The following is a 59,380-nucleotide window of genomic DNA, read 5'->3' as shown; positions in this document are numbered from 1 at the left end:
AGTGGGCACCAACCTGTAACCCACAGTACCAGCATGGGGCTATCATCCACAATGAGCTTTTGATCAGAGAAACCTGCAAGGTTTCCTAAAAGAATGACAGATTTCTGTCAAGAGTACTTGATGACCCACCAAAAGTCAGTGGTAAGACCCTATTGTTAAAGACTCCATATGCAACTGACAAGTAAAATGGAAGGGATGGCTGGAAGCCAAGAGAGTAGTCCCCAGACAGTCAGCTTGTCTAGTGCCAGAAGGTGCTACATGGGCAACTGGGGGAAATGACCAATATCTGTCCAAGCAACTCATGGTCTAACCTACTTAGCAACAAATAACCTTTCCTGCTGCTCACACAACTGCAATAGTGGCGCACAGCCATGGTGGGGAACCAACTGCTCTTGATTTGGCTAACTGATCCTCTCAGTAGTACGGGACCCATAGCTGGAGCTGGGAAACAACCCAGAACCATATCCAAACATAAGCCCACTCTCCAATATCAAGCTACCTTCAATCATGGGCTACAAGAGGGCCTATACCTATTAAACTCTCTATTAATACAGTAAGGGTTATCTCATTTGTCCGGGGGCTAACTTACTCTCCATTGGAGAATCTGCTTCTCTTTTTCAGATAGATGCATATTCTAAGGAGAGAGCCACCCCCATCATACCTCAAAAGGGCCCCAGCTGAAACTAAGGAAAATTGGCCAAACAAGCAAGGGTGCTGTTTTCCTGGTGAACTGGATACCAGCACAACGGGGAAGGAGACCAACACAGAGAAAAATCAACTCCTACCGAATCAGAGAGCCAGAGCCTCAGAGGCCCCTAACACCTCATCACTGAAGCAGACCAAAAATGAACCCAACATGGCTCAGGGAAATTTTGCGGAAGAGGGGGCGGAAAGAATGTCAAACTCATATGTTGGGTCATGATATGCAAAGACATTTATCATGCCAATATGGGCAGCTCCACAATGCACGACCCATATACCACAACAAGGAGGGGGCACTGGGAGGGGGTAGGTCACGGATGAGCCTAATAATGGTACCAAACTGCCTGTATTTGCTGAAAAGAAAACTAATTTAAATAAATAAATAAATAAATGTCAAACTGGTTTTGGGAGTCTACTTCTGTGTTAAATACCAACAATGGCAGAAAGGAGTTTGTTTACCCCTTGGAAATACATCAATTGTCCTCTTTTGTTTTCTTCCCTGGACTGGTTATAATAAATCCTTTTTAAAAAGTATCTCTTGGGTAATCTTGTGTAGATATTTCTACTTGTTTGAGAGAGGGAAAGAACTGGCATGTCAGGGTCTCGTGCAACTGCAAGTAAACCCATGATATGTATGCCAATCTGTGGGTTTAGTTGGGTACTGGGGAATCAAACCTGGACCCATAAACTTTGCAAGCAAGCACCTTTATTCAGTGAGCCATCTACACAAACTCTCTGAAATAGTCTTTGCAAAATAAAATGAGTCCAAATATTTTCCTAGAAATGAGAAATTCTTCCTAAATTAAAAATTTGATGTGTTCATTATCCCCATAAATTTTCAATGCAATAATACCCTTCCATTTTTCCTTTGTTGGTGCTTATTTGTTTGTTTTGTTTTTAATTATAGGGTTTATTTTATTTTATTTATTTGAGAGCAACAGACACAGATAAAGAGGCAGATAGAGAGAAAGACAGAGAATGGGAGCACCAGGGCCTCCAGCCACCTTAAATGAACTCCAGACACATGTGCCACTTTGTGCATCTGGCTAACATGGGATTGGGGAATCAAGCCTTGAACTGGGGTCCTTAGGCTTCACAGGCAGACACTTAAGTGCTAAGCCATCTTTCTAGCCTCTAATTTTTGGGTTGTTTTTTTTTTTTTTGAGGTAGGGTCTCAGTCTAGATCAGGGAGACTTGGACTTCAATCTGTAGTCTCAGGGTGGCCTCAAACTCATGGCGATCCTCCTACCTCTGCCTCTTGAGTGCTTCAATTAAAGGTGTGTGTAACCACACCCAGCATCTTAGTTGGTGTTTTGAAACTTCAGAGTGGTTGAAGGCCTAGCAGTTAGCCCAGGACAACATTCTTCCCTAAAGTAACTTTATCCTGGAGGTGTTTAAATATTCTTGATCCACAATTTTACTGGCCGGACTTCAGAACCCCAACACCCAAGGAAAAGTGGATGCAACGTGGTCCACTTTTTTGTGTCTATAATCACTAGGTGCCATCAGCAATGTGAGGTAGAATCTTGAGAATCATGAAACTAGTAGAACTAGTCAGACTTCCCAGTGGCAAATAAGAGTGAACCTGTAGCAAACAAGAAAGAAAGAGGGGACCATTCCCCAAGGTTGTCCTCTAATTTCCAAACACATGCCATTGTCCTGACATGGCCACATTTACTCTTGTTCTATGTTTCTCCTCTTATCTCACTTAAATAAGTAAAGTATTTTAAAATAATAATAAGTAAATAAAGGTAGATTATAAAAAGTGATGCTTTCATCTGGCATTCATTTGCTGTGGCAAGAGAGATCCTGCTGTGTACACACACACACACACATACACACACACATGCACATATACACGTGCACAAACACATATACAAATTATGAAAACATTTTTTTAAAAAAATTTACTATTGACAACTATAACTAAAGACAATAAACTGTGATAATTCCCTTCCCTCCACCACTGCTGTCTTCACAAATCCAGTCTCTATCCTATCCCCTCTTACTCTCACCAAGTCTCTCTTTTATTTAGATATCATCATCTAGAAAACACTTTTAAAATATTAAGTAATAGGGCCAGGCATCGTGGTGCACGCCTTTAATCCCAGCACTTGGAAGGCAGAAGCAAGAGGACAGCTTTTGATTTGAGACCAGGCTAAGACTACATGGAGAATACAAGGCCAGCCTGGGCTACCGTATGACCCTAAGAAAAACAAAACAAATTCATTAAAATAATTCATTAAAAATAAAACTTTGAATTGTATGTCTACTATATCTTATGAAAATAATGACAATTCCTACTTTGGAAATTTTTGATTTATGTATTTGTCTTTTTTAGACAGTGCTTAGTAACGAACTAAGGGTCTTACACATGCTAAGCATGCATGCTACCATTGACCTTTATTGCCAATCCTTTCATTCTGAGATAGCTCTAAGTTGCAGTGGCTAATCTTGATCACCCATTGCAGCTCAAGAAGACCTGGAATTTTCCATTCATCCACTTCAGCCATCAAGTAATTATAGCTGGGATTACAGGACTGACCCATAATTTTCCTGCTATTTCTGTTTTCTTTGTGTGTATGTGTAGTGTGCATACGTATGTATGCATGTTTATATGTGTGTGGTAATATTCGTGTACAAAGGTAGATATGTGTGTACACTGTTCCAACACTTTTTTTTTTTTGAGGTAGGATCTTCTAGCCCTGACTGACCTGGAATTCACCACATAGTCTCAAGGCTGGCCTCAAATTCATTGTGATCCTCCAATCTTGGCCTCCTCAGTGGTTGAATTAAAAGACTACACCTCCAAACCTGGCAACTTTATTTTTTGAGACAGGATTTCTCACTGAACATGAAGCTCACAGAATGAAATAGACTCATTATCTTATAAACTCTGGGTTCTCTTGTCTCCACCTCCCCAGCTGTGGAATCAAAGTTGTATGTGGCATCATTTTGCTCTTTACAGGGATGCTGGAGATCCAAAATAGGTCGTCATGCTTGTGCCTCCAGCACTTTATTAATGCAGGTGACTTCACATTCAAGCCAAAATGACCTTGAACTGATCTTCCTGTCTCCACCTCCCTAATGTCCCACTATATCCTGCTACAAATTTCTTAGCATAACTTTTTTAGCATTTTTCATGCTTCAAATTATACTTTTGAAGTTTTTATTTGTGAAGGTTCTTTTTATTAATTTCCTTTTGACAATTGCATACAATTATATAGTGTATGTTCATCAAATTCACTCAAATAATACTTTCTTGTCCCTGTCCCATTTCCTCTCAATCTTTTTCTCTTCCCAGATAAATGTACGTGAATAAATGTACTTGCCTTTAATTACTTGAAAAATGTGTATCTGTGTTCATCTAAAAAAAAAAAAAAAAAAAAAAAAAAAACCACCCTCTGGTCTGTGTCCTCTGCAGCCAGCTACCTTAAACAGCTACTGAAAGAATACAAAGTGTTCTCCCTGGCCTTCCGTGGACTTCCTTGAAAACACTGTATTCCACACCAGGATGAGGAGTGGGGAGCTGATAAGGCAGAGCCTGCACCTTCCTCTGACCAACATGGCCTTGGAATTTCCCTCTCTGCCCAACATGAACTTCTATCATCCCCTTCTGATAAGTGGGAGAAGGGACTTTGTACACTACTTCCAAGGGCTCTAACCATCCCTCTTATTAAGAGGAGATGGAAACTTCTCCATTGGTTCCAGCTGTCATCCAATCATCTCCCTTTATCCAAGGGAATATGACACTATGTCCATCTGACAAAGGGAGATTGGACATCCTGGTAGCCATACCAGGCCCAAGCATGGGAAAAACTCAACCACAGCTGTAGGTTCCCAAGTGTTCAGAAAGCCTGACATCCCCATACAATGGTATTTATAACTTCATGGTAGTGGGCTCTCTTCCTGCTCAGGTGAACCAGTCTAGGGGTGGTCTCAGGAAGACACCAATTTCTGGGGGCTGAACTTGAACCACAATGTTTAAATCCTAGGTTGTGGAAAAACAGGACTAGGGGAGTACGCAAGAGATGAGAATCAGATGTCTCTGATTTCTAGCAAGTGCAAACTTTCCTGTTTTTTTTTTTTTTTTTGCAGATAAAATACCAAATTTATTAAATGTTTTGATACAGAGAACTCAATTTTTTCCAAGGTTATATACTTTGAATTATACAATCTTATCTTCCTATAACAAATACAAAAAAAAAAAAATCAAGTTTTCTTAACCCACTTCTCCCCAGAAGTCTTGTCTACTAAGGCTTGGCAAGAATATTAATGTGAAGCTGCAAGGTGTTAACAGGCATACACCCTGATTTTGAGCCATAAAAGTGAACAGAAGTGTGACTTAGCATCAATTTTGGCTTGCTCATAGTCTTAAAGCACACGAGAAGAATACATGAGTTCTCTCGCCTGCTAATGTCACTGCAATACTATTTCCTTGTCTACGAAGAGGTTAGGATCCCTTTCAAAAAAATGCCTTAGATGGGGGTGGGGGTGGGGGTGGGGGTGGGGGGCAGCAGCCCTCCAGCTACACTGCCTCCTTCAGAGAATGCGGGCTCTGCTTTCAAATATGTATCTCGGGCTGGAGAGACGGCTTAGCAGTTAAGCGCTTGCCTGTGAAGCCTAAGGACCCCGGTTCGAGGCTCGATTCCCCAGGACCCACGTTAGCCAGATGCACAAGGGGGCGCATGCGTCTGGAGTTCGTTTGCAGAGGCTGGAAGCCCTGGCGCGCCCATTCTCTCCCTCTTGCTCTCTGCCTCTTTTTCTCTCTCTCTGTCGCTCTCAAATAAATAAAAATAAACAAACAAAGATTTTAAAATTAAAAAAAAATGCCTTAGAAATAGTCACTAACATGCATGTCTCTCAAATTGATTTTAAAACAGCAGTTCAATGATACAACTTCAGGCAAATTAGTATGTTTTTCTTTTTTTAGCAGTTCATATCTCTACCTCCATTATACCCTTTATATGTTCTCACAAAATCATTGTGCTGGCTGTACCCAACCTAAATGGCATGATCTTAGTAATAACATTTGACAGGTAAGGCCTCAGTAGTTTTTGCTCTCAACACTTTAATGATTGTAAGACAAACAGTATTATTTCCTAATCTGACACAAGTCTCTGAACCTACATAGGCTTCTAGAATATTTGACCCACTTGTGGTTTCTAGAAACCAGATCCGTTTGAGCAGTGGATGTCCTACTGGAAGTATCACAACCATACCATAAGAAGGGAACTGACTGAATGAGCTCTGGTAACTAGTTAATTAAAGATCAGCCAGGTATAGGGGCTCACACCTGTGACCCTAGCAGTTGGGAAGGTGACAGAGGATTGCTGTGGCCTTCGCAGACAAAAATCAGAAGAATGTGTAATGCTTCAACATGGAGAACATTTTAAAAGACAAGTTTTAAGATACAGTTTACATAAAGCTGGGTGTGGTGGTGGCTCATGTGTTAGTTCCAACACTCAGAAAACTGAAGTCGGATTCTGAGTTCAAGACCAGCCTGAGGCTACAAAGTTCCAGGTCAGCATGGGTTAAAGTGAGACCATGATTCAAAATCTTGAAGTACCACCAACATGATTGTTCTAAGTTTCATGACTTTTATCCATGAATCGGTTTGACACTACACAATCAATGATTTAATTTTTGTTTTATAGTTCTAGAAATAGCATGCTAAGCAAAAGCTCTTATCAATTAGCTATGTCCCTAGGCTCTCAACATTTGATTTAGTTGGCCAATTACTTAGGTTTTGCAATGGGATCTCACTATGATACCCAAGCTGACCTTGAACTCCTGACTTTGCCACCTCCCAAGTAGCTGGGGCATCACCACACTCCGGTCCTAAATAGAGTCTTAGATTAATCACAAGTATTAGACATTGTTCCCTAGTACCTAGTTAATCCACAAGTAACCTTGCTTGGAATGAATGCTCACACATTAGGTATGTCAGTTTTATTTGGTCCAAAAAAAAAAAAAATCCTTTATCACTGCTACTTGGGTTTAAAAAACAAAAAAAATTTTACCATGGTTATCCGCATAATCAAAAGCTGCCCACCTCAAAATAAAGGTTTTGAGGATTTTATCATCTTTTTTATAAAATATTTATGAAAGGAAGAGGCAGATAAGAGAATGGGCACGCCAGGGCCCCTAGCCACTGCAAACAAACTCCAGACACATGTGCCACCCTGTGCATCTGGTTTTACATGGGTACTGGGGAATCAAACCTGTGTCCTTAGGCTTCACAGGCAAGTGCCTTAACTACTAAACCATCTTCCCAGCCCTTCTCATCTTTTAATCTAAAAGTTTCATATACATAACTGCAAAGCCAGCCACTGTAATATACTGGTTAAAAAACTGGTAAAAGGATATTTCAATGTCAAAGTAGCACTATTAAAAATGAGATAAACTGGGCATGGTGGCACTATCCTGTAATCCCAGCACTCAGGAGGCAGAGGTAGGAGGATCGCTGTGAGTTTGAGGCCACCCTGAGATTACATAGTGAATTCCAAGTCAGCCTGAGCTAGAGTGAAACCCTATCTCAGAAAACAAAACAAACACAAAAAAAAGAGATAAGGTATTCAAGTAATTTTAATTGTCTAATAATATGATAATCTGAATCACCTTTCAGATATCTCCTCATCTCTGTTGTACCATTTCTATTGAACCATGGAATTTATATTTAGATCTACCTTTATACTAAAGTTTAATTTGCTACTTATGCTACCCTTATTTCTCCATTTAGCAATAGTTAGCCTCTGCTATACAGACTAGGCCCAGTTTATACTTAAGTTTTCAGTGAGAAACTATTTTCCACATGAATTCCTTTAATAAATAAAAGGCATGGCATAGTCTATTCTTAATATCATAGAGATTACTAGACAAACTTTGGTAAACAGAGAGACTTCATAGAAACATATGGAAGTGATTTCATTTAAGAAGGTTATTATGTGTTGGTTGAAAAAGAGTATTAACATTAATATCACTGAAATTAGTGTGACTATAACAATGTTTAAAATTTTTAAAAATTCAACTTCTTTTTCATCTTTATCAGGCCAGGAACTAGGCATCCTTTTAGAAGAAATTTTCATTGCAGGAATGAGAGCTTTCCTAATTTGTCCAATTTCTGTTCTGCTCCAGTCTTCTTTTAATACTTTGATACTCGAGGATAAATTTCCACAGGCTGGACTTCAGGAAGCGGCCTTTGTTTTAACATCTGCACTCACTGGCGGACATCATCGATTTTTTCAAGAAACTTAAGTGGAGATTCTTCTTGTAAAGATGTGGTCAGTGTCATCAACTCAAGCTGTTGCTCTCTTATTTCTTTTACTCTTTCAATTTGTGGGCTATATTCTTGATTAATCAGGTAGCCAACATCACAGAGCACTGTTAGGAAAAACTTCTTTTTCTGTTCTAATATATCACTAAGTTCCTTAAAGTAATGGAGGACCACTTCCTTATCACCTTGGACCATTTTCTCAGAGTGAGACTTTTGTTCTTCTAGCTTTTCAATGAGACGAGTGATATCTGTCCAGTGTGTGTCAGTTAACTGTTTAAGCAATTTTTGAGGTGTGTCCTTTTCTTTCAGATATGCACTTTGAAGGTCATCTATAGGATGATGTTGACCTATAGTAAGGCAATGACCACAAACTCATTTTTTAACTAGTAGACAATAAACATTTAATGGTTGCCTGTAATGTTCAGGGCAGGTGATGACATCCGGATGGTCTTCTTGCTGATACTTTTCAATGATTGCCCGTAATGCAAAGTTAACAGGTAAAGATTCGATACCAGTTGAAGCAATTTCAATAGTACTTCTGCAGTTAGGACATTTGAGGGGAATCCGCAAAGGTCTCCATATATAAAAGTTACCAGATGCCTGAAGAACATTTTCCAAACAATTTCTACAAAATGTATGAGAGCATGGCAGTACACGAGGATCTTCAAAAATACTATAACAAATGGGACATGTTAATTCTTCTTCAAAATTGTGCATTTCCGGGCTGGAGAGATGGCTTAGCAGTTAAGCGCTGGCCTGTGAAGCCTAAGGACCCAGGTTCGAGGTTCCATTCCCCAGGCCCCACGTTAGCCAGATGCACAGGGGGCGCATGCATCTGGAGTTCGTTTGCAGTGGCTGGAGGCCCTGGCGCGCCCATTCTCTCTCTCTGTCTCTCTCTGCCTTTCTCTGTCCGTCTGTCGCTCTCAAATAAATAAATAAAAATAAACAAAATTTTTAAAAAATTGTGCATTTCCTAGTTTGTCAATCTCCTGATTTGGATGCTGAAAATGCTTTATCTTCTCCAAGTTTCCAGATTCTTTTTTGTATTCGAGAAGGACGGAGAGGCACTGCGGGGGCGGCAATTACAGGGCAGACAGCCTGTGTGGTGGTTTGATTCAGGTGTCCCCCATAAACTCAGGTGTTCTGAATGCTAGGTTCCCAGCTGATGGATATTTGGGAATTAATGCCCCCTGGAGGGAGTGTATTGTTGGGGGCGGGCTTATGTGTGTTATAGCCAGTTTCCCCTTGCCAGTGTTTGGCACACCCTCCTGTTGCTGTGGTCCACCTTCTGTTGGCCAGGGGGTGATGTCCACCCTCTGCTCATGCCAGCGTTTTCCCCTGCCATCGTGAAGCTTCCCCTCGAGCCTCTAAGCCAAAATAAACCTCTTTTTCCCAGAAGCTACTCTTGGTTGGGTGATTTCTACCAGCAATGCGAACCGGACTGCATCAGCCTCCAAGCACACGCTCCTATTTTTTTTTTTAACCTTTTCCTTCAGGGGTTCAATCATCTTAACTATACCATCCTCCCTCTCATTCCCCACTCTCATGAGAAGACACTCTAACTGCTATTAGGGTACAAGGGGCGATGATGTCATTTCATGAACTACTTCCTGCTGAATGGGGCATGAAGTTGTTTGTGGCAGTTAGAGAGTCTCTCCCAGAAAGGGGAACTACTCTAAAGGACCCTGAATGTGTATTGATGCAGTGCAGGACCATAGTCTTGAGATAGAATGATAGCAAGAATGAATAAAAAGTAAGCAGTTAATGAGAAGTGAGCAAACTGGTTGCCTTCAGGTTTATTCTTCTTGTGGACTTCTAGGCCTTGAGGACAATTCAAGGGAACCCTTGTAGAAGGGGTTGGATTGTCTCAGGACTATCTGAGCATGAATTGACTGAGGTTTTCTTCCAGAACTGTTTATGAGGTGACACATTAGTATTTGAGGGCCTGAATCTGTGTATGTATGGCTTATAAAAAAGATGAGATATCAGCACAGTTATCGGAAATATATACACAACATTTAACATTGATAATGGTGAATATATCATATTTGTATTGGTGAATATATCGTATTTATATAATAGCCTGCCAGAGTGTACCTTTTTCATTTTTAATTTGTCCTGGTGGTAACCAGGGCAAAGGTTGGTGCCATAGAGCCATTGGGTGCCATTAAAGAAATGTCCAATTTTTTTTTTTTTGTCTCAGGACTTAAAGATGTCCAGGCAGTAGTTACAAGAGATTCATCATTGTTCCTACTATAAGGAAGTGTTCTGAATTACACTACCCTTGGTCAGAGTCATCCATATATACTCTAGATTTGAAAATAACCCTTCTAACATTTAAGGTTATTATTTTTCCTTACTTTCAAATTATAACTATTAGAAATGGTGACATGTCTTAAGGCCTTGTTTGTTTCCCATCTTGGAAAGCTCTTGTTGTGTTACCTATTAGGCCATTAATATATTTGAGGTTTCCCTTTACCGTCAGTGATACATTTCTCTCTGAGAGTTTAAGACCAAATAGATAGCCAAAATTTAATCAAGGATTATTTTTGGAGGTCACTAATGGCTCTCCAAAGGAGACTTTAGGGACCCAGAAGTAGCCCTATAGCTTCTCTGATACTGGTGTTGTCTGTTAGGATGAGTCAGGGCCATGTTGGCTAAATAGCTTTCCCTTCTTTGAGAAGCCATGAGCACTGATTTTTCTTCAGCTGTGACTCTCCTGTTTTCAGACTACACCGATTTTTTTTTGTTTCTGGGTCTCCGTATCCTTCCTGATAAAGAAGATAGGTGACTTACCAGAGGGTGAGTGTAGAAGAGTCCCCCCACCTCCAGGGGCCTCATGACCTGGGAGCACAGGCCATAATATTGGCCTTTTAGTGCCAATCATTCCGTATGGCTTTGGCTTCTACATAGGTTATTAATACCCTGAGAGAGAAAGTTACACCAACCTGGATGTATGTACATTTGATTACTGAAATAGGTCTACTTAAAGAATGGCACAAAAACCTAAAGTTGGTTTGTTCTGTCTGTTTAAATTTAGTTGTTCACTGACAGCCTAGGCCATATCTGAAGTATAGAAAGTAGGTATACCTTACCCTTTAAATATCTAATAGTTATAAATGCAGGCATAACCTGTTACCGGTCTTGAAAATAATATACATCTGAGCCAATTAATTTAACCTACAAATTGTCAGCAAAAAGTCAAGTAAGACAGTATAAAGTCTTGGAAACTTGTTTGAAAACATCTGTGATTAGTCCAGATACCTGTGTGGGTATCAATTACCCAGACAATGTTGGATATAGAACCATAAATTAAAACTATTTCTCTCAGATGATAATCATTTTTTGAGCAGGAAGCTGTATCCTAAAGCAGGGAGTGTTTTAAGAGTTAATTCTGTTATAAGCTCTGGACTTGAGACACCAGAAATGAGACAGTTAATTTACATATAAGAGAGCCAAAACAGGTAAGTTCTAATACAACCCTTGACAATTGTTTTGAAAGAGAAAACACCAATTGACAACCAATGTTTTTAGCTTAACCTTGATAGCAATTGATTTTATGTATAATAGAAATTGTTCTTAACAAAAAACAATTTTTATGTCTTACACATGACTTAAAATTGATAAAGCTATCCAGGTGTGGTGGTGCATGCCTTTAATCCCAGCACTCGGGGGCAGAGATAGGAGGATTTCTGTTAGTTCAAGGCCACCCTGAGAGTACATAGTGAATTCCAGGCAGCCTGGGCTAGAGTGAGACCCTACCTGGGAAAACCAAAAAATAATAATAACAATAATAAATAAAGGCAAGCTATCCCAACATATTTATTTATTCCTGCATTGCCTATTAGCATATTTATAAGGAACCCCAGATTTCAGTATTTCAGTAAAATAGTGAGTATTTCAGTATTTCAGTAAAATAGTGAGATTCCCACCAGTCTACAAAAGAGTGATACACTGCCACAATAAAGAAAAAAATGTTTAGATCAGAAGCAAGAGCGGTGGTGGAAAATGAAGAACAAACTTTATAAGAAAATTTCCTCTTGTAGGAAAAGAGATTGTCAGTCCGCTCTTAAATTACATGTTACCAATGTCATACACTGCCTACTAAGACAGTGGTTGATAAATCAACTTGTGCCTCTATTTCTAAAAATATGAGAGGGCTGGAGAGATCGCTTACTAGTTAAGGAACTTGCAGTAAAACCACAGGATCCAGGTTCAATTCACCAGGACTCATGTAAGGCAGATGCACCAGGTAATTTATGTGTCTGAAGTTCATTTGCAGCTGTTAGAGGTCCTGGTGTGCCCATTTTTTTTTCTATCTCTTCTCCTTTTCTGTCTCTTAAAATAAATAAGTAATGAATAAATATGTTCTCAAAATAAAAAAATGTATGTCTCTACTGCAAAGCCCACCATATCTAGGACCCATGATTCTTGTGGGTAGGTTTGTGCTCACACCCTTAAGCACAATCTTCACATCTGCTTCCACCATGACTGAGGGACTTCACATAATGATGGCAACTATACACTCTGATAAGAGATATTGCCCCATCTTGAACAGTTATTATGGCAACTGGACACTGCATCCTAAGGGTATCACTCCTTCTTGAGGTGAATGATTCATTGCATCTGAACATCTCAGACCATTCTCAATACACTGGGGGTGCGCTGCAAGCATACATCACAACACAACTCCTAGTTATCATGCACAGTGGAAGTCACATCAGGAGTTGTAAGGTTGGTTTTTGAGAGGGCATCTCCACTGAGATAGACACATCAATCTGCCTTGTTCACTGGAATACCATGACATGAAATATGGTGGTAATCCTAAAACACAGGTAATCTATTACATCATTCTCCCTACAAAAGAGTAACATATCCTTTGGCTACTTGACTATCAAATAGGTGTGTATGTCCTGTCAATTTCCCCATAGGTTAGTTAAGGGAGAGAAACACTACTGGTTTCCCTTATTGACTTGATGGTTAAGGCCCTTGCCTGCAATGCATGAGCACCTGGTTCAATTCCCAGGTACCCATGTAAATCAGTTGCACATGGTGGTACATGATTCTGGGGGATTCTGAATGGCTACATCAATAAAGTAAGCCAATGCCAGTGATAATGTAGTAGGAAAAGGATATCTATATCTGTTCTTCAGAGCATTAACTGGTGATTCCATCATGGAAAGAAAAATGGAACTTTATTAAACGACTAAACTGGGAGACCATATGATCCAGTTACACTACTCCTGGGTATATGCCTAAAAGACTCTATATCCTACCACAGAAATATTTTCATATTTATGTTTATTGTGCATTATTTACAATCCCAGAAAAAATGGAACATCCCAGATCGTAAGCAAGAAAGGAATGGGTAAAGAACTGTGTTACATATACTCAATGTAAATTTAATAAGCTATTCAGAAAAGGTATTTACATAACTGTAAAGAACTGAATATCATTGTGTTATGTAAAATAAAGCAGAAGCAGACAGATAAATGCCATGTTTTCCATTATATCAGGAAACTAGGGTCATGTCATACACACACACACATGCACACACACGTGAGTGTATGTGACATGAAACTAGAAAGTGGATCATGACAGGTGTGGAAGAGATCATGAGTGGGAAAGAGGGTAGTGGATACATATTACATAGGACATGAATTCATGACTATCTGGTCTGCAGATGATTAGGTATAAGAGAGGAATCCAGCCCCAGGAGATAGGCATATATTACAGGGTGTGGGCGATGTATGTTTGAGAATTAATGATAATGAATTATATATGTATATGTATGTGTGGATATATATATATACACATACACACACATATATATTACATATGTAATACACATACATATTACATATATATGTATATATATTTATATATATATTTTACATACGTATACATATATATGTAAGGGGGTGTACTAGGATGCATTACTTTGTATGGTAACTTAGAAATATAGTAAATATTCTTAATTAAAAATGTGAACTGAAATTTTCTCTTGGGATGCCCATGCCAATGTCTCTTTTTTTCTCCTCCTACCTCCCTCTGCCCCTCTTCATCACTCCCTTCTGTTCTATGTGAGATTTTACTATGTCAAATTACACATAACCCTATCTCATATTTATGGAGATTATCAAGCCAAAAAAAGTGGATTTATATTTGTATTTTGCTTTGAAAAGGTTAAAAAACACAAAGCCTAGAATGATTGAAGATGGAACAAAAAGAAAACATACATTACAAACTTTATTATTTAAGATGCTATCATATTGGAAGTTACATAAAATAAGACTTCACAAAATTAAATGAAACAAGAAATTCATAAAATGAGACATAAAAGTGATCAAAACAAGAAAGTGATACCTCTAACCATCCTATTTCCAGGTAACATCATTCTATACTTATGAGACTTTAGATACTCAACCAGAAAACTCAGGTCTGATCAACTTTTTCAGTAAAGTTACATAATACAAAATGAGAAGCCTTTCCATATACCAATAATGAACTCAAGGAGAATGAAATGAGGAAAGACATGTCATTAAAAACAGCCCCATCAAAATACACTACCTAGAGACAAATCCAACCACGGAAGTAAACTTGCCATGATGGCTAGAGTCACACAGAGTTCTAGCACTCAGACTGCCTTTAGCAAACCTCTTCCCCACACAAACAGTAAGGAGGGGGAAGGAGAACCAAATATCTACCATTTGACCATGAAACTAAGTGATTTTTTTTAAACAGAGCCAAGAATGAACTGTGACCAACTCACCTACCCATCGATAAAACCATATGAAGGACTCAGTATCGCAAAGCCAAGCCAAGTCGAATGAACATAAACAGCCTCATTGTTCCAAGTATTAATACAGATATTCCAGAAAGACCTGACCAATGCACAGTCTCCAGATGGGTAAGTCTCAATGTAACAGGCAAAAACAAGACACCATGTCCCCACCCATCAAAATAAACCAAATGCAGAGCAGATAAACCCTATGACATCTACACAGAGGAAAATCCAGACAAAGTTCAAAAGAATGATAAATATTTACAATGATTACAAAGGAGACACAGATTAACACATAAATGACTTTGTGAATCACTTCAAAGGTGACAAAACTAAACACCTAGATGAACTCTAAGAGACCACACACCACACATCACACCAAGATGTGTACCTGAATTGAAAACAGAGAATGTGACCTAAAGAAAATAAGGAAATTGAAATAAACCTGGAAATGAGAAACACAGCTAGTCTAACAAAAATACCCATGAAAATCCTCACCTATATAATGGGTCAAATAGAACAGGGATTATCAGGCCTTGAAGATAGGGAAGAGGAATCAGATCAACTAGTAATAACCAAGAGAAGTCTAAAAATCATATGAACAGAACGTGAGAGGGACGCAGAGAAATTTTCAAAAGAACAAAGTTCGAATCATGGGCATACAAGGAGGAGAACTTCAAGTCAATATTATAGAAAGTATTTTTAATAAAAGGATGGATGAAAACTTCCTAAATCTATGGGAAAATATGGACACCCAGATAAAAGAGGCATACAGTGCACAGACAAAAATGCCTGGAACGGAACATACATAATTAGACAGGAACTATGTTAATACTTTGCCCTGAAATACTTTTTTTTCTTTATAGAACTGTAAGATGTTTCAACTGTCTTAAAATGGGTAAAGGGTGCAAGAGACATCTCTGTCTTACTTCTTACATGTGTAAGTTTAGGCAGAATTATCAGAACACAGAACATTCACTAAAAATGCTTTAATATTTTTATGTTGTTTTGAGACAGGCATCAGACTCCCTTTATAGATCAAACTGGCCATTGCTTCCTCATCATTTGCCTAAATCCATCAAGTGCTGAGATTATGATCATGAGACACCATACCAGATATAAAATGGTTTAACATCTTAGTATGCTTTAGTTTAACTGGGAATGAGCCAAAGCACTTTCAAATGATGAAAAAGTTTTAAAACAGAGTTTGTGGAAATATCTCCTTTGTATAATAAAACACCACATAAGTTATTCCTAAACTTAGGCTGGAGAAAGTTGGAAGAATATCACAGACAGTTTTGAAATTATTTTTATTACATCAATACCCCTCATTTGGTAAGAGTCCTTGTGATAGGAACCATTATTGATACTCTCACTTCACAAGGAGTATCTCACATCAAAGAAGGAGGCAGAAACAAGTCTTTGTGTAGATGACAAAGAGCCTCAAGTTTCCTCTAGCTGTAGCTTCCAGGGGCATGAAAATGAGAACTCAGGACCCAGCCATGTGAAGGGATTCAGCAAGTAGGCCGACAGCTTAACAAATATATCCAAGAGCTTACACTCTGCATGTCAGTGAGAACCAGGAACAAAATACAAATACCAAGGCATAAGGCTCGGTTTCAGAAGGAGCTCACCTCTAGTTTTGATGACATGAACTAGCTATATCTCAAATCATTTCACCCCTCCAGGTATGTAACTTCTCTTGCAACAGAAAGAAAAATGTATTAATGGAGGAAGAAAGAAGCCAGTCTCTCTGATAAATTCTGTGTAATTTCAACCACAAACCATTGTCTCATCAAAAATTAGCACAAATACAAAACACAAATACAAAGAAAGACTAGCTTCACACCTGTGATCTATTTTTTTTCTGTCTGCTTGTATTGCCAAGTTTGAAAGAAGTCTGACTTAGTATATTCATGCAAGCTACAATGACACAGATATGAGTGACAAACCTAGCAAATGGGCTATCATTTAAAAACATCTTCATAACAACAGAGAGCGGGGACATACAAAACTCGTACACTCATACTGAGAAAATTAGCATAAAACAGACAAGAAAAAAGGGAAACAGGTGTTCTCTGAAACACCTTATAAATGCCCCTATCAGTAATCTCCTAACTTCATTCCATGAACAAATAATTTCAAAATAAAAACAAAGTAATGCATCCATACACAGGCTAGCAAAAAAAACCATGCATATCTTGGTCAAGAGGGAAAACCTGATTGGGCAGAACTATGTGGGTTTTATATTTCCTGTGGTGATTATGCTTAAAACATGTGTGTGTGTGTGTGGGGGGGGGGTGTTTGTGTTTTTGCAAATCGAAGTTTACATGGAAAACTGTATAAGAATAAAAGATTCAATTATATCCAAATGAACTTACAAAGTATAGAAAACTTTAATTTTCCTTAGATTATTAACTACTGCATGGTAATCCTGGAAATGTGCAAGTAAAATGTCGTGGGGCCTTAGTTGTGTCTCAATGGGTAAGACCACTGGCTGACAACGAATGGGTATCTCAGTTGGATCCTCAGCACTCATGTAAAATGCCTGGCAAGGTCTAGGATGTCTGTAACAACAGGCTCAAGTGTGCTGAAGACAGGAGAATTTCTGGGATTTTATCATCAGCCATCTTGAGTGAAATTAGCAGCACAAGTTTCACTGACAGAGCCCGTCCTACGGAAGGAAAAGTGGAAGCACAACAAGGGAGGACACCGGATGTTCTCCTATGACTTCCACACATGTACTTACAGGACGCCTCCATCTGCATACACACCTGAAATATACACAAACATTCCCCCCCCACACAAAATAAAAGAAAATAAAGAGTATCTCAAGAGGTTGGAGAATGAAAAACAGTGATTTAACACAAATATCATGAATGTGAATATACAGTTCTCTGTCTGATATAAAAAGAGCTCAAAAACTTCCAAATCTCATCCTGAAAAACAAATGCAAGCTGAATATCCACTCTCCTTAACCCTTCACAGAATTGATGCCACATGAGAAATGCTGCCCCAAATTTTGCAGACAGACAAAAACAGAAAGTCACAGCTTAGCCGACCATAATCTCTTGAGTGGAAATAAGATGACCAATGCCACAACTATTAGCAAAGACACAGAGAACAGAAGCCTGATCACCAGGAAGATATCAGGAGGAACACAGAAGTAAGACACAAGACCATCACAAGTACAATCACCAGACACACACAGAGCAGCAAGATAACCACCATGACCAACAGCATAGACACACAGGGCAACATCATGACCATCACCGAGAGAGAGTTAAAGAGTTGTGCACAGACAGCAGAAGCATGACCATCTCCGTGACCATCAACAGACACACAGGACAACCACAGGAACACTCCCATGCTCAACAGTGCACACACACTTGGCGGCACATCATCACCACCACTAACTTCAGCAAGAACATCGAGTGAGAAGCAGAATGGCCACCATCATGACCATCAGAAGGATCAGGGATCAATGGCCTTTTTAACACAGACTGTCAGCTGGAAAACGGAGGGGTGGTAGCATATCTAACAATGTGAACATCGATGGAGACACAGCAACATGTCTCCACAGCAACCACCACCAGTAAACCAGGGCAGCAACATGGCCACCTCAGCACCCATAAACAGGAACAGAGAGTTGAGCAGCATGACAATTACCAGTGACCATAAGCAGAGACACAGAAGGCAGCAGCAACAGCTGCACAGTAACCATCAGGATGAAAACAGGGCAGCAGCATGAGCACCACCAGGACCCTCCACAGAGATACAAAGTGTGGCCCAGTGACCAGCTTCACAACCATCAAAGGAGACACACTAGGCACCAGTAGCACCTGCACTGAGACCTTTAGCAGGGATACAGAGGACACACAAAAGAACCAGCACCTCAGCAGGAAGAGCTAACACAGCATCATGATCACCACCACCATCAGCAGGAAAGCAGAGGATGACAGAATGACCAGTGACATGACAATCAGCAGAGATACAGGAGGCAGCAGAATGATTATTGCTACGACCAAGAGCAAGAGCACATAGGGCTGCAGTATGATCACTACTGCAACCATCAGGAGGAGCACTGAGGGAAGCCACATGGTTATCACCAAAACAATCAGCAGGACAGCATCATGACAAGCATCGTGGCCATCAAGGTAACCTCACAGGGCACCAGGGTGACCATCACCACAACCATCAGCAGACACACAGTAGGCGCAGTATGACAATCTCCAGTAACACGGATGGTGGCAGCATGATGACCACTGCGACCACCAGCAGAGAGGGAGGGCACCTACATGAATACCACCACTTCCACCAAAAGTAATGCCCATAACCATCTGCAGAACCGTGACCTCCATCCTGGTCACCTGCAGGAACACAAAGAGCGACAGCATGCCTACCACCATGAATACCAGCAGGGTCACCTAGGACAGATGCATACGCCCACCTTGACCTCGAGCAGGCACACAGAGAGGAACAGCACATCCGGCACTACAGACATCAGCAGACATACAGAGGGCAGGAGCAAGATCACCTCTATCACCGTCGGCTGGCATGCAGAGCAGAGGCACATGGCCGCAAGAACCATGAGTAGGAAGTCACAAGACAGCAGGTCCATCATCAGAAATAGAGATCAGCAGCATGAACACCACCACCATCACAGGCGAGAACAAGGAGGGCAGCAACATATTGGCTACCGTGTCCATAAGCAGAGATACAGAGGCCAGCAGCAAAGGCCCAGGTTCAATTCCCCAGTGTGCATTGTAAATCCACGTTCACATAGTGGCTCTTAGATCTGGAGTACATTTACAGTGGCAAGAGGTGCTGTAGTGTCCATTCTCTCTCTTTCTTTGACCCTCCCCCAATGTGTACCCCTGAAAATAAATAAATAAGATTGAAGAGTTCTCTTAATGCAGTCATTGAAGGGAAACTATCAACAAAAATCTATATGGAAATACATTTTAAATAGCAAATCAACACCCAAATATAGCATTATTTGAACACTCCTCAAACTCTGCCACAATCAATAAAGAGTGTTATCTTGGCATTTAACTGCACTGGTAAACATTTTTAATAGTGTGTATATCATATACCTTTAAATAGCATACTTGTGAAAGAACATATCATTGTGTAATTATTTCAGTTCCCAAATTATACATATATACATATATATATTTATACATATATACATGTATAAATGCATATATATATATATAAAATATCCATTTATATGCATACATACATACATATATACATACACACACACACTCAGAAAGGCTTGGCTCTTTTCCGTGTATATGATAACTTATGGAATTGTCTCTGATGTGCACTCTATGAACCATTTCACCAACAGGACATGTTTTCTAAAGAAGAATGTCACAGTGTATTCAAGAACTACACTTCTGCAAACCAATTTTGGTATAGGTCAGACAGGTGTCACTTCACATTTATTTAGCAAGATTTGTATCTTATAATTTTTCATCAATAGCAACAATAGCAAAAATTCATAATGATAAAAATGATCTATTTTGAAATTTAGTTGTGATTATGCTAAACTTAATAGGTATTATCCATGTAGCTTTTAAAAAGTACTTTAAGTCAGCGGAAATATTTTCTTAAACATGTGTCTTTTAATGCAATTAAAACAATATTTTCCCTTTTACTATTTTTTGGGGTAAAATTTTGACTTTTCTTGCACTTTGTCACCATGCTCAAAGTACCCGTTGCCCTTTTATTAAAGCAAATGTGACTTGATCGCACTGCACCTCATCATTTGAAATTCAAACGCTCAGCCTTGGCCCAGCTAGGCAAAGTCTCCTGTGCACTGCACTGAGTTCCATTCTCAGCATGATTTTCGTATGTTGTTGAAAATGTCGCTGTAGGCTGTGTTCACGTGCACCAACCACTTCATACGGACGCCTGAGGCGAAGGCTCAGAAAATAGGTAGAAAGTATTCACATAAATCGGCTAGTAAGTATATTTGGTCAGTAAGGTGACAGGAAGGGGACACAAGGCATCGCGTACAGCTTCTAAGCAAGAGGCCAGCATGCACGCACGTGTGGAAGTGTGAATTTTCAGGAGGAGTGAATACCTGCTGCATTATCCACGGCTGCCCTGCACTCACGGGCATCCCGGCTCGCTGCGCGGAGGAAGTCCCCAGCAAGCGCCTCTTTTCAGGCCGGGACGACAGAAGCCCCCGCGCACCGCGCTCCCCGAAGCCCCCTGGTCGCGGAGGCTGGGCGACGCCTCCGCTCGCGCAGCTCTCCGTTCTCACCGGGAGACGTTCACACCGGAGGTGAGAACCCTCTAGAAGGCGGAGGGCGGAGAGCACGTGCACAGGGACGCGGGGGAAGCACTGGCGCCACCCGCTGACCGGAGCTGGTAATTACAGTTTCTGTGACTTCAGCCTAGGAATTCAGTAAGCAGCCTGCCCGCTGAACCCTGAGAGTCGCAGGAAGCTCATTTACCTTAGTCCAGAACGCAGACAGTGCACAGAAAACGCGTGGAATTACATCATTTCTGTCAAAACACACAGACAGACCTCTCCATAGCCACAAATAAGGATACGATATCTCAGTTACGCAAAATTCAATGATGAATAAATTAAGAAGTTAAAAGTAAATCCAATGAAAACAAAGGGTACAAGCAGAATAAAACACATCAATCAAATTCAAACAAATCAGATAAAGCTATATTAAAAACAAATTTAAAGTTCAAAAACAAAGAGGGCCGAGAGATGGTTCAATGGTTAAGGTGCCTGCTTGTGAACACCAAGGACCCAGGCTCCACTGTCCAGGTCCCACAGCAGCCACATGCACAAGGTAGACCATGCCTATGGTATATTTCTTTTGAACGCCTAGAGGCATTGGGGCGTCCATTCTCTTCCTCCTCCACTCCCTTTGTCAATTATAAATAAATGAAAAGTTTTTTTAAAAAACACAAAAGCCCGGGCGTAGTTGCGCACGCCTTTAATCCCAGCACTCAGGAGGCAGAGGTAGGACGATCGCCGTGAGTTCGAGGCCACCCTGACACTCCATAGTGAATTCTAGGTCACCCTGGGCTAGAGTGAGACTCTACCTCGAAAAATCAAAAATAAAAAAATCCAGAAAAGAAGTCTACTTGCAGAACTGTGTAGGACAAAGATGCAATTAATAAATAAGTTAACTTTTGTTACTGTTAATAATTTATTGAATTTGTATGCATATAAAATTGTACAACTTGAGCCACGCGTGGTGGTGCACACCGTTAACCTCACCACTAGGGAGGCTGAGGTAGGAGGATCACCATGAGCTCAAGGCCACCCTGGGACTACATAGGACTTTTCAGGTCAGCCTTGGCTAGAGTTAGACCCCACCTCAAAAAATATATATATATATTGCACACACTTGAGCTTGAGCCTGGCTGGCTTGCAGCTGGGGTAAGCTGGTGTTGCTTGCTAACGTAATCACAGGGGATGGGAATGTTTCCAATGGGAGCTCACTCATTGTCCAGGTCTGTTCTATTCCAAATCACAAAGGACAGTAGAGGAGAGGTGCTTTATTCTAACTCAAAGTAGTTTCTGCACAGGATGACAAGGTGTTGCAAACTCTCTTCCATACTTATTTTTTCTTGGAGGGAATGACCAGCCTCCATCAGTTGAAGGCCTCTGAGGCCAGGGCCCATGTTTCAGAACACAATAAGACACCTGCAAAAGAAGAACTGAAGACATTATGAAGATATCAGATACAGCCTAAATACAAAGCAAAGGAATTCAGCTGTCTTTGAGGTGACCAAAGGAGAATAATGTTGATTTTGTACTCAGCTGCCAGCTTCAGCCCTAACCAGCAATGAATCATCACTCACTCTCACTGGCCTTGTCTCAAATAAGATAACTGATGGACAATTTAACCATGAAAAACTACAAAGCCAACCAGCAGAAAGACAGCATATCATGAGTCAGCACAGTCCTGCGGCAGACAGGCATTTATTATGCTGCCTATTTTCACATGTAGATTTAAATGGTGATCATAAAAGCAGTGGCAAAGATTCCCATCAGACTCAAGTTTCTGATTCAGGAGTGTGCTTCAATTACAAAGTGAAATTTTATCTCGACATTGTCATATGCCATTGATAATCCATGGCCCTACCAGAAGAGTTGAAAGCCTATGACCCACTTACTTGCCCAGCTGAGTAAAGTTCTCACATTAAGCAAAGGACAAGAGGCAAGTTTTGGTCATGCCATCTTGAATTCTTCCAGCTCAGATCTCAGAGGTTCTGCTGCCCAGTTTATCAAAGAGAAGTTTCTCGACCTTCTGCATTCTTACATTGACACAGAAGTCAGTGGAAGTCAAGAAAGAGGCTTCCAGGATACAGCAATAGAGGTGCTGTACTTCCTCCTCACCCTTCTCCTCCTTGGGAAGAAGGGAGCCTGTGGAGTTGCCCAGGAACAGATAGATGCTCTTCTTACAGAGCCACACAGAGATATTCCCATTGAACATTGCCCGGTGGTGCTTGCACCACTTTTATACCCTGAAAAATGGGCCATTCTGATGGTCAGGATCTTGCCTGATTCTGGAGGGGTCACTAAAACGTGATGGAGAAATTTTTCACTGATTCCATGCAAGATGTAGGCTATGGCTTTTGTTGGAGTACTGAAGAATGTTGCAATATGATCATGCAGTTCGGTGTCTGGGTGTTGACAGCTGCTCGGGACGCCCGGGTTTTGGGAATGATGGCTCAAGCTCCTTCACAATGAACAGATGGTGTTCCATTACAGAGTATCTCTACTTCTGGCAGTGGGATCGGGAGTTATGGGAAAGATAAAATTGATGGAACACAGGCGCACACATGGGATGCCAAAGTCCTGATTGACATTATTAAAGACCTGAACACTAGTTTGAATTTCAAGGAACTCACTTTTGAACTGGCCCATCCTGGATTTCAAATTCATGATAGTAAAGGACTTCATAAGGTAGTGTTTGGCATTGGCATGGTAAGGTTTGGGCAGGGAAATATTCTCAGTGGACTTCATATACAGACCTTGGAAAAACCCAAAAGGCCAGTTCTCCTTCATTACCCATTCCCTGATAAATCCAGAGATCTTCTGTTTTGCTGACTGTGCATGTCATGCTGTTGCCACTGCCATTCTGAAACTACCACCAGAAGATGATGATCGAGAAGCTGCCACATGCAAGAGTTTGGCTTTGATTGAGTCTCTGCTGATGATTGCAGAGTTTGGACACTATGAGCAAATTAAGCATCTCTTAAGCTTCCCTATCAAACACTGTCCAGACATATGGGTATTGGCATTATTACAAATCAAAACCTCTTGGCACACCTTACACCATGAACTCATCTCCACTTTGGTGCCAATTTTCCTTTAAACCATCCTAACTGTGCCATTATTTTGCACTCTGCATGTCATGGGCAGGGACAGTCTCCAACAATTTGCCTACTTTTCATGCATGCAATAGCAGAATGGTATTTGAGAGGGGAGCAGTATGACCAGCCCAAATTGTCTTGAATACCTCACATGGCCCAAGACTTAAAGGCCTTGTCAATGCTGCTAAATGGCACTCTGTTTGCTCACTGCACTGGCTTCACATCACGAATACCACATACTTTACAAGTGGCTCACAGACAAAATAAGAGAGTGCAGGGAGCCTTTTATCCAAGCATGCATGATGTTTTTAAAGAGAAGGTGGCCTTCTATTTTGGATGGAATTGCCCCAGAGAAAGATCAGCCCCAAAGTGCTCAACTTCCTACTGAAACTCTGGCAACAATGTTATCATCTCTACAGGCTTGTGCAGGAAGATCATCCTCACCTTGGTACACAATTGTCACAATGTCATGGATTAAACCAGACAGCCACCTCCTGGAGTTATGCCCAATGGTTGCCTTCCTAGTGCTAGCAGCTAAGATGCCATGTCTCCTGTTTAGATTTATCCTCTCGCTGGAATGGCATCTCTAAATACAGCTGGTTTGGCTACCCCTCACACCCAGACTATGCATGATTTCCCTCCAAATTTGGGTTCTGCGTTCAGTGCCCCTCAGTCAACAGCAAAAACATTTCCACTTCTTTTAAGCCAAATCAAACAACTGCATTCAGTGTCACTGGGGCCCTTGGACTTCCTGTAATGAATAACGGTCCTGTTGTACAAAGGAAGCTGGGCACCACTGGAATCGACCAGCCTATATTCCAGCAGACTAAGATGAAACATTCGGACTTATCTCAGGTGTGGCTAGAGGCAAATCAGCACTTTGTAAAGAGATAGATGAAGAAGCAAACAGCTGTTCCCAGGGAATCTATACTCACCCACCACACCCAACTGTGTCTGCTGATGATGTATTATAAATGCTGCTGAAAGTCTAAGATTCTACCATGACATGGGAATGAGAAGTGTTTGACTGTATACTAAGAAACTTGTTTGAAGAGAATGGGTTTTCCCCAGTACCCTTATAAAGAATTAAAATAACAGCCTTCCTATTTGGTTGTATTGAAAAATTGAAAAAGGACCGGTCACTTACATGGCATTGAGTGTGGCCCTGTGACATGTTCGTGAAGCCTGAAACAAGCCTTTTGGATCCAAAATGTATTCTTTTGGGATTGCTGCACTTGATAGATTTACAAATAGACTGAAGGACTATCCCCAATATTGTCAGCACTTGGCTTCCATCAGTCACTTTATGCAGTTTCTACATCATTCCAGGAGTATATCGAGAAAGGACAGCAGTCTAGAGATCCTCCTGTGAAAATAGAAGGCTCTATCACAACCCCTGGAAGTATTTATTGCCCTGCCTCAGGCCCAGGCTAGGCCCAGGTTCCAGCAAAAGCTCCCCTTGCTGGTCAGGTTCACACTGGCGTTGCCACATCAACAACCACCACTGTTGCTACAACAGTTTCAGTCTCCCAACCAACAGGAGTCAGCTATAAGATATATGTGCCACTTTCTATAAATACTACAAATATTGATGCATTGCTTGTAGCCACAAATCAAACTGAGAGAATAGTAGAGCCCCCTGAAATATTCAAGAGAAAATGGCTTTTATTTTTTAACAAACTCACAGTCAAAAATGACACAGTTGTTTAAATCGCTAAAATGGACCATGAAGGAAGAAGTTAAGACTTGAATTTCACCATATCTACTTATGAAGATTGTCAAACTTTCACAGCCTGTATTCAAACTTTCTTAGCATATTGAAGAACCTGGAGTTTAAGAAGCTGGTTCCTAATGAATCCTGCAGAAATCTGAAAGTGTTCTTGTCCACTGATAAAGCTCTGGCCAATTTCACATATTGTTCTTTGATAAAGAACTTGGGACATTGGCTAGGAATGATCACATTAGCTAAAAACAAACCCACCTTACACACTGACTTGGATGTGAAATTTTGCTGCTAGAAGCTTATGTTAAGGACGACAGGAATTGCTCTATGTAGTGCCCTTTGTTGCCAAAGTCTTAGAGTCCAGCATTCATAGTGTGGTGTTCAGGCCACCAAACCCTGGACAATGGCAATAGTGAATGTGTTAGCTGATCTACACCAGGGACAGGACTTAAAGTTAAACGTGAAGTTTCAGACTGAGATGCTTGAGGGATTGAAACAAAGAGATAACCTTATAAATTAGATTAAATTCTGTGAGACTGGGCATAGTTGGCATATGCTTGTCGTTCCAGCACTTAAGAAGTAGGGACATGAGCCAGGCATTGTGGTCCAGACCTTTAATCCCAGCACTTGGGAGGCAAAGGTAGGTCATTTACTATGAGTTGGAGGCCACCCTGGGACTACATAGTGAGTTCCAGGTCAGCCCAGAGTAGATTGGGATGCTACCTTGAAAAACAAAAAACAAACAAACAAACAAAGAAGTAGGGGCAGAAGTATGAGGAGTTGAAGGGCTAGCTTCAGCTTCATAGTAAGTTGGAGGCCAGCCTGGGCTACATGAGGGGTTAACTAAGAAAAACAACACAAAAAGAACAACAAAACAAAAGAAATGATCAGTGTGTATGAGAAACTATAGTTATAATAATATGCCACCCTTTGTGAACATGCATGTGGCCCCTGCTATTTACTGGAAATGGAAAATTAGATTTACTGGGACGAAAATCAAGCCATCTCTGGGAAAGCCTGAGTTGGGAAACATTTTGTATGGCTTTCTTTTTTTGGAGAGTCATATCTTTAAATTTTGATGCCCACAGAGCTGTGCCAAAAGGGGAAGCCATCCTCCTCCTGCACTGGTGAGATAGCAACATAAAATAAGTTTACTTTCAATGAACAAACATTGAGTTACAATAGTCTCTCTCTTTAAAAAATTTCATTTACCCATTTATTTAGATTTATTTATCCATTTATTTATTTCTTTTGCTTATTTATTTATTTTTATTTATATATTTATTTTTGCTGTGGTTGGAGGGTGCTGGGAATTGAACCTGGGGCCGGCAAGTTCATCTAAAAAGCGTTCTTTGCATAGAATGCTTTTATTTGAAAATTTTATCTTAGAAGATTTAATCATGCATACTGTCTAAAGAGACTATAGATATCCTTTATACGGTTCTAAGGGGTGTAAGCTTAATGTGCTGGATCCATGACCAGCATCAAAACAGGAAAATGATAGAATATACATCTGAATATATGGACAATAATGCACCGTGCAGTTAAACTTCAATCTATATCATGTTCTGTGCACATATTTAGATAAAATTGTGTCTGTGGACATTTATAATTGTATAAAGGTTCAACGCCTGAAACTGGTGATGAAAACCATTCCCTTAAACCATTTCCTATTTTTTAAATATTTTATATACTTAGAGAGAGAGAGAGAGAGGAGAGAGGAGAGAGAATGGGAGCACCAGGGCCCCCAGGCACTGCAAACAATGTTCAGGTACATGTGCCACCTTGTTCATCTGGCTTTACGTGGGTATGGGGACAAAACATGAGTCACCCAGGAAAGTGCCTTAACCTCTCAGCCTTCCCTGCAGTCCCCATCTCCTATTTCCAATATGTGTTTGTTTCTACCTAATGTTATTTATAGGAGATTTGTAAAGTTGACATTACTTTCTGTTTGTTGAAGGGTAGGGGAGGCTGGGTCTCCCGTAACCCGGGCTAGCTTCAAACTTGCTACATAGCCAGGGTCCTTGACCTCCTGCATCCACCTCCCATGTGCTGGGATGACAGTGGTGAGCAGCACTGTGCCTGGCCTGAAACTTTAGGTATTTTTGGAGTACTGAGTTTCAAATTCAGGATGGGTATCCAAATACAGACCCATGCTGTATTTTTTAGTTATTTGTTTATTTGAAAGAAAGATGGAGAAGAGAGAGAGAGAGAGAGATTGAGAGAGAGAGAGAAAATGAACATGCCAGGGCCTTAGCCACTGAAAACGAACTCCAGAGGTGTGGACCACCTTGTGCATCTGGCTTCCATGGGTCCTGAAAAGCCTAAGGAGCCGCGTTTGAGTCTCCAGATTCCACCTAAGGTAGATGCACAGACACACCAGGTGACCCAAGCACACAAGGTCGTGCACGCATCTGGAATTCCAGGGCAGTGGCTGGAGGCCCTGTTGTACCAATATCTATCTCCCTCTCTCTCTCTCTCTCTCTCTCTCTCTCTCTCTCTCTGTAATAAAAAATTTATCATATTATTTTTAATTATTTAATTGGAAGCAGGGAGAGAGAGAATCGGTGATCCAGGGCCTCCAGCCACTGCCAACAAACTCCAGATGCGTGCACCACCTTGGGCGTCTGGCTTTATGTGGGTTCGGGGAAATCAAATCCAGGCCATCTGACTTCAAAAACATGTACCTTTAACCAGTGACCAATCTCTCCAGTCCATTTATTTATTTATTCATTTGGTTCTTTGTGGGTTTGGGGGCAGGGTTTACATGGGAAGTATGGAATTGAAACCCAGACCTGCAGGCTTTGCAATCAAGCACCACCTCTTAACACTGAGTATCTCCCCGGAATTCTCATCCATGTGTTTTAGGAGGCATAGAGGATACAGAGTTGAGGTAACCTGTCACTCTGGCCCAGGCCTACCTGGAATTCACTATGTAGTCTCAGGCTGGCCTCAAACTCATAGGGACCCTACTACTTCCTATGCCACCATGCCCAGCTCATCCATCAATTATTACTTATTTATTTGCAAGGAGAGAAAGAGGATGAAAGAGAGGAAATGGGTGCAAGAGAGCCCCTAGCAATTGAAAACCAACTCCAGACACATGCACCACCTTGTGCATCTGGCTTTATCTGGATACTAGGGAATTAAACCCGAGTCATTAGTCTTTGCAGTCAAGCGGCGTAACAGCTGAGCCATTTCTCCAGCTCCCTCTTTCATCACTTTTACTTAGTATCTTCTATATGTCAGTTATGGAAAAGGAATCCAATTCATTGTCCTTATACAGATGTACAGTAAGCATGTGTATATGCTTTCATTTTGTTTTATTTTTATTTATTTATCAGAGACAGAGAGAGAAAGAGGCAAATAGAGAGGGATATAATGGGTGCACCAGGGCCTCTAACCACTGCAAACAAACTCCAGACAAATGTGGCCACCTTCTGCATCTGCTTTTATGTGGATCCTAGGGAAAAAGAAAAGTTTTCATGAGGATTTCATAGCATTTTCAGATAACATATTGGGGCATCTGGTTGAATTAAAGAAAATAATGTTTAAAGCCCTGTGTTTTAACCATGCTTTTCATTTTAATAAATAATATGAATAGATACATCTCTAAATCAATTTTGTGGATTTAATAAAAGATGTGATTGCCCATGAGATATAAATACACAGTAACGTTCGCAGATTCATTAATTAATGTTTTGCCTTTGTGCCTTTTGAAAATTTATAAGGGGCTGGAGACATGGCTTACTGGATAGAGTGTTTGCCTGTGAAGCCTAAGGAATCATGTTTAACTCTCCAGGTCTCACCCAAGCCCGATGCACAATGTGATGCAAGCCTGCAGGATCGCACATGCACACAAGATGGCACATCGCAGTGGTTCAGAGTTCTGTTACAGTGGCTGGAGGACCAGGCATGCCAATTCTCTTGCTCACTCACTCTCTCTGTCTCTCTCTCTCCCTTACTCCATCTATGTCTCTCTATCTCTGATAAAAATGTCTAAAAAATTAGTAATTAATTCATGATTTATTGTGCATGGTATGTAATCCAAGTACTCACATGCTAACAAAGGAGATCAGGAGTTGAGGTTTCTGAGGCACATGAGTTCATGTTTATAAAAAAGAAAGGAAAGGAAAACACGCTAGAGATATGGTTTAGTAGTTAAGGCACTTGCCTGGAAACCCAAAGGACCTAGGTTCGATTTCCCAGGATCCATGTAAGCCAGATTCAAAATGGGGTGCATGTGTCTGGAGTTCGTTTGTGGTGGCTTGAGGGCCTGGTGTACCCATTCTCCCCCCTGCCCTTGGCTTCTTTCTCTCTCAAATAAATAAAAAAAAAGTAAAAATTAAATCAACAAGTATGCTTAGATAATTCAGTTAAGTAATTCCCTAGAAGGGAGTGAAATAAACTTTTCTTTCAAAATATCCTGAAAAGGGACAAACTTGTCTCAAACACCATCATCCATTATGCAGTTTGTTGTGGAAAATATTTGATTGTATTCTCCAGGACCTATGTAAAGGCAGATGTGCAAAGTGGTGCATGCATCTGGAGTTTGTGGCAGTGGCTGTAGTCCCTAGCATTCCCATTCTCTTTCTCTATCTGCCTCTCTCTCAAATAAATAAGTCAACTTTTAAAACGTATTATTTTATAATAAAAAATTACTTGAGAAAGAGAGACGGGGTTGGATACATCAGGGCCTCCAGCGACTGCAAACAGGCTCCAGACACATGCACCACCTTGTGCATCTGGCTTTAGGCTTGTACTGGGGAATTGAACCTGGGTTCTTAGACTTCACAGGCAAGTGCCATAACCACTGAGCAATCTCTTCAGCCAAACAGACTTAATGTTGCATTCTAAGATGTTTGATAAGAAATTCTAGAAGCCTTAACCTACCAGATGCCTTTCTGTTGTTGTACTTGAGATCCAAACTTGAGTGAGCAGGCTCACTCCAATCCAAGGCCAAGAAAGCTTGAACACACTAGTTCATGTATCATCAATATGGCTGCATGCAAGCCCATGTAGTGGGAAAACATGAGGTATCTTACCTCACTTTTCAGAGTATCAGGCACAACTGGTAGGGAATGAAAACCATTGTAAAAAAATAGAAAGAGACTGACACCAGGCCAACACCTGATGTCCGGATGTACTTATTCTTCTTTAAAAACTACTTTATCTATTTGTTCATTTGAGAGAAAGTGAGCGTGAACGAGAAGGTAATGAGTGTGTCAGAGTCTCCAGCCATTACCAAGGAATCCAGACACATGCGCCACCATGTGCATTTGGTTCTGTGGTTATTTGGAAATCAAACTCGGTTATGTATGTGTAATTTTGTATTGATGTACAAGGATTGGAGTTTCCAACTCAGTGGGACCCAGCAGGACGGACACAGACACAGGCTTCTTGCTCAGTTAAATTGCAAAACAGAGCTAGAGAGAAGGCTCGGCAGTTAAGGCAATTTCCTGCAAAGCCTAAGTACCCAGGTTCGACTCGCCACAACCCTCGTAGCCAGAAACACACAATTGAGGGCATCACAAGGTCGCACATGCCCACTAGTTGGCACAACCGTCTGGAGTTCAATTGCAGTGGCTGCAGTTCCTGGGAGTGCCAATTCTCTCTCTTTCTCTCTCCCTTTCACATCACATTAGGTAGTCTGTTGGACTAGAATGAAAAAACTTTCAAAACAGACTCAGGAAGGAAATATATATGTAGTAGCTCTTTTGGAAAATACACCAAGGATGAAAAATATATAATGGTTCCATAGAACAGGGAAAGTGGAACATTTGGGGGAATTATTGGAGCCATTGTGTAGAACAGTGGGAAAATGGGCACTTTTCTTAGACTAGGAAGAAAATGGAATGGTTATATGGAATGGGGAACAAACCAGGGGTCTGGAGAGATGGTTTAGCACTTAAGGTGCTTGCCTGCAGAGCCTAAAGATCCAGGTTAGATTCCCCAGTACCGACATAAACCCAAATGCAGAAGGTGGGGCACGTGTCTGGACTTTGTTTGCAGTGGCTAGAGACCCTAGCAGGACCATCCTCTCTGTCTCATAAATAAATAAGTAAAATGTGTGCCACGTGTGTGATGACTCACCTCCTGAGGTAACTTCACTTACCAATTAATTGCATCTTACCCCAGACAGCTAGCAAAGAGACGTTTCAATGTCCCCAACACAATGATGTGATGTGGGTTTGAAGTGATGGAAATGCCATTTTGCTGGATATGAGGATCATCTGTACTGAAATGCCACACCACGTCCCAGAGATAGGTGGGATGGATGGCATATGCCAATTACAGTATATCCTTCTTCAAATGTAGCCTCATTTAACTTACAAATACTGAAGTCAGTGAAGAATTTTTCATTTCTCTGTATGTCCAATATGTTTTCTGTTCTTTTGTTTGTTTTTTCGAAGTTTCACTTTAGAGTTTCACTTTAGCTCAGGCTGACCTGGAATTCTCTATGTAGCCTCAGGGTGGCCTCAAACTCATGGTGATCCTCCTACCTCTGCCTCCCAAGTGCTGGGATTAAAGACCTGCACCATCATGCCTGGCTTCTTCTTTTTTTTTCTCTATTGAAGGTAGGGTCTCACTCTAGCCCAGGTTGACCTGTAATCCACTGTGTCATCTCGGGTTGACTTCAAGCCCACAGTGATCCACCCAACTCAGCATCCCAAGTGCTGATCCAACATATATCTTAATTTTATACATACGTCAGAATGTGTGTCTGTTAGTGTATCTTGACAAATATATATATATGTAAATATGTATATATATATGAATGTATATGTATATACATATATATATGTATATATACATACATATATATACATGTTATATATATGTTGTATATAAAAATATTTAGGTATATATAAATGACTCACATTTTTCTTTTTGTTTTTTCATGGTAGGGTCTCAGTCTACCCAAGGTTAATCTAGAATTGTAGAATTCACTATTTAGTCTCATGCTGGCCTCAAAATCACAGTGATCTTCAAACCACTGCCTTGTCTTAAGTACTGGTAATAAACACATATTCCACCATGCCTGGCCCAACATGTATCTTGATTTTATAACCACGTCATTTATGTAATCACATATAAGTGTGTATATATGTATGAGAGAGAGAGTATTCCTATATTTAGGTATATATAGAAGACTCACACTTTTTCAGGCAATAGAATGTCCCCACCCCTTTATTATGAGAGGGAGCAAGAGAGAGAGATTTAGCAGATGAGGGCCTTCAGCTACTGCAATCTAATGCTGATGTGTGCAGAGCCTTGGGAGCACGTGCAGTATCACACACTTGCATCACTTTGAGAATGCAACCCTACCTCGAAATACCCCCCCCAAAAATTCAAATGTAGATTTAAGAAATGTTCAGTGGGAAAAGACCTTGTCAAGGAACATGAGAACCCGTGTTTGAATTCTTGGCACCCACACTAAAAAAAAAAAGTCTGAGCATCAGGATGCACTCTGTTAATCCCTTGTGAGTCTCCTGGCACCCCCATTCTCCTCAGAGCAGCTCAATGGGACAGGAACATGCATCTCTCTTCCTTACGCCTCCTGCCTCTAATAATGGTCCGAAACCAAGGCAACAGGCAAAGGAAACAATTCCTTTGTTCAATGACACAACATGTTCAAAATTTGCTTATTATACAAATGTCTGGTTATATTTATTTTTTTTATTTTTTTTAATTTTTTTATTTATTTATGTGAGAATGACAGACAGAGAGAGAAAGAGGCAGAGAGAGAGGGGAGAGTGGACACGCCAGGGCTTCCATCCACTGCAAACGAACTCCAGGCGCATGTGCCCCCTTGTGCATCTGGCTAACGTGGGACCTGGGGAGTCGAGCCTTGAACCGGGGTCCTTAGGCTTCACAGGCAAGTGCTCAACCTCTAAGCCATCTCTCCAGCCCTGGTTATATTTATGAAAGGTGAACAAGACAAGCTGATTCCAGGAATGTCTACTAGACTTGGGTTTTAGGTTTTTTTTCAATTTGTTTTAATGTGACATTGACTTTTTGAACATATTTATTTTTTTTTTATTTCAATTTGCAAGGAGAAAGAGAGAGAGAGAATGGGCACTCCAGGGTCTCCAGCCACTGCAAAGGAACTCCAGACAAGTGTACCACATTCTACATATGACTATGTGTCACCTGGGGATTCAAACCTGGGTCCTTTGGCTTCATAGGTAAGGCTTTCAGGCTCTGAGCCATATCCCCAGCCCCTTTGAACCAATTTCTCCTGGATAAGTAATATTTCTACACGTGCATGGAGTGCACGAACATAACTGATACCCATTCTTGACATGTAATGGCCAAGTCTGAGTAAATAACACCTCCATGCATTCCGACCGTTACCACTGCTCTGTGCTGGGAGATGTCATGTGCTTGTAGTGTCTTTGAATGGGCATCTAGTGTTTAGGAGAATATAGACGCCCTTCAGTATAAGTGTTGTATTATCAGTCTCATGTTTGCTTTGTTACCAAGACTAGAGTTGGGGACAAAACAGTGTATGGAGAGGCTGGTCATATTCCTGAATGGTTAGAGATGCTTGCTTGCAAAGCCTATTGGACAGGCTTCGGTTCCACAGAACCCAAGTAAGCCACATGCACAAGGTGGTGCATGTGTCTGGAATTTGTTTGCAGCAGTTAGAGGGCCTGGAGCACCCATTCTCTCTCTTTGTGTCTCTTCTTACACTTTCTCTGCTTGCAAATAAACAAACAATATAGTTGTTTTTTTTTTTTTTTTTTTTTGAGGTAGGGTCTTACTCCAGCCCAGGCTGACCTGGAATTCACTATGGAGTCTCACGGTGGCCTCAAACTCTCGGCGATCCTCCTACCTCTTCCTCCCGAGTGCTGGGATTAAAGGCGTGCACCACCATGCCCGGCCAATATTTTTAAGTGCATGGAAATAAAGGACACTGCCCATATTCAATGTTATGTGACCAGCATCTTGGTATATTCATGATAAAATATGAAAATTTCTTTTATATTTCCATATTATAAATCTACTTTTTAAAATTTTTTTCCAAAGTAGGGTCTCATTCCAGCTCAGGCTGACCTGCAATTCCCTAGGTCATTTTAGGGTGTCCTCAAACGCATGGCTATTCTCGTACCTCTGTCTTCCTAGTGCTGGGATTAAAGGCATGCACCACCACCCCACTTCTTACTTTGACGTTTTTCTCGCCTATCTTTCGCTCTTCCTTTCTTCTACATTTCCTCTTCCTTTCTCTTCCCTTCTTTCCCCTTCCCCATCTCCTTGATTCCTTCCTTATTTCCTTTCACTCTTCTCTTCCCCTCTCTCCCTTTCTTTCTTTTTTTTCTTTCTTTCGTCCTTCCTTCCTTCTTTCATCCCTCCCTCTCTCCTTTTTTTCCTTTACTCCTCTCTCTCCCACCCTCCACCCCCTCTTTCTTTTCCCTCTCCATCCCTTCCTCCCTCCTTCTTTCCACACTCCCTTCCTCTTTCCTTTCTCCCTTCCTTCCTCACTCCTTGTCTTCATCTGTTTCCCTCCTTACCTCCTTCTCTTTCTCCCTCCTTCCCACACTTTCTCCATTCCTTCCTTACTTTCTTCCTTCCTCTCTCCGTCCTTCTCTATCCCTTCTTCCTTTATTCCTCAGCACTCTATTTCCCTTCATTCCTCTCCTTCCCTCCCCCTTCTTTCCTTCCTTCCTCCCACCTCTGTCCCTTCCTTCTTTCCCTCTTTCTCTGGTAACTAAGCTTCTGTTGTTTTCCCTGTTGTTGCATCAGACTAAAGCAGGTTCATGATCTTCATGACAGGGGAACTAAGTAACAAAGCAGGAAATAAATCTTCACCCCATTACTGGGCCTCCTGGAGTTCTTTTTTTAGATAGACAGACAGACATTTAGATAGATTGAATGATAGATAGATAGAGTTGGCACACCAGGGCATCAGCCACTGCAATTGAATTCCAAATGCTTGCATCACCTAGTGAGCATGTGTGACCTTGCTGATGCCTCACCTCTGTGCTCTGGCTTAGGTGGCTTCTGGAGAGTTGAACCTGGGTCCTTAGGCTTCACAGGCAAGCATCCTAGCTGCTAAGCCATCTCTACCACTCTAGTTTTTTTTTTAATATTTCAAGGAAGAGACATTAATAATCTATGAATTCCATACTAACGGGGATAGTGTGATATTTCCACACATCTGCAACTCTGGGGGCTGCAACGGGTGGCACACATTCCTCTATGGCATGATCTAGGTTGCTGCATTCTTTGAGGGTTGATAAGTCGTTTGAAAGTCATGTGCAGCATGACCTCCAGGTGGGATTTACCTGTTTTGGTGGAATGCATGTGGGTTGGGGAAGGAAACACATAGACCTGAACAGTTCCCGGTATTGAAGTTGTGCATCAGGCTGGAAAGATGGCTCAATAGTTAAAGCACTTTTCTAAGAAGGATAAGAACAGAGATTTGGTACCCCACAACCCACATAAAGCTTGATGCACAAAAGGCGCATATGTCTGGAGTTTGTTTAGTGGCTAGAGGCCCCAGTGATCCCATTCGCTCTCTCTCTCTCTCTCTCTGCCACTTTCTCACACTCTAATAAATAAATACATTTTTTGTTTATTTAATTTTTTCTCAATTTTTATTAACATTTTCCATGATTATAAGAAGTATCCCGTGGTAATACCCTTCCTCCCCCCCCCCACTTTCCTCTCTGAAATTCCACTCTCCATCATATCCCCTCCCCATCTCAATCAGTCTCTCTTTTATTTTGATGTCATGATCTTTTCCTCCTCTTATGATGGTCTTGTGTAGGTAGTGTCAGGCACTATGCAGTCATGGATATCGAGGCCATTTTATGTCTGGAGGGAGCACGTTGTAAGGAGTCCTACCCTTCCTTTGGCTCTTATATTCCTTCCGCCACCTCTTCGACCTTAGACCCTGAGCCTCAGAAGGTGTGATCGAGATGTTACTCAGTAATAAATACATTTTAAAAGGAATTATCAACCACGAAAAGAGCTATGTTGTGAATTCCCATTCTGATTCTTTCCTATCATATGCCTTCCAAAGCAGAGGCAAATTTGCTGGTAATTTCACATAATTCATGCCATTCTCTAAACTGTGGTCATTGCTTGAAGTTTCACATGCTTTAATCACTACCACTTGCTTCTACAAATGTGAAAGAAAGCAATTTTTTTTACTATGAACAACAACAAAACGCAAGAATAAGTAAATAATTTTCTTTGTTTAATTATAGAGAGTGTGAGAGGGAGAGGAAGAGCGAGAGAGAGGGAGAGAGAAAGAGAGAGAGAGAGAGAGAGAGAGAGACAGAAAGAATTGAGGCACCAAGGCCTCAACAACTACAATCAAAATCCAGATGCTTGTGCTTCCCAGTGGGCATGTACAACCCTGCACACTTGCATCACCTCTGTGCATATGGTTTACATGGGATCTGGAGAGTCAAATGTTGGTCCTTAGGCTTCGCAGGCAAGAGCCTTAACTTCTGAGCCACCTCGCCAGCCCTAAAGACAAATTATAATCAGCTTACCAGTGGATTGAAGGACATGACTTGTTAGTCGAAAAAACATCCATGAATCACTGTGTCCAGGAAATTCAGTTTCACCCATTACAGCCACAAAGAGAAAGAAAATGCTAAGATGGTTTTGTTCCTTAGATTAATGTGAGGATTAATAATGCAAAGAAAAGGTGATGATAGGGGCTGAAAAGATAGCTCAATGGTTAAAAGTGATACCTTGTAAAGCCTAACAGCCTAGGTTTGATTCTTCAGTGCCCAAATAAATATATGCACAAAGTGGTGCATGTGTCTGGAGTTTGTTTACAGTGGATAGAGGCCCTGGTGTGCCCATTCTCTCTCTCTATCTCTCTTCTTTCAAATAAATAATAATTTTTTTAAATAAGGAGGGGCTGTAGCGATGGCTTAGCAGATAAGGCACTTTCCTGCAAAGCCAAAGACCCAGGATTAATTCCTCAGGACCCATGTAAGCCAGATGCACAAAGTGGCACATGTGTCTGGAGTTCATTTGCAGTGGCTGGGGTCCCTGGTGTGCCCATAATCTCTCTCTTTCTCCCTCTTTCTCTCTCTCTCAAATAAATGAAACTTCGATGCATGTACCACCACACCAAGCCCTAAATGCATTTTAATGCTTAAGGGTCATAGTTTGTTGGGGAGAATCTTCTATAAGAGCAATGCAAACATCTTCAAAAGCAATAGCAGGGCTGGAGAGAGGGGTTAGCAGTTACGGTGCTTGCCTAAAAAGGCTACGGACCCATGTTTGATTTCCCAGGACTCACATAAGCCACATGCACAAGGTGGTGCATGCATCTGGAGTCGGTTTGCAGTGGCTGGAGTCCCCCATGCACCAATTCACTATCTCTATCTCTCCTTTTCTCTTTGTAACAAACAAATAAAATACATTTTAAAAGAAAGCAAGAATGGCTTCCGGTAGTGATCACTCTTTTCTCTCTCTTAATGACTAAATTCTTGCACAGGTCATCTATGAATCAACCTATTCCATTTTCAGTCACACAGCACCTTTAAAGTCCATGTGAATCTTCATCTCTTAGCCTGCAGTGCCTCCTGCCTGAGTTCCAGACCTCAGGTTCATAGTTTCTTTAAGATATTTCAGAGCAAACCTTACTTGGCTGTGGCTGCAGATGAGAAACAACTGTGCAGTGTGTTGGAAATGTGAGTTGAAGAGACCTCAGGGTGGCACGGACATGAAGGCAGATAATGAAGTCAAAAGGTTGAGCCAAGGAGTGATGGGTCCCCTGCTCACCCAATAAATTGAAAGAGAGTGGGCATAATCTTCAGGGAGTTGGAGGGACCAGTATAGCAAATAAAAACTACTGAGATTTATTTCAAAACACTCACAGAAACTGAAAGAAAAATCATTGAACATTTTAAAAAAATTATTCTTTAGCCTAAGGCCGCGATTGTGCTAATGTCAGATGTTTCTTGGCTCTCTGCTAATGACATTCATCATGGTTAAGGTTAGTTTAAGATCTCCACATGATGTAGGGGCTCGTGCATTACATTGAGGAATGGTCAAAGATCACAAATAACAAATCAACGTCCTTATAGCCATTTAGCGTTTTTCATTTCAAATATATATGGTTTGTGTTTTGAGGTAGGTTCTCACTCTAGCACAGTGTGAGCTGGAATTCACACTCTGCCGTCTCAGGCTGGCCTCAAACTGATGAAGAGTCTCTTGCCTAGGCCTCCTGAGTGCTGGCATTAAAAACATGTTCCACCATGCCCTATCCATTTCTGATGTCATATATATTTAAAATTTTTCCCAATGTAGGGGTTTAGGGGCTGTTTCTAATTTCCTAAATGTGTGCTCCACCAGCACACCTTCCCAGCATCTGTGTAAAAATCCCAGGCACGGTGGTACACACTTGCCATCCCATCTCTAGGGAGGTGGAAACAGGAGGATGCCTGGGGCTCACAGGCCAGTGTATCCCATTTGGTGAGCTCCAGTCCCATGAGCAATGTTGTCTCAACAATAAGGTGAACGGTGTTCCTAAGAATGAAGTCTCCTACAGCTATTGTGGAAATCAGTGTGGAGGGTCTTGAGACAGCTAAAAATAGATTTACCATATGATCCAGCTATCACACTCCTAGGCATATGTCCTAATGACTCTTCTCACTACTTTGGAGATACTTGCTCAGCCATGTTTATTGCTGCTCTATTCACAATAGCTAGGAAATGGAGCCAGCATTGATGTCCATTCACAGAGGAATGGTTAATAACGATGGGCTATGTTTACTCAATGGAGTTCTAGTCAGCAATAAGAAAAATGAGGTTATAAAATTTGCAGGGTAATATATGGATCTGGAAAGGATTATACTAAGTGAGGTAACCCAGGACCAGAAAGGCAAATATTGCATGTTCTCTCTCATATGTGGATCCTAGCTACAAATGTATACAGTTATGTGTGTGCTGGAACCAAAAATTGGTAGCAGAGGCCAGTAAGCTAGAAAACGTCTGTAAGGGAGGGAAGAGAGGAAAGGACTTTAGAGGATGTCATTGTATATATTTAAGGAGAAGAACAGACTACATGGAGGGGAAAGGCCTAAGCAAAGCTAGGGGAAGAGATTGTGTAAAACAAGGTGGGGGCAGGGTCAATCAAAATTCAAGGTATTCTGAATAAGGCATATGTAAAGCTACTTTTGTGAATAATGGCACATCAAGAAGCCACCCATTGTTACTAGAAAATTTTCAGTGCCACGGATGAGATACCGATCAGTGAATTGTTGTCCAGAGAGTTCCCTGTGGCCTCCAAAACACTACAATCTATTGCCAAGGCCCTTGGTTTCCCTTGAGAAACAGATGGTGAGATCATATTTTTAAAGACCTCACATAACTGAGCAGCAAAGTCAATGAGACATCAAGCTGGTACTGAGCAGAAAACCTTGTGTAGAGCAGTCAATTGAAAGCTGGAAAAGACTGCACTGCATGCAGCCGTATGGGAGACAAAAGTCATCAGCAGTGGGCTGGAGAGATGGCTTAGCGGTTAAGTGCTTGCCTGTGAAGCCTAAGGATCCCGGTTCGAGGCTTGGTTCCCCAGGTCCCACGTTAGCCAGACGCACAAGTGGGCGCACGCGTCTGGAGTTCGTTTGCAGAGGCTGGAAGCCCCGGCGCGCCCATTCTCTCTCTCTCCCTCTATCTGTCTTTCTCATTGTGTCTGTTGCTCTCAAATAAATAAATAAATAAATTAAAAAAAAAAAAGTCATCAGCAGTGAAAACAGTGTGCACTGGAAGACTCAAGTTTCACCAGAGAGGCCAAATAACTGAATGAGTGCAATAGTGTTATGTCTGCTCTGGGGGAAATGAACTGCTCTAGATTTGGACTGAAGGCTGGCTGGTACTGAATACCTAATCAAAAGCCTATAGCAGGGGAGGTCATGAGCCTTAGAGGTATAAAGCCTGCTTTCTCTGGATATATAAATGAATATATTATACTCACCAACTTGCCCTGAAAGCACTACACTTATTGTTCATATTCATATCTTAATGCTACTCTCACTTCTGGTTAGAGAAGCTTCCTTTCTCAGATGTTGATGACCACTTGATCACCCAAATATAAAGGAATGTGGGGTTGGACAGAAGGCTCAGAGGTTAAAGGCACTTGCTTACAAAGACAACCTGGGTTCACTTCCCCAGTACACATGTCACCCATATGCACAAAGTGCTACATATATCTGGAATATATTAGCAGGGATAAGAGGCCTTCACATGCCAATTCTCTCTCTCTCTCTCTCTCTCTCTCTCTCTCTCTCTCTCTCTCTCTCTCTCTGTCTCTCCCCTCTCTTCTTGCAAATAAATGAATACAATGTTCTCTTAAAATCATTTGTGTATTGTTTCACTTATGACATGTTGGCACAGTTTGAAATGGTAGCAGTCTTCATCAAACCCCAAAACTTTCCTTTGCAAGCATGCATACATGTTATATAAAATGTATTTGAACTAAACTTATTACGAGTTCATGTCAACCTCAAAATAAACAAAAGGCCACCATAAAATAAACCAAATATGCAGTATTAGCATATAAAAGAATGCATTATACAACAGGAATTTCAATAATTTTTGAATTTGAAGAATTTTAAGTCAAGTGATTTTATAACAAGATTTTGGGCACATACTCTAGCATGAATAAAAACCAAAAACATTAGGATAGGTTAAAAAGCCCCTAACAAATGGTCATATGCTTGTGTTTGGAAGCAAGTAACTTTAAACACTAAGACATCTTCCCTGTCTATATCCTGGCTTTGAATTCTCACTGTCGAGTACAACCAAAAATCATGGGCCAGAGAGAACAGTTGTCATAAGAGGACTGAAAAGTGGAAAGAGAAGAGAACACTGGGTTGCAAACCTTAGGTTTTCACGATGATATAACGATCATTTCTATATCTTTTTGTATTTTCTTTGATCCTACTTCATAAAAAATATGTACACTACACATAGTTAACCTGAAATATAGCATATTAAATGTGCACATATCCAAAAGAGGTTTATGAATTTTTGAAAATGTTATGGTGATCCCCAAAGCTCTGTATCCTAATTAAAACATAAAATAAATATTGCTTTTGCAGCTAAAATATGAAAAGTATATTTGGAAAATATTTCCAACACACAGTAACCAAATATCAGGAACAACTACCCAACAAAATCAGTGCCCCACACAATGTGAAAGTGGAGGAGTGATTTTCTTTTTTATTCTTCTCTTTGATGGCAAGTGGAGACCTTGCCCACTCAACAATGGTCCAAAACATTTCATATGCAGCAGTAAAATGGGGAAATGATTTAAGCATGTCCAGGTCAGCCTGGGCTAGAGTGAGACCTACGTTGAACAAAACAAAGCAGCTGGGCATGGTGTCACACACCTCTAATCCTAGCACTGGAGGGCAGAGGTCCAAGGACCCTCATGAGTTCAAGGCCACCCTGTGACTACATAGTGGATTCCAGGTCATCCTGGGCTAGACTAATCCCCACTTCGCAAACCAAAAAGGAAATAAATGAATCATTCTCTGTGTGTGTGTTTTTGGGGGTGTACATCTAAAATTCTAAGAAAGAAAGTGGTTCTGGAGTAAGATTTCCAATTTCTCATGGCAACAGGCATGAATGACTTCACATTGAAATCGTCATGGTGATGCTGTGAGTTTTATGGCTGCAGGTAGTTAATACATTGCCTTTAGATTTAAAAAGAAAAAAGTGGCTGAATTAAAAGTTGAACAAAGGTAGCACCTGGGATTGTGTAGAACCAGGCAAATGTTGCTTTTTCAAGGGGAGCATGGTTCCATACAGTGGGTCTTCCATTCAACATTTTGTTTGTTTGTTTTTGTTTACTTGTTTGTTAGTTTTGTTTTCTGAGGCAGTGTCTCTCTAGCCCAGGCTGACCAGGAATTTTCTATGTAGTCTCAGGCTGGCCTCAAACTCACACAATGATCCTCACACTTCTGCCTTCCAACTGCTGGGATTAAAAGCATGCACAGCCACATCCAACTTCATCAATATTGTAAATGGACCTTCACAATACCTATGATTATGATAAGGGTACTTCAGTGTGAGCACAGATAACTGAAAAAGTGTGGTTAGCTAGATTGTAAGTGGATTCCAGGAGTGTTTGGGACTAGATAGAAGCCATAGAAACATGAAATATTCCCAATAACTCAACACATCGTTCATGTTGTAATGCCTGTGAGAATTTAATGGGTGGAGGAGCTAAGTCAGGCTTTATTTCTTAGGACATTCTGTCTTGGACATAATCCATTTCATTTACTTATCTGTGCAGGAAACATCACAGAAACCAAAACATCCAGCACAGAACTATTTCTGAGCAAGGTTCCATGAAGAGAAACTGATTATGATCTCACACACAACAGTAGGTCTGAAATGGGACTGCTCCATTCACTCAGTCCTACTGTACTTGCCTTCATTTTGGGGGACATTTTCTCTATCGAGACTGGCTTAAATGGTTTTAGGATGCAGGATGCCATAATGAGATGGTCATAGTAATAGGCAATGATTAAGAGGTTGAATATGGAGCTGTGAAGGCAGATCATTTGGTACAGTGCTTTTCCAGTACTGCACAAAACCTCTCCTGTAATCCTAGTGTAAGTAAGATCAAGTCCATCCTGGACTATATGAGATACTGCGTAACATAAAAAGAAAGATGAGGGGCTGAAGAGATGGCTCAGTGCTTAGAGGCACCTGTTTGCCAAGCTTGGGGCCCTGAGTCTGATTCCCCATTATCCATGGCAAAGCAGGTACATAAATCTGGAACATGTGCCTTGCATTTTTTACAGAGGCATCAGGCCCTGGCACACCAATCTCATTATGAGATCCACCTCTCTCTCTCTCTCTTTACAGTTAAATAAAAATATTTTGAAAAGAAAGATGAAATTTTCCTCTAGTGAAGTCAAGTATAAATGACCATATGATGCAATCTTGTTTCAGAAACCATCATTATTCTACACAAATTAGCCTTTTCCATAAAGTTAAAATAACACTGCTATGTGATGACTTTGTAGTCTGTTTATAAAATTCTAAGTACTAAGAAAATATTGTTACAAATAATGAGAGATGTCTCACAGTTGGTAAGGTTGATTATTACATAGCTCAGTTTGTTATTAGTATATATTAACTGTACAAAAGGTTGGTTTGGCTGGAGAGATGGCTCTGTGTATAAGATGCTTGCATGCAAAGCCTAATGACCCAGGTTTGATTCCCCAGTACACATGTAAAGCAGATGCTCAAAGTGGGGCATGTATCTGGAGAATTTTGCAGTGGTTAGAGGCTTATCCTTATCCTCCCATTCTTGGTTTTGCTCTCTCTCTCTCTCTCTCTCTCTCTCTCTCTCTCTCTTTTTGGTGGGGGTGGGGTTGAGGTAGGGTTTCATTCTAGCTCTGACTGACCTGGAATTCACTATGTAGTCTCAGAGTGGCCTCTAACTCACGGCAATCCTCTTACCTCTGCCTCCTGAGTGCTGGGATGAAAGGCGTGTCCCACCCTGCCTGGCCTCTCTCTCTCTCTCTCTCTCTCTCTCTCTCTCTCTCTCTCCTTGCAAATAAATAACTAAATGACTTTTAAAATAGCTGGTTTTATTATGATATATTTTCATATGTGTATATAAATGCTTTGATCGAAATAGCCTGCAGGTACAGTTGAAAGGACACACGTGTGCACACACATTAACACACATACAAATGAATGCACCAAGGTCTCCTGCTGCTATAATGGTATGAACCTAGCCCAGATTTAGAGGCTCTGCCAGCCAACGTCTTTGACATCTGAGCCACACAGAAATGATCCACGTGATCTTATGCCCACACTTTGACCAAGTAGGTGCTGAGCCCTGAGCTAAACAGAGAGGATGAAAACTGCTTTTGTAGTTCCCATTCTTCTTCAGGTGTGTGATAGGAAATGGGATCCCTTTCTGAACACTTGCAGGAGTAGACTGTGTCAAAATTTACCTGTCAGGGGGCTGGAGAGATGGCTTAGCAATTAAGCGCTTGCTTGTGAAACCTAAGGACCCCAGTTCAAGGCTCGATTCCCCAGGACCCACGTTAGGTAGATGCCCAAGGGGGCACACGCATCTAGAGTTCCTTTGCAGTGGCTGGAAGTCCTGGCGTGCCCATTCTCTCTCTCTCTCTCTCTCTCTCTCTCTCTCTCTCTCTGTCGCTCTCAAATAAACAAAAACAAAAAATAAAATTAAGAAAAATTACCTGTCAGAAGTCAGGGGAATATTCTGAAAATGTAAACTACACTTTTATCCACATTACTGAGGAAAGTATTATAGCCAAGATCCTGTCAAGCACTCCTACACATTTGGGCACTTGCCTCACCTCTAACTGATTAAGAGTCACCATGGTGACATGACATGTCAGAGTCTATGGTGACATCAGCAGTTTGTTGCTTCCCTACCAAGGTTCTAGAACAGAGGCGCTTTGGACCAGGCAGGACATGATTAGTGATCCTCAGAACAAGTAGCGCGGATTTAGTGTAGGACTATGGACACTCAGAGCATCAAAGAGAATGATGAAACCATCGGAGAACCAGTGGTTGGTGAAGAGCCAGCTAGGGCAGCCCCATCTGAGGCTTCATGCGATCCAAATGGGGACACAAGAGGAGGTTCAGAAGCTCAGAGTGACCAAGGCATGAGTCGCGATCCAAGCCTCCAAGAGAACCTCCAAGCAGAAGAACCAGACCAACATGCAGCCAGCGAGGAAGGCACCAGCAGCCTCCTGGGGCTTTCCTTTCCCAGAAAACTCTGGGCAGTAGTGCAGAACGAGGCGTTCAAGTCTGTGGGCTGGAGTGAGAAAGGAGACACCATGAAGATTGAGGTAGACCTTTATGAAACAGAGGTCCTTCAACGCCATGGTGCAGATAAAATTTTTGAAATGGACAGCTTAAAGTGTTTCATCTGTCAACTTAATCTTCATGGATTCAGGAATATCCACCCAAATAATACACCAGTGCACTATGGAAAGAAGACAATGATGGTAAAGTAGAGTGTTTTTGTGTCGAATTTTCTATGAGAGAAAAACATCTTAGTTTAGATCCCACTTCCAACGCCATGACCAAGGGGCTATCAGCTTTTCATTTTCAAGGCAAACTGAAACTATTCACTGAATGGTAACTGTATAGAGTATAAAAATAGAGTCTTTGATATTAAAATGTGTGCCATCCCCTTAGGTAGGTGGAGGCTAGGGGGATTCTTGGAGGCCTGGTCATGGCCTGCATTTGGATCACAGTCTTCTCCTGTGAGTAGGTTGTTTCCAGTGAGGTCATGCTGAAGAGCACCAGGACCATTGCAGGCAACTGAAATCATTTTCTCCATCACATAATCAGCTGAGTACGATTGGGCAATGTGACAGCCATGCACACTTTACATCAGGTCTAAAAGCTTCCTTTGCCTTTCAGATCTACCAAAATGCAAACTTTCAGAGAGACAAACCAGAGCTGCTAGAGAACATCTGGAGAAGAGGAGACGGATGCAGCTCTGCTCAGGAAGATCCATGCTTCAAGAGAAGGAAGGTCATCTTTCCCCAATGCTCTCCATGCCTTCAGAAGAAGGAGGAAAACTCCATCTCCCTGACGGAAGCCCCCAACGACCTGGCACCAGTAGGCCAGGACACCTTAGTTCCCATTGGCATCACTGGATGCCCTGTAGCACAATGCCCTCCTCAGGAGCACAGTGTACCATGTGGACAATGCTCCCCTGAGAATGGCACCATGGTATCTCCAGCTAGTGACAAAATTGAGGGGTCTGGGCAGGTGAGCATCAGGTCCTCATGGTACCCTATTTGGGGTTCAGTGATATCTCTCTACAACAAGTGTTCTTCCATGCTGAAGGCTGCCATGTCAGCCATTTCCTTAAGTGAGCTGTCTGATGGGGAGAGAGAGGAGGACTCCTCCACAAGCAAGTCCTCTGATGAGGAAGAGCAGGAGGGCTTCCGTCAAAATAAGTGTGTGATCTGTGAGCTACTTAAGGGCAGTTCTCGTTTGTGAGTTCCTCGGCCATGGAACAGTGAAAAAGGTCCTTGTTTACTAATTACAACCTGGTTTATTCCTACAAAGAAAACACAAACCGACCCCATGGCATTAAATAAATAATCTCAACTTCTGATTTAGACTGCTCAGTACAGCTTGACCTTGTGCTTTTGTGCCTTTTTCAGCAGCTCAGGTTTTGGGGAAATGCAGTCTCCACACTGACCGTAAGCCAGAAAGGATCATTCAGATGGTTTGTTCCGGCATAAACAAAGACATCCTGTGTAACAACAGAGACATTTGTTTGTTAACTACTGGAAACTAAGATAGCGCTGAAAGGATTTTCACATATTAGCTCTTCTCAGAGAACACTGGGGACCTACCAAACCATATTGGAGGATTCTTGTTTTTGGCAACATAGGTTTCCATGCACAAAGTTTAGTACATATCCTCATTCAGGCCACAACAGCAATGGTCAGACCCAGCAATGCTGCTGATGGTGGTAGGTACATATTGTATGTGCAGCTGCTGCGGCTCGGCAACCACAGCCAACAACTTGCCTTAATAATCACAACATGACAGTGTAAGGAAAATGTAATGGAAACGAAAAAGTGAACCCTCGCCTTGATTTCTACAGACTGTTTTTTATTAAAGAAAGCAGTGAGGTGCAACAGCTTTCCTGTGGGATGAGGGCTGAAGCACTGAGCCAGGCTAGGGTGCAAGTTTATAAGGAAGATCTGAAGAGAACCAAACTATACCAGGTTCAGTTGATTGGAAAATTATCAATGTTTGTGTCCTAGTTCTGAATAGGCTTGTTCAGCCAGAAATGTCTAAGGGAGGATACTCAGATGGTCACTGGTCCTTCAAGGCCTTCTAGGCTAAGGGAGTACATCAGTCAAGGAAAGGTGACAAACATAATGAGGACAAGTGCCTCTTTTGCCTTCTGGATTGTCCACAAGCTCTAAGCATAGATCATAACTCTTTACTTGCCTTTAGTATTCAGGGAAGGCTATTACCACCGCAGACAGGCTGTTGACTTTTCTTATAATGATAGTGGATGGGGCAGGCCTCAAACCCAGGTTGGGTGCCAGACTCAAGAGGACAATAGTCTGTGTGCTCAGTGCACATGGTGCTTCCCTTAGGTTCTTCCATTTGCACATACCCAAGTACACACATAGGCCCACGCCCTGTGTTGAATGAATAAATAAATAAATAAGTTTTTTTTATAAATAGATCATAAACTTATGAATCATAGAGTGGAGCACATCAGCTAATATTGTCTTGTTCAGTGCCCTCAGAAACTTTGAGCTATGCTTTCCTTAAGCCTAATTGAATTTTTCTCTGCTTGTGAGGGTGAGAAACACCTTACAAGAGTATTTTGTTTTTGTTTTTGTTGTTGCATATATATTTTTCCTAACAGGCACCCACCATGCTAGAACGTGTGCTAACACATCTCTCTTAGAATATCTCACACTAAGAATTGTTTGTAGCACTTCCAATGCCGAAGCCAGGAGAGCCCCAGGCACAAGTGGGAAGAGTTATGGCAAAGATGCTGCCAACCTCCAACTGGAATGAATCCCCGCACTGCATGATGCAGGCATGATGGGCTGGGGTGGGTTGTAAGGGAGGAGAGTGATGACCTGTATAGAAATGGGAAGAGCTTGCTCCTAGAGCTGCAGTGGCAGAAGGTCCTGTACTGTGGGACGTAATTGTGCAGGTGTTCCAGCAGGGAAGGCGAAGGTAAAGGTTTGGAAGAGAAAGGGTCAGGATGAAGCCATCCAAGAGTGTTGGATGTTTGATAGGAGTGATTGGGCTTCCTAAGGTGAGGTTGTCAGGGCAACAGAAGAAAAGACCAGGGTGAGGCTACTGATGAAGTGTTGGGGAGGGGCTGTGAGGCAGGAGTTTTGGTGAGGCTTGTTCCTTTTGGCCTCAGATGGGATGATCACAGGATCCTGGTTTGGTAGAATTGGTTCGGGGCTGGGCACGAAGGAGGGATAGGCTATGAATGAAAGAGTTCTTGGTGGACAGTACTCTGAGTGCTGACATACTTTGGCAGGGCAAGGCTGCGTGCATAGGACATGGGTGACACTTTGAATTTTGAAAACATATGAAAGCAATGAGGAAGAGCAGAGTGGGCTGAAGATGCCCAGGTAGAGTTGGAGGTGTTGCAGAAGCTGAGGTACCTTGGAGGGGAGGGCTGTCTACAGCATGAGCAAGGAAGGCTGTTAGTGGGCAATGTTACTGGACACTTGGCTCATGAGCCCACTAGTTTCTGGAATGTCCACTGGTGGCCAACTTTTAATTGGGGTTGTTTGCATTGTTGGTGATTCAGGAAGAGACTCCAGAACAGGAATCATCATTAGCATCAGGAATCTCATTAGCTCATTGGCAAAACTTCATTTTTCATATACCAGTCTCCAAATACCATCAAAATAAATCAATTATTTTCCTCATTCAGGGAACTACATCACTCTGAGATAGGTTTTACAACGTTCTGAAGGTGGGAAGTGGACACTCTAAATTGTACTGAATAGAATAGGAATGTAACGTAGACTGTGGTTTGGGGTGACCAGTGTTAAAGGTTGGAAGAGGATCCTGCAGTCTACAACGTTGGCTTCCCAAAATCCCATCATTAGTTACTCCCAACAGACTACAAGGACTTCCTCGCACACTGACTGCCATCACTTACCACCCACACACTTACCCCCCCACACACACTCCATTCATTCTGTGTCGATCACTCAACCACACAGTCTACTGAGTTCCCATCCCAAGCTCCCTGCTCTTCCTTCTTCTTACAGTCTACAGTGTCCTCATGGTATATTCACTGCTGATCTTCACTCCAACTACTCTATAGGACACTACTCCCATGTTCACTCCTTTTCATTATTCCCCATAGCCCACAGGGCCTTCCTGCTACATTCAATTCTGGTCAAATCTGTCTACAGTCCATAGCACCCTCCTCCCACATTCTCTTTTGTTGCTTTACTTCTCACAGTCCACAGGGTCTCACCCTACACCCACACTCTGTCATCCCATGCCGCAATCTACAAGACATTCCCACCATAGTTACTTGTTTTATAACTCCCCACAGTCTACAGGCTTCTCCTGACACATTCCAGGCCACTGACCCCACCCAATACTCAACAATGACCTACTCACTTCACTTTTTTATTGCTCCCCACATTCTACAGGGCTCTCCTCACATACCCACCATATTTCATTACTCCCCACTAGCACAACATCTGTCTCCCATAGTAATAGACTGTGATCTCACCTCACCATCTACAGGTGTATGCTCCAACATCAACTATGGCTCCCCACACACATCTTGCAGCACCCTCCTAACACATGATTTCCATTACTCAGCAGAGAGTACAGTTCCTTCCCATAACATTCAGTGATGGTCACTGTGGTGGTTTGATTCAGGTGTCACCCATAAACTTAGGTGTTCTGAATGCTGGGCTCCCATCTGATGGAAATTTGGGAATTAATCCATCCTGGAGGGGGTGTATTATTGGGGGCAGATTGTTTGTGCTAAAGCCAGCTCCCCAGTGCTAGGGCTTGGCACACTCTCCTGTTCCTGTTGTCCACCATATGTGGGCCAGGGGGTGATAGCCACCCTCTGCTCATGCCATTGTTTTCCTCTGCTATCATGGAACTTCCGCTTAATTAAGCCTGTAAGCCAAAAGAAACATCTTTTTCCCCCAAGCTGCTCTTGGTTGGGTGATTTCTACCCGCAATGCGAAGCTGTCTGAAACAGTCACTAAACCCCACTGTCCACAGAAACCTACCCACATTCACTGCATTTCATTAATACGGATACTCTGCAATTTTTCTTCATATAGTCACAACTGGTCACGTGGCCCATTAGGTTACAGCAGTGTTCTTCCACAATCATTAGTCACTATTGCAACCTGCATCCCACAGTTTCATTCTTCCCAAGTCACTGCTTTCATTCACTCTGCAGAGTTTACCACACCTCCTCGGCACTCAATCGTGGTCACCCCACACAGCATTAACAGCACCCACATTCCAGTCACCCTCTTTCACACTACTCTGCAAAACATACAGCAACTTCCTGATGTATTATCTGCTCTTCAACCCAACACAAAAGGATAACAATCTGATCTTGCACATTCATTCCTGTTTATAATTAAACCTATCATACACAGGGCTTTTCTCCTACATTTAGAACTGATTACCTCACAGCAGTTTTTGAAAGCCCACAACTTTTCTTCTCCAAATTTACAGCACCTGTTCCTACATTCACTCTAGGACACACCATCCTAGAGTACAGCTCATACCTACCACACACTCTTGCATTTTTCTCCTTCATCCAGCAATAATAAACTCTTTTGTTGTAAGTGTGGCTTGTCACAGTGTATAGCATCCTCTGCTAACAATCACTGCTTTTTATTATTCCACACAGTCTATAGCCACCATCCTATTACACTCATTAACTCATACCACACCCACCAGTGTCTAAATCTCGGATCAGCTATTCACTGAAGTTCCCCACACAACAAAATCTACATTTTCCGGCTCCACCACTCACTGCTTTTCATTTCTCCCCACAGTCTATAGCACCATCCTCTTGTATTCACCACTTGTCAGCTCCCATAACAGTATGCAGTTACTTCCACTACAAACTGCTTTTAATAACTACTGAGTAAAATGATGTCAATAAATGAGTGTAGGAGGAGAGACTCATACACTATGGAGAGAATAGAAAGCGTTGAGGGTGACAGGAATGGGTAGACTGTAGGATGAAATAACTAGCAGAGAATATTGTAAGAGAGCTGAGAGACTGGAAGGAGTAATGAAACATAGTGAGTGTGGAAGTGGGTGGTTGTATCCTCTGGTGTGTGGTAGCCAGCACTGAATGTAAGAGGAAAGACGTATGTGCAAGCGATAGAGTGTTTGTTGTGGTGAACTTCTGAAAATGTACAATGAGTACTATGTAGACTGTGAGGAGCAATGCCAAGCAATGAATTGGGGAGAAGGAAAGCATAGATTTTGAGGAGAAATACTAACAAGAGTCTGGTTAGAATGCACTGAAGACTGTGGGGAGAGTGGATGTCAGAGGAGGAGTCTGTCAGAAAAAATGAAAAGGACTAAACATCTAAAGGGTGCTGGGATTAAAGGAGTGCACCACCATGCTAGGCTAAGAAAAAGGTTTCTTTTTTTAATGTAAAACCATTTATTTAATTCTAAATCAAATCACTTTCCCAACAGTGAAAATTAGTGACTGGTAAAGGTGTGCTGCTGTGGGCTGGAGAGATGGCTTAGCGGTTAAGCGCTTGCCTGTGAAGCCTAAGGACCCCGGTTCGAGGCTCGGTTCCCCAGGTCCCACTTTAGCCAGATGCACAAGGGGGCACACGCGTCTGGAGTTCATTTGCAGAGGCTGGAAGCCCTGGCGCACCCATTCTCTCTCTCCCTCTATCTGTCTTTCTCTCTGTGTCTGTCGTTCTCAAATAAATAAATTAATTAATTAATTAAAAAAAAAAAGGTGTGCTGCTGTACATATTGCCATGTTCTGACTGTGGTCAGGACCTGGTCCTTATCCATGAGGGTGGCAGAAGGACAGAGGTTGAGAAGACCACACACACACACACACACACACACACACACACACACACACACAAACACAACACACAACACAAGAAAGAAAAGCTGCTGTGGCCGAGGGTGAGTGGTGATCCTATGGAGGCTACCCTGTCGAGGGCAGGGGGCTCCCAAGCTGGCTCTCCTGCCCAGCTCCTGGTCGGAGGTGCGTGGGGACCTATAAGGTTCACAAGAGGCATGTTGCCACCCCAGCTTTACTAGCAGTGTGTTCCCAGATGTCTTTGCTGGTAGAGCTCTCCTGGGCTCACCACATTTCAAAAATGTCCAAATAATTTTTTCTACTCACAACTCTTCTTTAATCTTTCTTCTGGAAACTCGTATCTTAAAATACACTGATTAAAGTTTTCCCTGTACTAGTTAGAGCCACACTACAACGAGACCACCTACCAATTTTCTCTAGAACAGAGATACCTTAGGGACCCCTATACTGGGGATTTCTAGGTGACAAAGAGAACACTTGAGGGGATGCCCATGAATGTTAAAAACCTGTCAGGCACACTATAAAGTTGGTGGCTTATTCCTAGCAAGTGAATTTGCCTAACCAACCCACCTACTCAATACTTTACAGTTTTGTCTGAACACTGGCATCGGCAGGTGTGTGGAGAGGGGCGGGAACTATGCAGTGGGAAGGAGGGTTTCCTCACCATCCTCAAGGTCTTGGTTTCCATACATTATATAGTTGGATGTGGGAAAAGTGCCAGGTAAGGCTTTCTTCCGTTTAGTGGTTATTGGTGCAGGCAAGCCAGGAGCAGTGTGGGCTGGAGGATTGAGCAAGAGACCCCAGCAGAAGCCCATCTCACATCACCACTGACAGCTCCAGGGAGAAGCTAGTTTCCAAGATGTAGCTTGGTGGGCAGCGCAACAACTGCCTCACCTGCCCAGCACCACGTTGCCGTGGTCAGATCTGGAGGAAGCACGTTAGGAAACTGAAAAACACATCAGACCTGGAAAATATAGTCTCTCCTTGATTCACATCTACTCCTGGCTTTGGCATACGTACAAGTTTTCAGGGACTCTATGGAGCCATACCAAAATCAGGATCACAGGTGGGTACCCCAACTCCCTGTCTCTTTAAAAGGAGAACTGGGCTTCTGAGGTTGGTGTTCTTGCACATGCACTGGGTGGCCCTGACAGAGCCTCCAGTCTTCTCTGGGTGAGTGCTGGGAGATGTAATCAGAACTTCTGCGCCCTAGGGGCAGGGCCTGCTTGTTTGGTTGTTCCTCTGTCATCTCATCGGAACTCTGAAGCAGAGCAGCCAGTCTCAGGTTAGCAGTAGTCTAGGCTCTCTTCCCTCGGGAGGAGAGAGGCAGATGCACTTAATTTTGAGGGGAAACTTGATGGGAAATCTGAGTGGAGTGACATGTCTCAGTAGGGACAATCTCCACCGGGAAGCTAGGAGATCATTCAAGCGGCTTTGTAGGGCCAAGAAACCTGCAAAGCCTGGGTAAGTAAAAGACCTGAGTCTTGGGTAAATTCATGAAGCAACTCCAGCTTCAGCTGATGCAATTATGGTCTTCCCAGGTCAGCAATTTCTTTTTTTTTTTAATTTTTTTGTTCATTTTTTATTTATTTATTTGAGAGCGACAGACATAGAGAGAAAGACAGATAGAGGGAGAGATAGAGAATGGGCGCGCCAGGGCCTCCAGCCACTGCAAACAAACTCCACAGGCATGCGCCCCCTTGCATCTGGCTAACGTGAGACCTGGGGAACTGAGCCTCGAACCGGGGTCCTTAGGCTTCACAGGCAAGCGCTTAACCGCTAAGCCATCTCTCCAGCGCAAGCAATTTCTTATGTCTCTGCTGAGAGAGGGAAAGACAGACGGACCAGCACTGGAATCCAGAAGGGACCGTCTCTGTAGAAGCAGCCCACTTTGGTGGCCACTTATTAAGGGGTATTTAAAGAGATAAAAGTAAGTTTCCATAAATACCGTTTAGTTCATCCCTCTGTTTCCGTAACATAAAACTCAGGGTAAAAACATTCTGTTTCTTTCTTTCCAATCACTTCCCTGTGTCGACTCACATTGCCGCCCATGAGAGGGGACTCAACACCAAGGCCCAAGGTGACAAAAGGACTGTTTATGCAGTGGTGACACTGGGGGGTCCTCATCAACTGATCTTGAGTTCCGCAGCTCTAAGGGAGAGGACAGACTCCTTGACGTGTTTCTGATCCGACTCTGGGGTCAGGAGTAGCCAGGAAGCCAAACACCAGGAACGGGGGTGGCACATCACCAGTCCAGAGGCTTTGCTATGGGTGCAGACAGGACGGAGCCCAGCCCTAGGCAATCAGGAGCCAGAACATGATCACCAGGGCTACAAACAGGGAAAGGCGTGACAGGAACTGTTCATCCACGTACTGGGGTGTCCCAGGGACAGCTGGGGGAGGCCGTCCATCCTTTATGTTAAGTGCTGTGGCAAATATACCAAATGGAAATGCCCCAATTCCAAATGACATCTGGAATCCACCATCTCCAAATCCAAATCCTTGAAATCCCCCTCTATTTTCCGGCTCTGGCCTGTGGCCTTGAGGACGAGGAGGGGTCTTCTCTCTGGGGTCCTGCTGACCGGTGCTGCCCCTGCCATAGAGTGGGCTGACTTTGTCCCGGCTGATGCCCCTTTGCAAACTGGACACACCTGCCCGTTAGGTCTGGTCTCTAACCACTGATGTAAACACGGCCAACAGAAGAGGTGGCCACACAGGCTGATGACGGCGTCCTTGGCTGTGTCCAGACATACGTTGCACTCAAAGGTGCTCTCCTGCCCTCCGTTCTCGCCAGGGCCCTTACTAGTCCCGCTGGGACCCCCTGAGCTGGAATTTTCAGGAGACGCAGAGGCCAAGGGCCCTTTGCTTGCCATCCTTGGTTGTCAGCAAAGCTTCCAGTGATGCTTCTTCCCAGGAAATTCTCGCAGGGCCCCGGTCTATCCAGTCCGCCGGCACACAAGCCAGTCCTACTCAGTGTCTTAGAAAAAGATCCCTTTCGGTTTGAATATCCTAATTTATATAGCATTCATTACATGGATGATATTTTATTAACAGGCCCAGAGACAACAAAATTATATGAGGTGGGACAAGAATTAATCCTTATACTCCAAAAATTCGGACTACAAATAGCCCCAGTGAAGGTTCAGGTCCATCCTCCCCACCTTTTCCTTGGATTTGAATTACACTCCAATAAAATCCTCTCTCAAAAAATCCAGTTAAGAAAAGATTCTTTAAAAACACTTAACAATTTCCAACGGCTCTTGGGGGACATTAATTGGTTACAACCCTATTTAAAATTAACTACTGGAGAACTTAAACCCTTGTTTGATATTTTGCGAGGGGATTCTGACCCCTCCTCTGCTCGAGAGCTTACTACAGAGGCTAAAAATTCCTTACAAATTGTTGAAAAGGCCATTCAGGCACAAAAGATTGAATACTTCTCTCCCACCTGCCCGTTATGGTTACTTATTCTCCCTACAACCTTTACACCCACCGGTCTTTTATGGCAAACTAAGCCTTTATATCGGATCCATTTACCTGCTACCCCTCCCCCCAAAATTCTGCCTACCTACCCCTCCCTGGTTGCCCAGGTTTTAAAACATGGGAGAGAAAGTTCTCTTAAACTTTTTGGAAAAGACCCAGACACCATTAGTGTGCCTTATAGCGCCTCCCAGGTTCAATGGCTAGTACAGTCTTCTGATGAATGGGCTGTTGATTGTGTTTCCTTCCAAGGCAAAATAGCTAATCATTATCCTTCAGACAGACTAATTCAATTCCTTTATAGACAGTCCATTGTTTTCCCAAAACAGACTAAAACTTCTCCCATTCCTGGAGCCATGTTAGTTTTTACTGATGGTTCTTCATCTGGAATTGCAGCCTTTAACGTCAATGGAAAAATCTCCAAAGTCCAAACTAGACTTTCTTCAGCACAGCTTGTGGAATTGGTTGCTGTTATACAGGTCTTTGAGACTCTCTCCAATCACCCATTTAACCTTTATACTGACAGCGCCTATGTAGCCAGCTCAGTCCCTTTGCTTGAGACGGTCCCTTACATCCATCCCTCTACCAATGCTTCCCCTCTTTTTGCTAAACTTCAACAACTAATCCTGGCCAGAACTCACTCTTTCTTTGTAGGACATATTCAAGCACATTCTGGTCTTCCTGGACCCTTAAGTAAAGGAAATGACCTTGTGGATAAGGCAACTCAAAATAGTTCTGTTATCCTAATGGGAATGGTCACCCCACCTGACCCCATATCTCAGGCACAAGAGACACATCGGTTACACCATCTTAATGCCCAAACTCTCCGACAGATGTTCTCTATCACCCGAGAACAGGCCCGACAGATAGTCTGCCAGTGCCAGGGCTGTATAACATTTTTGCCTGAGCCACACTTGGGAGTTAATCCTCATGGTCTTACACAAGGGGAATTATGGCAAATGGATGTCACCCATCATTCTCCCTTTGGCAAATCAAAATATATCCATGTGTCTATAGATACCTTTAGTGGATTTATTTGTGCTTCCCTTCAGACGGGGGAAGCTACTAAAAATGTTATTAATCATATATTTGCTTGCTCTGCCTTTATGCCATTGCCAAAAGTTATTAAAACAGACAATGGCCCTGGGTATACCAGCACTAGCTTTAAACAATTCTGTGCTCAATTAAAAATAAAACATCTTACTGGTGTTCCCTATAATCCACAGGGACAAGGTATAGTAGAAAGAGCACATCAAACTCTTAAAAATATGCTCTCCAAGCTACAACACTCAGGAGGAATATTATACTCCCAGGCAGCAAGTCCCAAAACATTATTAAACCATGCTTTGTTTGTTTTAAATTTCCTGACCCTTGATAAAGATGGTAAATCCATGACTGATAGATTTTGGCACCCTTCTACATCAAATAATTATGCTCAAGCATTATGGAAGGATCCATTAACTCACAAATGGTCCGGCCCATATCCTGTGTTAATCTGGGGGAAAGGACATGCTTGCATACATGACTCTAAAGAACAAAATGCTAGATGGCTCCCAGAGAGACTAATAAAATTGATTAATTCTCCCAGGGAAACCCCTGAGAAAGATTTTAATTGTGCTTAATTACAGAAAGATGCTCAGCCTTGGCATTCTTTCATTTCTACTTGTAACCCGGCTGGTGGTAAGTGCCCCTTCCCCTTATCAAATTTATAACTACACTTGGATCATTGAAAACCAGGCCGGAGATAATGTTAACTCTAGCTCTTCGGTCGGATCCCAGCCCCAATGGCCGCATCTAGAAGTGGATCTCTGCGCCCTTGCCCTTGGAGCACACCCTGATTGGGGCACGGCAGAGGAACTATGGCCTCAGCCCAACAACAAGGCACCTGAATTGGCCAGACGCAGCCTTGATTTCCCCGGCTGTAGAAACACTGGCGAAAGAAGCCACCTTCATGGTGCAGCGGAAGGTGTTTATGTCTGCCCAGGAGCCCACTGAGATAAGTCCCTTAATTACAAGTTTGGATGGGCTGGTGATTATTTTTGTGCCTCCTGGGGTTGCAAAACTACTGGGGACACCTATTGGAAGCCCTCCTCCTCCTGGGATTATATCTCAGTAAAAAGAAAATGGGTACACCCTAAAGCAACACCCAACCACTCCCCTTGGGACTTAGTAAGACTCTGTGATCCCAACCAGTCCCCTACAGGTGGCTGGTATAGTCCCCTATTAATCCAATTCAATTCCCGAGCCAGACAACACGATTGGACCAGCCAAGGATTTGAATGGGGACTCCGAATCTATAGAGAAAGAAAAGACTCTGGGCTCACTTTTAAAATCAAATTACTCAAAGCTATTCCCAATAAAAATTCTGCAGCCATGGGACCAAACCCTGTCTTACTCAAACCAGCCAGACCCAAATTAACAGTTATCTCAAGGTCTACCACACCCCCTATTGTTACTCAGTTATCTCAAAAATATACCTTGTTCCAACCCACCATCCCTGAGGGACCCCCAAGTTCGGCTGATCTCATTGTTTCTTTAGTAAACGCCTCCCTAGAAGCTATTCATAATACTAGCAATCCCGATTATCAAGAATGCTGGATCTGCTTCTCTCCTACACCTCCCTTTTATGAGGGTGTTGCAATGCTTATGACCCCTATATTTACTAATGACACAGATGGCCTGCCTTGGCATGCTGCCCCAGATGGAGGCCTTACTCTTAGTTCCATTTCAGGTATTGGACTCTGTCTTGTTGGCCCTAAAATGTTACTCCCCCCCCCCCATTCACTCATATCAGTCTGTAATCAGACTATTGTTATCAACAGAACATCCACTTATACTAAGGCTCCTAATAACACCTACTTGGCTTGCTTCTCGGGTCTGACTCCTTTTATAGTCAATAAGGATTTTATTAATAATAAAGATTACTGCGTTGTAGTTATCGTGCTACCGCGATTCCTTGTCCATAATCCAGAAGAATTTTTATCCACTCTGCATCAGGGTATCTCCATCAGACAAAAAAGAGAGCCTTTAACTGCTATTACCCTGACTGTGCTCCTGGGGCTTAGTGCTGCAGGGGGCAAGACAGGTATTGCCTCAATGGTTACCTCCCAACAACATTTTTCACATCTCAGTGCCTTAGTGGATAGAGATCTCAGCCTCATACAGGAGGGAATACAAGATCTTAAAGATTCATTAGCTTCCCTTTCTGAGGTAGTTTTTCAAAATCGGAGAGGATTAGATTTAGTCTTCCTTAAAGAAGGGGGACTCTGTGTAGCCCTCAAGGAAGAATGCTGTTTCTACTCAGATAAGACTGGGCTAGTACAAAATAGTCTTGATAAAGTTAAAAGAAATCTAGAGGATAGAAAAAGGACTCAAGAACAACAAGAATCTTGGTATAAAAATTGGTTTTCCACATCTACATGGCTAACCACTTTGCTTCCCAGTCTGCTAGGACCTTTTGTAGGTTTCCTT

At 42.1% G+C, this 59,380-nt stretch overlaps 1 protein-coding gene and 3 pseudogenes across 1 annotated transcript; 2 read left to right on the top strand and 2 right to left on the bottom strand.

The window, feature by feature from the left end:
* Positions 1-7,494: 7,494 nt before the first annotated feature.
* On the bottom strand, positions 7,495-9,030 carry LOC101608055 (annotated as a pseudogene).
* Positions 9,031-22,591: 13,561 nt separating this feature from the next.
* LOC123457213 lies at positions 22,592-26,368 on the top strand (annotated as a pseudogene).
* An 18,973-nt stretch (positions 26,369-45,341) lies between these two features.
* LOC123457212 (heat shock transcription factor, X-linked member 3-like) lies at positions 45,342-46,842 on the top strand. Its single transcript, XM_045141203.1, has 2 exons — positions 45,342-45,833; positions 46,255-46,842. Exons 1-2 carry the CDS (start codon positions 45,342-45,344, stop codon positions 46,840-46,842), a joined length of 1,080 nt encoding a protein of 359 aa, XP_044997138.1.
* Positions 46,843-54,576: 7,734 nt separating this feature from the next.
* On the bottom strand, positions 54,577-55,320 carry LOC123457217 (annotated as a pseudogene).
* Between the last annotated feature and the right edge of the window lie 4,060 nt (positions 55,321-59,380).

Source organism: Jaculus jaculus (assembly GCF_020740685.1).
Source record: "Jaculus jaculus isolate mJacJac1 chromosome Y unlocalized genomic scaffold, mJacJac1.mat.Y.cur SUPER_Y_unloc_3, whole genome shotgun sequence".
Classification (NCBI taxonomy): domain Eukaryota; kingdom Metazoa; phylum Chordata; class Mammalia; order Rodentia; family Dipodidae; genus Jaculus; species Jaculus jaculus.
This window is presented reverse-complemented; position numbering and strand designations above follow the sequence as displayed.

What these genes read in the sequence shown, in the direction of transcription:
- LOC123457212 (XM_045141203.1), top strand. Translation starts at nt 45,342, where the DNA reads ATGGACACTCAGAGCATCAAAGAGAATGATGAAACCATCGGAGAACCA. An exon ending in ATGGAAAGAAGACAATGATG is followed by an intron (nt 45,834 to 46,254) that starts GTAAAGTAGAGT and finishes TTTGCCTTTCAG; the next exon opens with ATCTACCAAAATGCAAACTT.